The following is a 72,089-nucleotide window of genomic DNA, read 5'->3' as shown; positions in this document are numbered from 1 at the left end:
AAACCTGTATCACAGGTTTTTTAGGCGTTAGGCCTAATATAATAGCTGCAATGGTGTGAAGCAAGAAAAGAGAGACACGGATGGCCTGAACCCAGAGGGATGCTGGTGCTCAAAAAAGCTGGAGGGCAAGAGATGACATTGACCCAGGAGGGAATCTTCGTATTTGCAAACTGCTGTCATCGCACTAAAGGCCCGTGTCTTTCATGTTCTCAACTGCTCATTCTCTCAAGTTCATATCTGAAGGAGGCAAAGAAATCCCCTGATTTTCCTGACAATGCTGAATACCGTTCAACTTTTCATCATGTCATATCTGGGCCATGGAAAGGCCCCTGCTTTTATTGTGTGACGACACGGAAATTACCAAGTAATTACAGGATTATGCAGCACCCTGTAAATTAAATGTTACCTCTTTACCTTTTATAGAATAAAAAATAACCATGTAATTACCTAGTGAATTAAGCTGTTAAGGTCTCATGGTAATTATACATGGATTCAAAAGCTCAGAGTTCTTCTGGTAGTTACAAGTAAAGAATTATCTTTCATTTTTAAACATATGTTACAGTTGGATCCCAAAGCCTGCACATTTCCATTTTAATAGCACTATGGCCTGCCCAAATGAGAAGAGGCATATGTCTCCCATCTGAGTGTGCAAATACAGTGAACATGTATATATAAAATAGATTGGACATATGCAAAACTGACCCGGGTTCATACCAGAAAAATTATATAGACTGAAATGGAATACCAACAGAGGTAAAACATGATTAGTCGGATGATAGCATTTAAAATGATGTTTAGTTTCCTAGCACCGGAACTTGTTTTCACAGGAAGCAAGCCAGCGTGATGCTATTTTTAATACACATGTGATTATGTTTTGAAAACAGACAATCAAAACACCTATTGGGAAGCTCTGTCCCCTAAAGGGAGGCTCAGGACTTGCTGCGTGTAGGTGGGTTTTGCCGTGTATCAGCAAGAAGGGGATGATTCTGCAGGTGGGGGAGCCCCATGAAACCAAACACATTGCAGGTGTGGGCTTGGTGGATGGTCCTGGCTCAGGTGAAGAAGTTTGGCCATTATCTTTTGGCAGTAATAAGGACAAGAGCTGTTGAGTGGGTTGGTTTGTGTCCCAACCTCTCCAGAGGGAGCTGATGAGAGATATTGTATTGAAGAGCTGCAGAAGGAGAGGGGTTGGAGCAGAACAAGGTTTTGCTGCCTTGTGGTAGAGCCCATTCCCATCAAAAAAGCTGCAGGAATATGTTTCCCCGCTTAAAAAATGCCACCGGAGAGCTGGGGTCACTGCAGTGCTTGCTGAATGTTGAAAAAGCTGGAGTGTGAGCAGAGACCATCCAGTCTGCTCTGACCAAACCAGAGACGCAGTGGGAAGCTCCAAGGCACCAAGGAAGAAAAAGGAAGGAGCCATTGGAGCCGTGATTACAGATGTTAAAATACACAGTTGGATTTTTACTGGGCGTGAGGATCTGTAGTGTATAGGAATTGCCACTCTTGTTCTGTATGTGCTCTGGTCAGAGCTGACTAGAAATGACCTTCTGTTACTTTAAAATTTGCATGGGGTTTTTACCTGTTCTGCATAACTTTTTTCCTTGTTTAATTTTTAACCAGGCAGAAGCGGACCAAAGTGTTTCAGGTTTTCTTCCCCTTTCAGTTTTTCCTGGTTTCTAGGAACATCTTTAGAAAAATATCCAGCTGAACTTTACTGATGAAATAATAACTAGCTTGAGTGTTCTTTCACATTGAAAATAAGCGTTTTCATAGGTCCCAAAACAGATTCTTTGGCTTCATAATTTTAGATCCAAATATCTGAAAAATGGGATGTTACAATATGCCTAACACCGTCTGAAAGGTGCAGCACATTCACCTCCAGCACTTGGAGGTGTTACGTGCACTTAACTTGCTAATTTTATAACTTGCTTTGAAATATGCAGCATGTTATGTAAGCGCTCGCTTTGGTAATCACGGAAGAAAGTACAGAACCAGGATGGGGAGCTGGGTTTTTCTTTGAATGAAGCTAAACACTGACAGTTTAACTGTTAACGTTGTGCCTGCAGTTTCTATCGCAGACCTAACTAATTCACCTCCAAGTCATCCTCCGTCCAAACACTAATTGCTCCAGGTGCAAAATGAATTGAAGCAATTATCTTCTAATCTTTTTATTTTGCCTTTTTTTTTTGTCCTCATTGTGGTTTGAATATGATCAGCAATTCTCCATAGCACTGTGTTTAAATCCTGCAGTAATGCACATTTACTTCAAAGAGTCCTTTCTATCCCCAGGTAAGCAGGTAATATTTACCATAGAGATGCAGGGGTGTTTTGGTGCAAACGAGGGGTTTTTATGTGCATTTCTTGCATTATTTTTTTCCCCTTATGTCCATCAATTTTACTGCTTTGTAGTTGCTATCCGGTGAATATTAAAAGACACCCTTTGGGATTAGATCAGAAAACAGGAGGGGGAAAAAAATTGCACTCCATCTCATTCCTAGTCTCTTGCGTAACGTCCCTTCATCCTGACACAGATTACTGCCAGCATTGTACTCACCCAGTTCCTCTGCCTTAATAGCCTTAGGTCTCATTCGAAGGGAGATCAAAGAGAGAAAAGTACCAAAGGGCTTACATTCAATTAACAGGAAAGGGGCAGGCTTTGTATGTGCTCAGCAGAAGCTCCGATTGCAACAAAACTGCTGACTGCGTATCGTGTATTATCGCTATCAGCATGTGTAGCACCAGCCCTTTCCCTGCCATGCTGTCTGGAAAGGCAAATGGCAGGTTTTTGTGCTTTTTCTGGCTGTGGCGCGATGGAGAAAGCTGGAGAAGCCTGTGCCCCTTTGCAGGGTGTGCAGGAAGAGGGGGATTTACCTCCTGCTTTTGTTTCTTCCCCCCCCTTGTCTTAGAGCTGCAGACTGGAAATTCTATCAGCCCTCGACCGATGTATTGGACAACGTGAATTTTTAATGCTGAGTGATTTCCCACTGCTCTCTTGCAGGGATCTCAGTGTTAGAGGCTTAGCCTGCGGCAGTCAGACGTCCTAGGGCAAAAGCTGAGACTTTTGACCATTCCTGTATGTTTAGAGTATATCATAATGTAATAAAGCCCCTCTCATTTCTCAGAATATACTATATTTTTTTTTACCTTCTCCAGGTGTTCGTGACATTAGGAAAAACTGAAAAGCTGGGTGTTAGGAAGCCAGCTTGTGAATAGAATAGAATCACTTTGGTTGGGAGAGACCCTCAAGATCAAGTCCAACCATTAACCCAGCACTGGCACTAACCCATGTCCCTAAGAACCTCATCTCCGCATCTTTTAAACTCTCCAGGGATGAGGTATTAGGAGGCATCTGGGACAGCCAGTGCCATGGAAAACAGGAGACTTGACTCACTATGGCATTCTAGTTTTACAATTTTTCTGTTTCTCCTCGTGAAAGGCAGAAGGGAGAGTTGCAGAACTAAGTACTGGATCATAGATGTGGAGGGGGAAATTAGAGTATACAAGAGATGGGGCATGGATCACGACTATTTTACTTTTTGAGCGCTGCTGAAGTGAGAGAGTTCACCCCATCCACCGCACAGCTCGTTGCTGTTAACTCCAGTTACGTGGAAACCTCACATTTCCCAGGGTTCTGCGTGTGAAGTTTGGAAAAGGAGTCCCTAGCTTTGTGTGACTGCTGGAATTTTCCTCAGTATTATTTTTTTAGAGCTCTGAAGCAGCAAGGATCCTGATTTGTATGAAACCACCCTCTTCACTGAGCCATTGCTGAGATAACCTGCAGCTGGAGCTGTCTGAACTGAAGTGACCTGGTTACATCTGCGTACAGCCCTGTTTTGCATTCTCTTCCATTTACTTCTACTGCGAACCTTGCAGAGCAGGACATTCCTGCCACACACACGCACAAAATCTGTTCCTAGGGATTCAGCACCTGCTTTTGCCAGGAATATTCTCAGCTGCTATAACCTTTTAAAATGTTCTGCGTTACTGTGGGAGATGACCACTCCGCACATCGCTCACAGGTTAACCGAGCTATAAAGAGCGCAGCTGGCCAGCAAAATCAGAAAACACTGAAAAGGTCAAAGCATGCAAGTACTGCAGAGGTTTCCCTCTAAATGAGAGTAGCCTGTGACCTCCATTTAACCCTGACTCTAAATGATTGCAAATTAAGTTGGGCAACTTAGACTCAGCTCTAAAAATCTAAATGAATTGAAAGATGAAACTGTATCAAACAGCTTTCCATCAATGTCAGGCAGTGTTCTCTGACACACATATACGGGATAGACATTTCTGTCTGGGAGCCTTACTTACCCACTGAAATATATTCAAATAAAGCCTCATTAACTTCACCGGTGCTGAATGACATACATGCATTTGTACCATAATGCAGTCGTCCCCTTGAACAAAGGCGTATCTGACTGGGGGCTCTTTTCTACAAGGTGTTTTTTAATCTTCTTGGCTTATACAGGACTTAAGAGGTATAATATATGGTGTTTGCATAGCAGTCAAAGCAAGGATTTCAGTGCCGTAAATCCATCGCCTGCTTTCCAGCAGCCGGTTGTCTGTGCACTGACCCTCACGTCGAAGCTCCCTTTGGCTTCAGCAGCACAATAGCCAGTCTCCTGGGCTCTAGGAACCAAATGCCTCCCAGCAATTAAATATAATGACAAACCAGAAGGGCTCTGCAGCAAAGCATCCTGTGACACTCATCTCAGAGCTTCTCGACCTTCTCCATATGGTAACACCGGAGCAAAGCCAGAGGTGGGGACTGGTGGTCTTTGAGGATACCTGTGCATGGGGGTCCTGGTGGGTCTCCAGCTTCTGAGCAATCATCTGTGCCCAGCCCAGCAAAATCATTTACTGAGCTGCAAACCTAAATTTATTTTTTCCCACCCACATGTGTCTATATCCCAGTAACAGTAGATAAAGCAGACACCTCCACAGAAACACCTCCCAAAACAAGGTCCTAACTCCAGTAAGAACCCAGTTCTTCACTAATTTACTTGACATTGAGACAGGGCAGCAGTAGTGGGGAGATGATGTGTCCGGTGAGCAGCTGAGATTTGTTCAATGCCATGGTCAAGAAATGGCTGCTCAGTGTCTGATTTACTGTCCAAGAGGATACTCTACTTTCTGAATTCCCATGGAGATGGCCTGATTTCCATAGCAACTGGATTCTCTCTCGCCTTTCCCTTTAACAGGTAGAAACATACTTACATCCTGCAAATGCTAGATTGTACTGTGTGTTTTTGTATTTTTGGATGTCAGTACACTTTCTGGACAATGTGTTGAAATACATACACCTTAATCATATTTTTGTATCTACCTTTGGAGCTGGTGGTGACATTACCTTCCATCTGCTCTTAAGATTTGTTTTGATCTGAGCGTGAAGTTTTCTCTTTTGCTTGCTTTCTTCTCTTATTCTTTGTCATTGTTCCAATTTTCTATTGGGCAACCTGCAATGCAGGGTGATGACTACTGAAGAAAGCTCTTGGGAAAAGGTATTGATAATACTAACTAACAGCAATATCCAAAATGCATGGGATATATTTATAGAGAAATAGGTTGGTTCATTTCCTGCCCCAAAGATGAATTAAAAATTCGTACTAGAATTCAGTATGTCAGATAGGAGATCATGTCAGCGGTAAATATATACCTTATTTGTCAGCTGTATGTTGAGGCTTTTAATGGTTTCAGGTTTTGATTTTATATGCTAACTTGAAGTGTCCTTTTTAGGTCTGTCCTTCCTCAAGTACATCTCCACTGCTTCTCCTTTCTAGACAACAGCTGAGTGAGTACAAAGAATAAAAGCAATCCACAAGTAAATGATTTAACTAGGGAGTTTCTTACAGCCATTGTGAAGGGTATCTTAGGGAATAAAAGAGGACAGACCCTGCAAACCACCTCCCTAAGGATCTGCTGAGCACACACACAGGACAAGGATTCACAGAAACAGGCTTTTGGACGGTGGTAACATCACACATCAGCCTGATTCCTTAAGGGAAGGAGTGCTGTGGATATCCTGAGCCATACCTGGGAATTACAGGGTCTTAATTACTGAGTTTCTACCTTAGGTTGCATTTGTGAAGGACCAGAGAGTTGCTGTGCTCTGGAAAGCACTGGGATTATGGCAGCCTGGGCTGGCTCAATGGTTGGTAGAAAAGCTTCTGCATGGTGACAGGTGATGACACCGTCAAAGGAAGGCAAGCAGGAGGTGATGAACTCAGAACTTGTGTCTGCTAGGATGGCTGCAGTCTGTGAGGGGTATTCCTGGAAAGTGAAGCCATTTGGGAACCCAGGAAGGAAAGCAAAACCCATGAGGTGCTGAGCAAATGAACAATGCTGTTACAGGGGTGCTTCCCCTTCGACCACGAATCACAGCAATGTGGTGCTTGCACTGAGGATGAATTTCACAAATATCCCTTTCACACAGCAGTCTGACTCATGCCCCAAACCTTCCAGTGCTTCAGTACCACTTCTCCCCGAAAGACAATTGCCCTTGTTCCCCTGAACTGGCAATTAAATAGTCAGCCGTGGTAGTCTGAGATGCCACGAAAGCATCCACAGGTCCCGACAGCACTTTGCCAATCCACTGACCCACATTACGCTCGGAGCTGTGAGAGGTTACACCCGAAATCAGCCTAAAAAATTGGCCAATTTTCCTGTGACCCCCAGCCTGACCTTACATCTGAGTTTACATTTTTAAATCTCACCACGAGCTGCTGGCTGACATCCCCCTCCCCTGCAGCTCCCACGCGGATGTTCAGCTGCTCTCGTCCCCCTTCCCTTCTGCAGCTGAACGTCCGCAGACCCTCATCTACCACCCAGCCCTGCAACACGGGGGTTTCCCTGGCTTTCCACCATGAGAGCATCCCTCTCCCCTTCCCTCCCCTCCTTCCTCTCCTCTCCCCCTCACCAGCTAATGCTGAAAAGCCACCGAGGAAAGCATAGCAAATTGAAATAAATGAGAGAGAAAGAAAGAAAGGGGGAGGTTGAAGGGGACAGTGAGGAGTGAGCTCCTGGGGCCCTGTCACTTTGACTGCCTTGGGGACCGTGGGGAGAGAAGGGGAGGGTGGCAATGAGGGCAGAGCTGGAGCAAAGCCTGGTCCTTGGTGGTGGCAGGAGCTTTATCACCTGTGACCTTCAGAGCACTTAACCCTGATAGGGAACATCCAGATGGTCACCTTAGAGTTGTTGTGGGAGTGGGAAGGGCATGTGGGGTATAAGGGGAGGGGGGGACTGCTGTCCTTGCACACCTGCCGTGGGGAAGGGGATCACGAAGAGCAGGGTGCCAGGCTTGATGCTGGCACTGCAGCATCCATGGCTCCCCCTGAGCACCCTGGGAGCAACCTGAGGAAACCCGTCCTTTGGGCTTTTCAGAGAGATGCCCATAGAGGGCACTGATTTGTCAACAGATCCAAGAGAAAAGAGACGTTTGGGTAAAGAAAGACACACAAAGGGCCCAGGCATCCTCCTTTGTCTCCTGTAGGTGAGTTACTTCTGAGTTAATAATGATGGACTGCTGCTTTTTTTACTTCTCCTGTCTCTCTTGAAAATGCAGACATCACTGGGAGGTGGGAGAGGTGGCTTCCCCTTTCCATTTGCTAGGGGAGCAGATGGTCCCACAGATGATTTCTCCTTGTTTCCCTCTGTCGGTAAAAGATATGCAGCCTATTTCTGAGAAATACCATTTCTTGGCAAAGACGTCTCTGAAAAATAGCAGGGAAATTCCCAGTACTGGGCTTTCATGCTTCTTTATCCTCTTTTTAAAAAATTTCTTTAATTCTACCCATAATGGCAAGGTGCACAGCTGCAGCTGTGTTTAATTACTTAGAAGACACGTGTGATGCTTGGACGATGCTGCCAATAGCCTGACCCCAGGGAAACCTTAGAGAAAGGCTGTGGACTTGTCCCCTTCACCAGGTCCCACAAAAGCTCTGTCCCCTATCCAAGGGGCAGCACACACCACCCTCTAGGGACAAAAAGCCCTTGCTTCCCTCCTTTCCCCTCTGCTTCCCCTGTTCCCAGTTATTCCCAGTTCTCCCCAGTCAAGGCCAGCAGGGAGGAGGCCCATTAGCAGCAGTTCTGCTGTGATGTCTCTTTAAAGGAAGTGTCAGGAATAAAGATTTACCTGCAGGTTTAGGAAGACAATTATTGTATGTTAATTAAATATGAAATGACACTTAAGAGCATATCCATTGCCTTAACAGCAACTCTCTGTAATAATAATAATACTTAGCACTTACATATCTCTCTCCATCTATACAGCACTTCACAAACATTAACTGATGAATCCTCACAACCTCCGTGTGAAGCTAAAGAGGCTGCTGGTGTGATGGGGAGGGGGAAGAGGAGATGTATCAGGGGAATAACCTCTTCTTGGCCCGCTGCTGCAGCTTTTCAGTCTGCTGTGATATGAATTCTGCCTTCTTTCTGTCTGCCTTCCCCTAACAGCACTTCACTCCGGCACTGTGCGGTGGGCACGCTGGGCGGTGAAGGACATTGGTGCTACAGGGAGGTGGTACCTGTGGTCACCACTGGACCAGGCACTGATGCTCCCCTGGCTCCTAGTCCTGGGTAGCAAGTCCATAGCACCCAAAACTGCCTCTTGTTGCATCCCCTTTTCCTTGGGGCTCAGCAAGGAAGCCTAAGAATGGCTTTGCCTGAAGCTGGAGTGTTTTGAATGTGGCCGTGAGAAACAAGGTTCTGTCTCTGACACAGGCATCTGTAAAATGCAAGAGTCCAGTACTAGGGCTGAATAGTGTGTATTTTTGCAAATTGCTTCTGGTGAAGCCATGCCTTGCCTTCGAGTCTTACTGGGGAAGCCAAGAAGCCTCTCCTGAGCCTACTTTGCTTCACAGGGTGGGATTTTTGAGCTGAAAGCCCCAGTCTCCTGTCCAGTGGACGTCTGTAGGAGTTGACAGTCTGCTGGCTGATGTCCTTGCTCCACCTCTCCGAGCTCCCTCCGTGATGACCCGTCCTTTGAGATCACTGCTTGACCCAGAGGAGACGACAGATGCTACACTAAGCCTGTGTTTCCTAACATATTTACATTGCCATCACTGCAGCTGCCTGTGATTGTGCAGTGTCTTTGCTGGAAGAGTCAGGAGATAGATAAGAAAGTTTTATGAGAAGAAGAAATGGACCTGAGCCCAGAAATCCCAGCAGCACACTGTGCCCTCTGTTGACAGCACTGTCCTTCCCCCATCTCCCATGGCAGGTCTGGCTCTGCTTCTGCTCTGGCTTTTAGGCAGCAAAGTCCAGTTTTACCTGGTTTTCCAGGTGTTTTTTTTACCTGGAAGCATTGAAAGGGCACTAGGTCCATGTTCCCCCCCTCTTCCACACCTGGGCTGTCTCCCCCTGACCAGGAGAGCATGGGAGCAATGGATTAGGGATGTTAGGATGGAGGAAAGTGATTATCCATCCCTTTTCAGGGAGAGGTTTTCTGAACAACCTCTGCCAGACTTCTTTTATTTTTTTCCCAAGCTCATCCCTTTTAAAAAGGTAATAAATATTCAAAACATACTTGCTTAGATTAACAGCTATACTCAAACAGCTTCAGCACCTACAAAGCCAATGCCCGTGCGTATCCACTAAGCAGTTGTCAAACTGCATTGCTTGTAACATTTAGGGCTGGTTTGGAAGAAGTCTCAAGGCTACACTCTACAAAACACTCTGTATTGGCCAAGGGGGGAAAAAAAGACAATGTGACCTAGAAAACCTTGTCATCTTCAAAGTCCCCTGATTCTGCTGTTATTTATTTAGCACTGTAAGCCCACCAGATCCATTGCCAAGTCATCGAGGGTTGTTTTTGTCTTCCGGAAAGGTCTCAAGCAAGCCTCTGAGTTTGAACACGCTAATGTTTTCAGACATAACCCTGTCAGCACCAGTGATATCAGCTGTGTTCCCAGATAACTCACTGGTGGGCTTCTTGGGGTTGCATTTAGATATGAAAATGTCACACGGTGCTCTCTGTAACTTGGTGCAATATCAAAGGTTGCCTCTGATGTTAAGCAGAATATAGATCTTCCTGTGTAGATCACAGTTGTCTTGGCTGTATGTATTGAAGAGCCCCGGATAAGCCAGTGGGAAAAATATATTTAGTGTGTGAGAACTCACCTGTCCAGCCCTAAAGGTACAGACCGATGGAAGCCAACCTTAAGTAATTTGTTTATGCCTCAGTCTTTCCTGTCTCAAAAATTGTCTTCTCTCCTGCTTTTGACTTTGTTTGGCAAATGCGGTTCCTGACCTCAGGGGCTTTTGGAAGATCAGGTGATACCAGCAATTCTGGCCACCTCCTTTTGCCACGGGCAGGTGACCAGGTCTTGTTTGAGCTCAGATCTCCAGCAGTGGGACCGTTTTGCTGATTCCTCGTGAGCAGCTCCCACGTCTGGCGTGACTGCCGCGTGCACAGAGATTTGCACGCTGTGTACCTGCTTATTTGCACCTGGGAGTAAAACGCACTGGATCCAACACACCCAGAGCTCATCCTTCAGACCCCAGGAGATTTCCCCAGCCTTGGGCCGGGGCTGCTTGGAAGGAGCCGTTCTCCCATCACCATCCTCACACCCACGCGGTCTGGCGCTGGAATCTTTCTCCTCCTTCACCAGTTAACAAATTGGCCATTCCCTGAGAGCGGATAATTTCTTCTTAATAGTAGCCATTTCTCAGCACGTACTTTGGCTGCCAGCTTTTGAAGGTAATTGCATTGTTATTTAGGAAAGTCAAAGGTGCATTCTTGCAGAGAGGCTCTGGCTGCGAGCAGGCATGCGGAGGGCTGGCCAGGAGATGGCTTTGCTGCTCGTCTTGCAGCAGGCAGCCCCGAGACAGGGATGGATGTACTGCTCCCTCCCCACTCCTTTCCTCCCCAGAGAAGAATTGGGAAGAAACAGTTTGCTGCGAAATAAAGATGAGCATTCCAATGCTGAAAATACACAACGCAAAATGTTCCTTTTTTTTTTTTCTTTTTCTGGTAAGAAAGTGATGTCACAAATGACCTTATTAAAAAAAGGTAAAACGCTTGTTTACTAAAAGCACTTGTTCAAAGAGAGCAAGGAAAAATGTAGCTTTAGGATATTTTTCTTTCTCTCTTTCCTCCTAAATGAGATTGAAATACAGTTTCACATTTGCAAGGCCCAATGCCCTTTCTGCCAAGAAATCCATTGACAGTCCAATCAACAGACATGTTCTGGTTACAGGAATCAGGCATCAGTCAAACGCTTGAGAGCCAGATCCAGCAAATGCAGCAGATAATAGTATTGAAAACAGCCGGTGGGGGAGATGAAAAAGTAATTGGAGTATAGGTAGGAGCTGGTATAAGCAGGATGGATCGGCGTATTGCTGACACGAGGAAGGGAGGAGGCAGAGGGGGAGAGCTAATGAGAGGGGTAGTTCTAATGATAGGAGCAGTTCAATGTGCAGGGCTTTTGTTTCAGGGTTTTTTTGTGGGCTGAGAAAGGATTTATTTGTGCAGAGGCGACTCAGCCCATGGGATTTATACACCAGTTACACCACAAGTTCCCACTCGCTTCCAGGGCTGGTTCAGCCCCAGGATTTTGCAGGGTATATCCACAGAAAAAGGTTACGTGGCATCAACAGGGAAGATTATGGTACTGGAGTGGATGTGGTGGTGGTTTGCAGGGCAGCTGAAGGGGGGCGAGCAGATTTAGCAGCGAGGGGAGAAGGGTCTTTGTGGCAGCCTGGGGCAAACGGGGCTACGAGCACCCCGGGGGGACTCGTTACTGGGAGCGAAGCAGCGCTGGTCTCTGCGTGCTCAGGGGCTGCATCACTAAACAGTCATTTCAGTCTCGGTAAGCCCTAAAATTTGCTGATTTCATCCCCAACGTAAAAATCTAGAGAAGACAGGAGTGAAAATGAACAGAATAGAATTTGATTGTATGGACTATATCTCCTAATTTATTCCAGAGCCCTCGCTAGTAAAATACCCAGGTTCTGATTAGAGCAGTGAGCACGGGAGAATTACTCACTTCCTATGGGTAACATGACGAGCAAATTACCTGAATTTCTTGTAAATCTGTAATCCTCTTTTGGGACTCAGCGCTATGGAAATCGCGGAAAGGGGCTGTTGATCTCATAGACTGCAGCGTGTACTCCCTCGTCCTGAGGCTTGGGCGGGTTCACCCTTCATACATCCTGCCCCATCTGGGTTATTTTTGCATCTCTTTAAATTCACCTTCTCTATCCCATTGCCCTGAAAACTTGGCTCTGTTTTCTTTCCTGGCCGTTTTCAGGAGTTGCTCCATCGTGGGCTCTGGTGCGTTGCAGGCGATGTGGAGAAGGGGTGAGGTAGTTGGGGGAAGAATTGAACACTCTTTAAAGACGGCACAAAATATTCCAAAGTAATTCGGATCTGACTCGAGCAAGTGATGAATGAGAGCAGCATGGCAGTGACAGGTCAATCAAATATTTATAGAACCTCATCCATTAGCATTGCAGCAGCAGAAAGGAAGCAATGGATTCAACGTGCTCCTGGACCTGTGAGGGGCACGCGTATCGATCGGCTTCCCCAAAATCTTCTGGCATGTGTGTATCTTCTACCTTGTCCTGGAGGGGGCTGGGACAGATGAGGTGGTAGAAGAGCTAAAAGGAGTTTGGGATTATGCAGCATCGTATTTTAGAATAAATTCCTCTGATCTCCTTGGGTGGATTAATGTATTTGCATACTGGTGAGGAGATACTTGTACCAAAACGATGGGAAAGCTGAGTGGTGTGTGTAGGTATATACCTATATGTGTGTACACACCGGGAAAGGGCATCAGGTTTCGCATTTCTCTGGAAAAGCAGTTGCTACAATCACTGAAATGCCAGAAAAGGTTAAACCACAACAGCTATAAACCATCCAAGAAACCTTAAGGAGAGAACAGAGTGGAATCGGAAAGCCTATTTTTAGGATCACATGACATGATTTGATTAATATTTTAGGAGGCAGTTATCATATGCTAAGAAACCGAAGGATTATCAGTGGCACTCAAACGTGCCTGCTCACAGGGTTTTAACAAGGGGATCCCAACCAAATTTCTCTCTCCTCACCTTTGATCAACCCCATAAGCCAGGGGTCCAGAGGAGTGATCTGGGAAGGGCAAGGAGCTCTTTCTTCTTCATTCACTGATCTCCTGATGAAGTTTCATTCATCTGGCCTGGGAGCAGTAGGGATGCTGTGTGTCGGAGGCAGCCAGTCAGCCAGGGGGATGAGGCAGCGCCCAGCAATCGCCAACAGCCCATTTGCTGAAAATTGATGATCCAAAGTTGCATGGGGAATTTGTATGAATGGAAGAAAAGACAGCCAGTAATTGGGATCGGTGGGTGAAGTGTCAGCAAACAGAAGAAAGGGATACTTTGGTGACAGTGATAAATGCTAGCAGCTTTTGGTCTCATCTGGAGGAGTGAATTGGAGCGAAGACTTTGTAAGAGAAGGAAGGAAGGAATAAAAAGACAGTGGTCTGATGGATGCTTCAGAGGAAAACGGCTCGGAAAACAAAAATCCAGCTGAGTTTTTTAGGGGGATGATCAGAGGCAAGTCACAAGGGTCGTTCTCCAAGGTTAGGCGTGTCATAATATTTTACATCCCTAGGAACAAGCCAGTTTGCTGGAAGGGGATCTACTGCACAGCCCCTCCATCCCAGCGCTAGGTCATCTCTCAGCCCACCCCAGTCCTCTGCTGGAGGAGAGCACCATGGCTCGCTGCAGTCCCGAGAGCCACCCCACGTTGCAGCGGCTGAAGAACAACTTCTTTAGCTCTAAGACTTCACCGCTCCAGTCCACCCCTGGCCGTTCACAGGTTTCCTCACCCTACGCAGCCAGTCCCAAACACCATCCTGCCTTTCCCCCACCTGGCAGCCTTGTGCCACCCACAGTGTCATGCTTGGTATGACCAGCTCAGGAGCCCTCAGCACAGGACAGACATGGACCTGTTGGAGAGGGGCCAGAGGAGGCCACCAAGATGATCCGAGGCTGGAACAGCTCTGCTGGGAGAACAGGCTGAGAGAGTTGTGGTGTTCAGCTGGAGAAGGCTCTGGGGAGACCTTATTGGACCTTTCAGCGCTTAAAAGGGGCCGGTAAGAAAGATGGGGAAAAACCTTCTAGCAGGGCCTGTTGTGATAGGACAAGGGGTGATGGTTTTAAACTAAAGGAGGGAGATTTAGGCTAAACATGAAGAGGAAATTTTTGCCCCTGAGGGTGGTGAGAGCCTGGCCCAGGTACCCAGCGAGGTGGTGGATGAACCATCCCTGGAGACATCCCAGGCCAGGCTGGACGGGGCTCTGAGCAACCTGAGCTGGTGAAGATGTCCCTGCTCATGGCAGGGGGGGCACTGGGGGAGCTGGGAAGGTCCCTTCAACACAAACTATTCCATGATTCTATGATTCTGTGAAGTCACCAGGCATCCATACCTAGAGACTGAGCTCCCCCTGTGCTGATCACTGTACTTGCAGCTGCAAAACTCTCGGGAGGAACCATGGGGCTCTCTTGGTGGAGCAACGCAGATGTGGAAGGTCAGAGCCCCCACAGGGATGCAGAAGCCCCGGGGGTCCCAGCTGGGTGTCCAGGGTTGAGGGACAAGGCAGCCCTGCAAGCACAGGCACTGGCACGCTGGCCACTCGGGGCTGGTTTATTTTTTATCAGCCAGGCCAGCAGATATGACTCACGGAGGAATGTGCCTACAAACCAAGTATGTGCAATAACAAGATGCCATTTCCAGAGTCTTTTTTTTCTGACCCTCACCAGCATTTCGAAACACATCTCAGATACAATTGGCACCTTTGCGCTGCCTATTTTAGAAACGTTTTGCTTTGGAGGAAGGACTGGAGCACAGAGGTGCTTATCCCTCCCCTTCTGGCAGCTTTAGGATTTGTGCGCCTTGCAGGGAATGTCAGAGATGAACAGCATGCAAAAGAGCTCCGGCAAACGCTTTTTCCCAAAGCACCGGGATGTGCCTCTGCCCTGCTCGTTCAGACTGCAGAGGATCTTCGCCTCTTGCAAGAGACAAGATCCTGGCAGAGGTAGCTCAGACATCCATCCAACATGCTCTGAGACAGCAGCGCTGGGGACAGAGCGAGGGACTGATTCTGCTGTCAGCAGCGCAGGCAGGGAGCCAGCAGAGTCGATGGGAGTCGATGTTTACTTCTGTCACGCTGCCTCACGTAGACACTGACAAATGCTATGAATTTTAAAAATTGAGATTCACATTAGTTTCCTTTAACTCATTTTAGATTTTCTGTTTAGCTTTATTAAGTGGCTTTTAAAAGCAGTTTAGCCTCTACGGCTCTCATTGCAGCAGCGCTGCCTCCCAGCCTGTCTGTGCCAGGAATGAACCCAGTCCCTGGGTGCTGCAGGGCAGGAGGAGGACACGGGGATGGGGCGGTGGGACCACCTTGGCAGAGCAGAGAGATGGAGGAGGGTGGTGCAAGGAGATGTTAGCCGTGCCTTGGGGCTGGTTTAGGGAAAGGTGGCATCTCCTTTCAACAGGATGTGTCATGAAGCATCACGCAAAGCTGAAGATCCAACCTGAGCAATCTGATCCATTTGAAGTCGTCCCTGCTCATTGCAAGGGGGCTGGACTAGATGACCTTTAAAGGTCCCTTCCAACCCAAACTATTCTATGATTCTGTGATCCAGAGATATTTCTGCTCCTCTGAAATACAGACAGAGGAATATTAAAACAAAGGTTTTATTTTCCCTTTCCTGGAGGACCATACGTATAGACATGTCTGGGCACGTTCAGGCAACAGATCTCGGGCTGATTGCCTGCATATTGTTGTAAATCAGGAGTAGCCCTAATGGGGTGAACTCAGCATCCTGATTTTTCAAGGCCTGATCCGTCTTTCCCTGAAGCCAGTGAGATGATTCCAGTTAACTGCTCTTGGATCAGTCTCTGAATGCTTTGTTGTAATATCCATAAGCTGCAGTCAAACAATCCACATCTCACCTGTTCCATCCTAAACTCTGTCTGCCACCTGCCATTTCATTTTTCATGACACAATTATCATTTTTAATAATGCCACTGCATTTTCTTGGCTAAAGAGCCTCTGGAGACCCTGTCTGCAAGAAGAGCTTCTCCATGCCTGCAGGTGTATCTGTGTCGTAGCAAACCCTTCCTAAGCATCTCTTCAAAGACACTCACAGCTTCGCCTCCTCTAATCCAGATGCACTTTTGACATTGTGAAGTAATTATGTAGTTACATAGTAAACTGGTGGTGAGAGATATGCAAGTGGCAAATCTCCGTTCCGGTGGCTAAAACCACAGTAATCCTGTGTGTTGTGTGAGGCAGCAGAGCTCCCCCGATTGCCTGGAAACTGAAGCAGGGGGAAAACAGGCCCAGTATGGACAGAAGACTAATACTGATTTATGGGAGATGAACCTCTGAGATAGAGATTTACCCCCTTGGGAGACTTTTCTTTCCTAGAGATGACACCAGACATCTGCAGCACTGGTACCAGGACACAGAAGAGCCTGAGTTGCTATAAGCAACCAAAGGGGACTAAGTGCTTTGGGATGGGGATGTGCCTCCAGGGACATAACTCTCTTCTCCTATTGACATTTCATTTTCTTACCATTGATTATAACAGGAAGGGAGAGATGGAAAAGTCATGTAATTCCCTGTCCTTGGGGTTGTGGCCTGGGTGAAGCTGATGCTGTCTAATCTAATAAGGGTGCTGTGCAACCTGGATTGTCTGGGCTCTCCTCTGGTCCTTTGGGAGTCTTGTCTGAATGAAAAGTACCAATAAGAATTAAAAGTCCCCTTAACAAAGAAAACCCAAACCAAACCAACAACAACAAACCCAAACAAACCAAAACCCACCAAAACCAACCCAACCTAAAATCTCAGCTGATTTTTCTGCTTTCTTCTGAATGGCAACTGACTTTCCATCAAGGCTCTCACGGCGCTTTGGGGAAAGATTGCCCAGCAGTAACGTGGGAGGATTAAGCTGCTGCCTTCACATCGGGGCAGGCCCTGCCCTGGGGGGTCAGGCAGGAGCTGGGACAGGGGTGACACCAGCGGGGACAAGCAGAATGGGCTGAGAGCAGGTTTGCAGCAGGCAGTTGCCCTCTCCATGCTGGAGCCACGTGATGGCTGATTCTGCACATTAAAGAAATGGTCTCGACCCATCATGTATGCGTGTTGTTCATGGTGCAATGTCGCACAGGGGTATGACAACACTGTGACATTCTCTCACTTTAATCTAAACCAGGCCTGGCACAAAGCTAAGTTTAGCCAGGAGCAGAGTTGCCCAAAGCTGGAGGTTGTCCCAAGGCATACTGGGTGCCACCACGCCAGCCTTCACCATGCTCGTCACCTCCCGCTGCGTGGCATCTCCTCGGAGCCCATGTCTCCTGGGACAGGATAACAGCGTTGACTGCAGATGTGGACGGACACACCAGACAGCATTGGCAGGTGGGGAATGGATGTATTGCATCCCAAGATGATGCATCTTCCCATTCAAATCAACTCATCAGCACCGAGAGCCCCAGATCTGCAGAGAACACTGCTTAGATGGAGGATTTTATTCAGATGGCATCTGAAACTTATTTTTTCTTGAATTTAATTTTAATTAATTGTGCTACCAAGGGTGAGCTGAAATGGCCTCTGTTTTTAATTTTTTCTCCCCAGAGTGGATGTCCTTAAATTCCTTCCTATAATGATATGGTTGCAGCTTGCAAAAAGCCAGTCTGGATTTATTATTCTGCCTCTTACCTTGTCCCTTCTAATCCTAGAGAGAACATTGCAATGACTGCTGGTTAGAAAATTAGTTAAGTGAACTGTATACTGTATTCTCTCTCTGTATCGCTCCTTATTAGGGAGAAAAGATAATACAGCTCCCTCTCTGCCCTTCACTCACCCTACATTTCATCAAGAGCTCATGTAGGGAGCATTTCAACTGGCTCCTGCAGCCTGCTTGCAAAATGACACACATCTCAAAGCCCTCAGGACAACTCCTGGTGCAATGCGCAGCAAGTAGTACCATATGTGTGGAGAAAGCTGGTGGTGAGATTTGCTCCCAATGTCTGGGTGCTAAAGAAACAAGCCTGTCAGAGTAGCTTCTGCATTAGACCTGGCTCAGATTTGAGCGTTGTCTCTGCAAATAGTCAGTATTTCATGTGCTTGCCACCCAACACTGTAGTTTCCCTTTGGGTCATAGACTCACAGAATAGAATCATAGAATAGTTTGGGTTGGAAGGGACCTTCCCAGCTCCCCAGTGCCACCCCTGCCATGAGCAGGGACATCTTCACCAGCTCAGGTTGCTCAGAGCCCCGTCCAGCCTGGCCTGGGATGTCTCCAGGGATGGTTCATCCACCACCTTGCTGGGTACCTGGGCCAGGCTCTCACCACCCTCAGGGCCAACAATTTCTTCCTCATGTCCAGCCTGAGTCTTCCTCCTTTAGTTTAAAACCATCCCTCCTTGTCCTATTGCAACAGGCCCTACTAAAATGTGCGTCCCCATCTTTCTTATCAGCCTCTTCCTCCAAGTGGTCCACGCATGGTGTTTGGAGATGAAAAACGTGAGAGAACTGCAAATGAGGACATGTACAAGGTAACTGATCTCTTTGGCAAAGTACGGACAAGATGCCCTGTAGCCTGGTTAAAAATATTGTCAAAATTAAACTGAATCTGTAGTGGGTAGAAAGCCAGAAATGTCCTTGTAAAACATTATTGCTCTACAGTTAATGGTGGATTTTGCTTCTCCATATGGACCAGTTAAAGGAAGGAATTTTCCTGAACTGAGTCAATTTATTACACAGGGGCCATTTTAAAAGAATATCTGACAAAGGGATAGATGAGCATGTTATGAGAATAAACTCCCGAAGAACTAAAAGGACAGCCCCAAGGAAGGCCAACCTGATAAGAATGGAGTGCTATTAAATGAAAATACTCTTTGTGCTTCAAATCCAAATATATCTCATGCAAGAACAGAGCTTTCTAAAACAAATCCCTGTGACAGATGAAGGATTTAGGCACAGCCAGGTTGTCTGTTTAATGAATTCCCTGCATTTACCCCACTGAGGGAGGAGGACCCAAACACCGCTGTTCAGAACCTTTTTCATGTGGATTAGAGCAGCCACAAATGACAGAAGACTAATTTTGCCTTGTTACCCTCCTTCACAGCTCATCTGTCCTACTTTTAAAGGAATGAGTAATTCAAAAAAACCTCCAATATTTATGGATGCTCTGGTTCTTTTAGGCTCACTGACTATACGTGAGTCATGAACCTAATTACATATTTTAGGGACATATGTAATTCTTTGAATGTATCAAGAAAACCTCGACTTGGAGGCAAGGAAGATGTTTCAAAATGAAGTTATATGCACTTTCCTGTACCAGGTCACCTCCTATCCTGCAGGGGCCTTCATCTGGAGATCCAACCCCTTTCTGGTTCACTCCTGTGTTAAGCCTGGCCTGTTGACAGAGGCTTTAATAACCAGTGGAAAAGGAAGGCTCAGTGGATCATCTGATACACCAGGGCAAAAAATAAAGGTACAGATCAGTCCAAGACGATGCCATTTGCACTGCATGGGGTGCCAGCCCCCTTTCAGCTGAAACCCCATCTGCAATGCAATTTTCAGTCATTTCTTGATTTGATTTTGTTTTGAAAGGAGATATTGAATCAGAGCATTTCGCAGCTGACAAGAAATATCTGGCCTGATGGCTAACTCCAAGCAGTTCGTTAGGAACAAGAATCAGAGGCATTTTTTAAGGTTTTATTTAATGAACTGATCCACCTAGCACTTGAAAGAGAAGCCATTTCATCTTAAAGCAGAACTGAAGCCCTCTGTGCCTCTGTCTCTAGAAGCAGCCAGGAGATGATGGTGGGTGTTTGCACCCAGCCTTGCTCCCTCAGCTCTCCCTCTGGCCAGGCTGTAAAAAAGATGTTCCAAAAGAGTGATGTGGTCTGACAGCCTTGACAAACACTGAAGTCTCCAATGACAAAGTGTCCATGGGTTCCCAGCACTGTGCAGCCTGGACTTCCACAGCGATTTCTGCCCTCCAGCCCATCGCCCTGCAGCCGTGGGAGATGGACATCCCACCACAAGTGGCTTCCTGAGGAGCTGGCAGGAATGAATGGCGATCTTCCTGCTCGCTGGCTGCCAAATTCCAGCCCTCCAGGGGCCACATCTCATGTAGTGACCACCTGGAACGAGACAAACTGCTCCAGAAGGGTTAGGTTGCCCTTAGCTCCTGTGGCCTATAAGCTCTCTGTGGGTCTCGCTGATACATCTCTACGTCTTAACTGGCTTTAAAAGTCTATTTTGGTACCTGACTCTCTCCCCAAGAATCAATAGTGAATAAATGAAATTCCCCTTAGGATTCACAGAGGCAAAATGCATTGGGGAACCTACTGGGCTGAGTCCAAATCCAGCTCAGATTTGCCTTAGGAGCAGATCTGAGCTGGCTGTCTTCATCCTTGACCTTGTCTCATTTCCCTTGGCACTTAGCAATCCTCTTTCCCAGCCTAAATAGCGCAAGAGATGCTGGGACTAGGTGTTAGCAACCACCCAAGTGAAGAGTTACTTTAAATCCAGACTGACTTTCTGACTTCTCCTGTTCTCCTGAGCCACCAGCTATGGAAATTTTTCATCTCTGATAAAGCAGATTAGCTACTGGAAATGTCAGAGAGAGGCTACAGATGGCTGCACTGTGGGGAAATATTTCCTTGCTAGCCCTGGAAACCGCTGAACACCGGACCCCAAGAGAGATGCTCCACAGTCCATTGCATAAAGTGACTTGGCCTGTGAAGCTGTTAATGCAGAAATACCCCAATGTGCTCCGTTCAGTGAAGTTTGCTAACCGAAGCGAGTCAAACCTACAGACAGCTTTCTGGAGGGGAGGCGGGGTGGGTTTTTTTATCTTCTTCCTACTTCCATTTCTTTCTTCTTTAATTTTGGTAATGGATCAGAGTCAAATGAACAACATCTGGCAATTAGCACATCCCTCGCCTGGCTCCGATCTGCCACTAAATTCTGAGTGTTTGCCTTTATTTTTAAATGGGTGGCTGTCAGAGAGAATTAAATGGTGCCTAAAGAAGCACACAGACGTTATAATTAAAGGCACGCCAACCTTGACAGGTAGCTGGGAATGGAGCTCACAATTTCAACTTTTCATGGGAAAAGGGGCTGTTGGCATGCGCATGTGCTCTCAAACTCCATGTGTTTCCCCCAGCTGATCTATCCCCAGGTGCTTTTTATACACCCGTGCTTGCAATTAATTGTCTCTTTGTCTGCTCCATTTCAGCAGCCATCCAGTGCAGTATTGCGAAAAGATGCATACTTTAAATCTAGAAATAAAACTGGAATCCATTAGCTGTGATTCCGTGTGCTTCTGTGGGGCTTTGCTGTTAACAAGGATAGAAATGATTTAATGGAAGGCAGAACAGGGAGCATAAACCTGCTGGTGCACGGACCATCCTGAAACCACATAGTCCGTGATCCAAGGCAAGTGCCTTCTAGGTGGGAATGAAACTCCTGGTGCTCTGGGCACTTCCCTGCACGGCCATGTTATTTTAATCATGGTCTTTCACCAACTCCATGATTGCTCATTCTGCTCCTTCTAATTCCAACAGGGTGAAATCTTCCTCCTTTCAGTATAGACCATCCAACTCACAAGCTCATCTGAGTCTTTTAGGGAATAAAGGGAGGATGGAAACCAGGTTCATCTGCTTCCTGCTCAGCTTTGTCCCCAGTGCTGAATGGAGAACAAACATCACATTAATGGGATCTAGCTTGGCCTCACACCCCTTCGTTCAGAGGATTTCAGACTCTGAGGCTGCCAGTCCAGCTGCCACAGTTTTTGGTCTCTTGGTGGTTTTACCTGCTGTCTCTAGATTTAATCTGGACAGTAAATTTACCAGATTTAACAGCCATGCCGTCCCATCCGGGGTGGCTTCAGTAAGGCGATGTTGACAATCTGGCTCTGAAGTTTTCAAGCAAATATTTGAACAAAATCACTCCAGTGATTGTTGCGTTACCTTCATGTTACTCGCTTTGCTGACTCAGCTTCCCGAGAGCAGCCTCTCTTGTTGGTGTTTGACAAGCTCAGGAATGTGCTTTTAGCTGCACACCCAACAGAGGTGGTTTCCCACCCACCCTGGAAACCACAGGTGAATTTGGTGCAACATCAGTTCACATCCCAGGGAAGAAGGAAGCAGAGAGAAAGAGTTAGGAGGGAACGGAGGAGTAACACAGGCATAGTAAAGCAATCATAAAGCCAGTGATCACCTTGAAGTTGGCTACACATTTCCCTGCTTGCAAATGCTAGCAGTGCTTTAGCATTGAACAGCCTCGCCCGAGAAAAGCCAGGAATCACCTTTGTGCGTCCAGCCCAGGTCCTTGTGCCTCCTCCTGTCTGCGAGGAGGAGGTGGGATGTCCCGCTGCTCCGAGCTCACCGCACACACCAGAGCGATGGGATGAACATGCCTGCAGGCCATTCAGTGGGACTGTGTTGGGGAATAACCTCCCTCCTTGTTTTCTTGCTGCAAAAACAGCTGTAAATGAAAAAATGACTATAAATCCAGGGAGAAAAACACCAGATGGATGGTACATCTCCCTCTCTCTGTCCCGCCCCTTGTAGCTTCTTCCCACCCTATTCCCTACCTTTCTCACTCAACATCCGATATCTATCTCTTTCTTTCACCCCCTCCTTTCCCTGCTCTCCTCCTCAGTCCCTCTCCCTGTCGCTGATGGATGGAACCATTAGTGGAATCACTGTAAATAATGTGTAAAGTTAGAAGTTACAACAAGGTATCTCATTAAAGCCGCTTCACTCATCTTACTTCCCAATTAATGTTTAAGGCTTCGCTGGAATGCGGTGACAATATGTCACAGCATATCATTGTGGCAGGCGACAGGAAGTTAATAACCCACTGGCCCTTAAAGGAGCCTTTAATGTCAGCTGCAGAGGAGTAAATAACATTGGTTTCTTCTCCCCCCACCTAGCCCCCCTTCTTTTCTTTTTCCTCTTTTAATTCGCTGCAGGAATGAAAGAGTTTTGTGCTGAAATAACATCATTATCTCACGAAGCCGCCTTCCTGCAGAGACAGAGCACAAAAGGTGTCGCCCAGGGGACTCTGGGATTTTCAGCAACTTTGTCATATTGCTCCAACTCCCCACCCCGAAAATTCGGGAACTCATCGAATGTTTGCCTTCATCGCCCTTTCTGCCTCTATTCAGGCCTCTTTCTTTCTTTAATAAAAGAAATTCCATCATCCATATTTTCTTAGTACTAATTTCTACCCCCTTCCCCCAGCTGTGAGGCCCTAAACACAACTTCACAGCGCCGGTGTAGTCAAAAGTTTCCTTTCATGTGTAACAGTTTTATCTACCATTATTGAAACTTTCTTCCTTTGACATCGCTGCTTTCCGTGGGACGAGTCATCTTTGCCTTTCATTTTTCCACATACATGTTCACTTTGAGGGCAGTCGCTGTTCTTTACCCTCCTGGTGCCACGTGATGGGACTCGAGCCCTCCTGGACATCAACCACCACAGGCTCCAGACCTGGAATGATCCCAAGCGGCTCCACTGGAGTCAAGGGAACTGCTCCGGTTCATCCCAGAGCTGCCAAAACTGGAATTGTGCTCCTGATTTCAGAAGAGGTGGTGCGACATCAGTGCCACTAGCCTGGTCCCCTCTGGGGATGTAAAGATCCATTAATCACATAGTAATGCAACGTATATGACCCATTATTAGAAAACCATTTTGTAGATGTATTTCTCCCATGAGGAAAAAGAACAAAAAAAAGTACTTGTAGAGCATTTATTTTTTAAAAAATCCAGGAAAAGTGTCTAGGGCTTGGGCAATGAATCCTACACACTCTGCTCAGCCCCACCACAGACCTAGAACATCATATCAGACAAATCATGCATGGATTTCTCATGGCCTCAATTTCTTCCTATACAGTGGGTCTAAAAATGTTTGCTCTCCACACCTGGGTTATTGCTTTAGTGTTTGCAAAGGCCTTTCAAATTTCAGGCTAAACAGACAAGTGTTGTGACTATATAAATACTTATTCTTCTTATTGTACAAGGGACATTACAAATACATCCCTAGACTTATGTTCTAATAATAGGAAAATTCAGGATTAATATAAAGAGCAGGTTCCCAGCAATGAGATTAACTGTTATTGCAAAAAGGTCCCAAATGAAAAGTCAATGTTGGTTCTCTCAGAGCATTTGTAACTTCACTAGTTCCAAAATTTTGGAAGGCATTATCCTCCTCCAAGAGAACAGGGATGGCCGACTAAGCTTTGTTGCATCTTCACGTCCACCTTGCTCGCGCCATCCATAAACGTGATTAACTCAACCACCTGGTTCTGCCTCCCTGCACTGCTGGAAGTTTAATGAATTGGAAGTTCACACAGTGCTTTGGGATCCTCAGCAAAAGTCACTGCAGAAATGCAGATGTGCTTGGTTCCCCCCTCCTTCTCTAGCTCAAATACATTATTGATTTGCTCATTTACCAGGGGCCACTTGTCAAAAGTATAACAGCATTAGCAGCACTTGACGTAATAGGGGAATGGAGAGGTCTGTGATTAAGTTTAGACAGCCTTGTTTGACTTAGTTAATTGGTTAAATATATTCAGTTACATGTGATGCTTCAGAATTTCGGCTCCAATAAAGTATAATATTAATTTTAATTAAAGCTCAACAGAGTTGGCCAAATATTTCTATTTTCTGAATATTTTTCTTAATCATATAATTCATATTCCACTATAACAGGGACTCCAGTAGTAGCTCGGGCCTGGAACATTTTATCTGACCATGAAGAGACGAAAGAAGAACTGGATAGGCTAACACTGAGGAGAAATGAATTTATTAAAAACTTTCTGAGCTGAAGAAAAACTGAGGTGCAACAAGGAAAAATTCCCCTCTACCTCAAGATGGGATTGGCCTACATCTTTCCTGACAGATGTTATTCTGCCATTTCTTAAAAATTTAAGATCTTCATGAAAGCCATAACTGCAAGAAGGCTCAGCTCTTCCTAAGTTTGCCTGGGATCCTTCCTATTGACTGTCAACCTTGGTCACTGTTTCCATTCTGAGGATCCGCATCCATCGTGATAGGAAGGGCAAAGAGCAACCTACAGGTTGCCTTAGCCAAGGGTCCCTAAAAGTAAGGGCTCTTACCACAGACCCCTGAATATTTCCAAAGAAAGAACTGTTTTAATGCCTTCCTTAAGGAGACTCCCATAGGACACAGCCCCATCTCCTTCACCTCAGCATTCGTCTGGAGGGAGATATTTGTACCGGGGATGTGCTCATATGAAAGTCACATTTGCAAAGAGATTTTTCAGGTGGCCCTTAACTCTTTCCTGGGGTGGCTTCGATCTGGTTTACCCAACTGCTGTCACTCTTGGGCCATCGAGGTGTCCATCCAAAGCACACCTGTAGGGACATGCAAGCCCCAGTAACGCTACCAGACTGGTACAACTGGAGCAGACTCAGCTCCACAGCACAGCAGGGTATCCAGCAGGTGTTCAAAAGGGGGAGGTTGCTACCTCCCATGGACCACGCTGACGTAATAATTACAAGAATTGGCATTGCCTTCTTAATGACAGCAATTGGAAGCGCAAACACAGCCGCAGCACATTAAAAATAGCCCGTTGCTCCCCTGAAGCGGCAGCTGCATTTGAGGACTTTTCCCGATGCAAAGCTCTCCGGACCGCCCCCCCGGCTTTCCTGCCAGCTCCCCACCCCTCTGCTTTGCATTTCAATTATTTTTCCTTCTCTCTCTTTAAATGCGGACTCAAAGATCTGAAAGAAGAAAGGTGGAAGGCAAGTCTTGTGCTGCCTATGGACCATAGTCTGGATTTCTTTATGTTACGGATGCAGGCGGTCAATTAAAAAGATGTGATATTTTTCTTCTGCAGCGTTGGGATCCAGCTCTGCAAGCCTTTAATTATCTGTATAGGTGGAGCCAGGACTGGGAGAGGGTGGAAACAGCATCCATTCTTTCAGCTGATCCATCCCTGAGAGCATTCAGCTCAGGTATTTTGAACCTAGCGATAAAAAATAACCCCCTTTTGAATGTTTTTCCTAGTGCTCTCTGCTGCAAGACCATTAAGGTTCTCATCTCCTGACTTCCGCAGGTAAGCATTTTGTTGAACAAAGGCCCCAGCATGGCTCAATGATCACACCTTATTTAAAAGGTAGATTTATAAATCTTCTTTAGACCGTCTGTACATGGTAAATGACGTTCCTGACACGTCTGACAACCCTCAGCACCGACTTCTGCTGGTGCACTTCTGACTATATTTAATGATGCACTCTACTCTGACTTTTTATCACCTATTAATTGCACATCTGCCCCTTAGAAACAATGCAGAGGGGAGCCTGTATGGAAGGTGTGGTGGCCCGTTTCTTCCCAGGGCTCTGGCAGGAATGCTCCGAGTCCAAATGACAGGGCTGATTGGCAGCTTCAGAGCCAATTACTCAGATCTCCCCCTAATCCACACTGGATGGATGAACGGGCAGCCTCCAACATCAAACAGAGGAGACAAGAACAAAATCCTCTGCGTTGTGTTAAGGATTCAGAGCAACCCGGTGCCCGGGCGGTGGGAGGGTTGTCAGAACCGCGCTGTTTAACAAGTGCGGCAGTGGGATAACGCATAAAAGGCCACAAGCAGGTTGGGACCCACTGTGCAGCAGCCTGGAGGAAGAAGCCTGACATCTTGCTCTTGTTCGGGGTGTCAGAGAAACCAGAGTAATGTTCTCTGGGGAGTCAGGCATGGGGCTGGAACGGAGTGAGATATAATTATGGAATAATGCGTGTTCTTTCCCCACCACTCCTCCCATTTCTAAATTGGCTGTCATGTCACTAAAAACGTTTCTGTGTTTCACAATCAGTCCACTTAACTGTAACAAAGCAGCGCAGATCTATCAAACTCACAATGAGCTCCGCTAATGACCGCTGAAATTACCAAATCAGTCCTGGTTCCCAACACCCTGCCCTCACCCTCCTGCCTCTCATCCATCATTGTGCTGCTCATGGACCCGCTGGGGGTAAAGGAGCATCTCAGAGGCCACATCCAGCCGCCTGGCACGGTGTGCGGAGATGGTCTTCTGGATGCAAAGTGTTGAGGTTGTTGGGTTTATACCCTTTTTTCAACTGCGAGGGGGCTGCTGGATGCTGGGGAGGGCTCTAGGCAGTCACTGGAGGTACGGAAGGGAAAGCAGCAGAGCTACAGCCAGCAATAAAATGCCAGCAGAGTGCATTGTTCCTGCTCCCTGATTATGCATTTAACTGCATTGCTAAGCACATCTCTCCTTTTTTCTTCCTTTTTTTTTTCTTTTGGTAACCGCTTCTCGGAAGTGCAATCTCGCTGCTATTCAGATACAATGTGGCTTCTATTCTCCCTCCCAGTTTTAATTATGTGTCCGCCACTGCTCCTTCTCCAAGCTGGCGGGCTCCGAGATTCATAATTTCAGCCTGACACCATAGTAACCACTTAGTTTGATTCAAGACTCTAATGTCATCACTGGCTGGTCTTGAATAGAGCAGGGAGAGAGGGTGTAATTTGAAGGCAGCATCACATAGAAACTGCAATTATTTCTCCCTTTTGGAGGGAAATGTAAACAAAAGGTCATCGCTGGTCAGTGCTCTTCATTTCCATCCTCGCACACTGACAAGCTGACTTTTTTGTTTATTATTAATTTCCTCACCCACCCGCATGCCTTCACACCGATACCAGGAGCAGCAGCCAGTGTTAGTTATCACCGGTCTGCAGGGATGTGACTGTACCCCTGGAAGGAATCCTCTGGTACCTGAAAATGGTCCCAGGTGGCTTGTGAAACCATGTGGGGCTCCCACGAAGAGACTGGAGGGATCTGTCTGTGCTGGGGGGTGCAGTCGCTACAGCCTGATGTTCCAACAGCCAGGACACACCAGTGATGGGCAACTCAGGATTTGATTCAAATCTTGTACTTTTTACCTTCTCCCATTCAGATCCCACATAGAAAGGGATGCCTCATGATCATAGAATCATGGAATCATAGAATAGTTTGGGTTGGAAGGGACCTTCCCAGCTCCCCCAGTGCCATCCCTGCCATGAGCAGGGACATCTTCACCAGCTCAGGTTGCTCAGAGCCCCGTCCAGCCTGGCCTGGGATGTCTCCAGGGATGGTTCATCCACCACCTCTCCGGTCACACAAGCTCATACTGACAGAGGTGCTGGACAGTACTGCTACTGTCCAAGATATTAGCCCGTGGTCCATGGTTTGCTTCATCTCTGGACACAACCTTTCTCTGATCCCACAGGGAAAGGCAGAGACATGTAAGACGAATATCAGCGAGACAGATGAATGTGTACACACAGCAAAATGCGATTCACTGGGCAGCATTCGCTGCAAATCCCACTGCACTAAATGAAGCTCTGCTCCTTTCTCCCAATGGCTCAGTGATAGAAAGGAGTTAAGTGAAAATAAATGCTCATATCAAATCACAGGTATTGATTTTCTGAGCTAGTAAATGAAGGTGCTCTATCTCCGATGGGAGATTGAATGTCTGTGTGCTGCGCTTTGCTCCATTTTCATAAAAAGGAAGGCATGGTGAAATTATTTTACCTGGCTTCTCATAAAGTGTGGAGGGAGCAGAGTCTCATGTCAATGACAAGAGGTATCAATCAGGAAAAACGCCATGGCGACGATGGAGCCATTGAGGATTGATAATGGAATAATGACCCTGAGAGGCCGCTCTTGGACATCGCCTCGTCCTTCAGCAAACGTGGCAGCGTCTTTCACAGGTCTCTGTGGTCTCTTCCCCCTGCCAGGTGATGGAGACAGTTGGTAACCTGTTCTCGGCAGTTTTTACTTTGCTAGAAGTCAAGCTCACATCTAAATAATTCAATTCTACTGGCTGGTTTAAGATGTGAACAAGGTTTTCACTGCTACTTATGCCCATTTTTGAGCTCTAACGAGTTCTGAGCAGGATGTGGTATTGAAATTATAGGTACGTTACATTTAATAATCTGCAGAAAGCCTTAAAGGGAGATGTCCATGGCGTTGAGGAGTTGTTTAGAAGATCAAAGCTGATTGATGCAGAGTAATTCATGTAGATAGGGGGAAGTCACACTCACAAAGGTCCTTCTGGAAACACAACCTCTTTTTGACCAGGTTCATTTACACAGGCATGCCTTGAAGTGAAAGAGCTACATTTCTTCATCTGAGACCTGCAGATCTGTGTTCAAATCTTCCATCTTATCTGGCAGTTATACATTTTATCAGGTAATTTTCTGGCACTAGCAACCCATCTCTGTAGCCCTCCACCCAATCGACTATGCAGTCAGCCCTGATGTATTTTGCTGCTGATATTTCTTGAAGTGGAAGAGATCAAATATATGAAAATAGATATAAAGAAGCAGGTCATTAAAAAGCTGGCCCCATGTTTTTGCAGTACAACACGGATTCCTCTGGTATAAAACCGTGCTGCTAGCTGCATTTTCACTCCTTGCCTTTGAAGGCCCTGCACAACACAACAAAGCAGATCAGAGAGGATCCTGTTTAACCCATCAACAGGGTGAAATGAAATGGCAGGTGGATTTCAGCCAGGAATGACTTTTGCATGGGTGATGGATGATTAGGAGACACGTTCCTGACTCGAAGCCTGGCTACCTTTTATATCCTCATGGTGTTAAGTGGAGAGCCAAGCCTTGAATCACAGCTTCCATAGGCACAACCACTGATCTTAAACTTTGAGGCTTCTCAATATCAGCCTGAAGAGACTTGGGATGATACTAAGGGTGTGAGGGAGGCTTTACCATGCTGACACTGCCTGAGGTTATTGCTCTGCCCATCCCTAGCTTGACAATTTCTGCTCAAGTCTGGGAGCCCAGGCCAAACCCAAGTCCATCAGTTTGGTGGAGAACAGCTCATTTGTCCTGTGGTGGATTTCTTAGCACTGATATGTAATGAAATAATAGACTGGGTGCTGAGATTAATTTTCACTTCATGGAAGTTAATAATAGGAGAGGTTATCTGGAGCATAGTTGGAGGACAATGAGAGAGAAATTTGGCTCTTAATTCTTAATGGTTGAATCTTAGAGGTGGGAAGTGCCAGTAGGTGTCTAAAGAAGTGACAATGCTCACTTTGCTGGGAAGAAAACCTACCGTGTATGGGAAGCATCAGACACTGCCCCATCAACCCTTCTGCCACCAGGTATTGAACCTGGCCCTGGAAAGGAATGCTGGCTTGACATCAGGCTCCCAAAGTGGTCTTTGCTGTGCGGTTGCAAAGCGGCACGGCGATGATAAGAGGAAAAGCTTTGTGACAGCAGCCTTTGAAATTTACTTTATTATTTCTTGGTTATTGTACAGCCCTTCTCAAGGTGGTATGTGAGCATCTTCCAGCACCTCAGATCTGCTCAGGGAGGTGGGCACTTGAAATAAATAAATGGAACAAGGCACAGCACTCTTTCGTAGATCTCAATTGAAGCAGTCGACTCACTTTTCTCAGAGCCATGGGGCAAATAGGTGAGGTTTCCTTTTTATTCCCAGTGGGAGTGTTGAACAGAAAGTGTTATCATTCTGTTTTGGTAGGATTTTGATTTTCATGATGACAATCTTTATACGCCACTGAGATTTGTTAGCCTCTCTTTGCACCTGGTTGTGGTGTTTGGGTTTTTCTGTTGGTTTTGTGTTTGTTTTTTTTGTTTGTTTTTGTTATTTTTTGGTCGTGGAAGAAGAGGAGAGGTTACTTTTCCCTATTATCCCCCCACCCACATGTCTGAGACATCTTTTTCAATAATCTTCTTACTGCAACAAGCACAAACGTCGCCCTATACAACCTCTCCGTAGAGTGTGAACATCAATCCTCTCTTATTAAGCTGAAGCTAAAATGCTCATAGACGAACTGTTAAAAAGAAGAAAGCATCCACGCTGCGGTGGAAAAGGTAAAATGCAGTAATTGTCCAAACCTTTCAAGAAAGAATGTCTCAGTAGGGAGGGGAGGACCTTTTTCCTTCCTGTGGCAAATTGCCAGAAGACTCCAGGAAACCTCACTTCACCAATATATATTTATTTTTAGGCAAAAAAGTCACCTTTATTGCCCTTGATGCCTGTGAATTTGTTGTAAAAATGGAGAGGAAAAGCAAATCTCTTTCCCTGCCCAGCCTCCTGCACATGCTATCCCTGTCTCACGTTGTTGCTCTTTTTTTGAGTACTTTCTGAATCTGATTTATTTGCAGTCTCCCACAGAAATAAGGCACTCCCTGTCATGTCTACACAGCAACAAGAAAGAGAACTGGAGCATGTGCAGACATATAGGGTGGATTAAGCTGATTAAATTCAGGCTTCTAAGTTTAAGCTAGTCACCCAAAGCTCCTTTCTTAGAGTAGACAGACATCTCATCAATATACAGTCAATGGAGCCAGAGGTGTAATTCATCCAGTTCCAAAGGAGATGCTTAAAGTAGGTCACATGAATCACACCCTTAAGAGCCTATTTCTCCCCATTGACTATAGAAGGATCCTAGCATGACTAAATCATTTGTAGATATTGAAACCATGGTTAACTGAAGTGACTTCTAACCATTGCACAACACCACTTGTTGCCCTTGGATGCTCGCTTCAGCAGCTCTTCTTCCCTGATGTCACTGATGCTGTGGATTTGCTTTTGTGGTTACTCACCCCAGGAAAGTAGGGCAGGTTCAAGCCTGGAGACAAGGCCGAAGGCACAAGTCTCACCGTGGGATCCTGAGACAACCTCAGAGAGCTCTGCAGGCAGGATGGGGCACTCTGGAGAAGACAGTACCCCAAATGATAGTTTTATCATAGAAAAGAATCATAGAATCATTTCAACTGGAAGAGACCCTCAAGATCATCGAGTCCAACCATAACCTAGCTCTAGCGCTAAACCATGTCCCTAAGAACCTCGTCTAAATGCCTTTTAAACCCCTCCAGGGATGGTGACTCCACCACTGCCCTGGGCAGCCTGTTCCAGTGCCCGACAATCCTTTCTGTGAAGAATTTTTTCCTAATATCCAATCTAAACCTCCCCTGGAGCAACTGGAGTCCACTTCCTCTTGTCCTATCACTTGCTACTTGGGAGAAGAGACCAACACCCTCCATGGTACAACCTCCTTTCAGATAGTTGTGTCCTGGTTTTGGATACAGTCCACCAGACAGCCCAGCGCACGACAGCATCACTTTATGGATCAGTCTTCTGAAAGCATCTTTTGGCAATCAGAGATGACTTGATCCATGCAAAACCTCACATCCCACCATCATCGTACCTGAAGTAAGGCAGCGAAAGAAGATGACAATGTGATTAAAGCACCAGAATGTAGATGATCAACCCATTTTCTCTTCTATTCTGTATCTTTCTGACTTTCGGCAGATACACTGCCTCTGTGACTCCATTTCCCATCCACAGCACTGAAATAATTGCCCGTTCCTTCCCCCTCCTCAGGTTTACCTCTTAGACCACAAGTGCCAGGTCACAGAGGATGAAGACACAAAACCATGGCCCAACGAGTTGTTGGTCTCTGGACTTCATACAGAACTTCAGTCCAAATAGCAATATATATGAGTGTTCGAAGGCTGGGGAAGCATCTGAGCTCGGTTGGGAATGTGAAATGGGTTGACTGGGTGATTTTTGTTGCGGAAAAAGCCTTTTTCCTCTCTTTGCTAGGAGATTATTTAAATGACCTTTAGGAAAACAAAGAAACGAACAAAACCAGAACAAAAAACCACCACCACAAACCCAAAAAGCTTAAGGAAGACAGCATGAAAACAGAACTGTGAAACGCACACCTGCTCAGGTCTAACCAAGTCTTCCAAAGCAGAATCCGAAAGTTAGATGTGAGATTTTGATGCCTAGTGAAGATAACTTCCTAAAGAGGAAAGAAACCTGTTACAGGCTGAACAAGTCAGTGCTTCTCACAGCTGCTTTCACAAATCCAGAAAGACAGTCCATATATTATTTAAACCATCCAATTTACCGAACAGCTCAAACAGGTCCTCTCTACAGCAGTCAGAGTTGATGAGGGCTCACGGAAAACTTTGCAAAACAATCTGCTTTCAGCCAGTTCTGCTCCAGCCAGGGGAAGTTTTGCTCCCTTGACTGGATCATTTGCATGAATAAAGGTTTTTGCTCCTGTCACCTCTTACCTGCCTTAGAGCAGAACTTGTGGTGCTAGAAACAGTCACCTGTGCTGCTTCAGAGAGAGGTGCTGTAGAGCTCCATGGCCCCAGGCCAGCGCCTTCATATGCAGCAATGACTCTACTGGCAACATCATAGCACAGATGTATTGGGGAGAGAAAGAAAAGATGAGCCTTTAATAACATCTATTCTGAGGTCTGTTGGAACTGAAATAGCAGATATTAGCTGGAAGGCAAGTGCTCCCATCCATGGGTTTGAAAAGAGAATTGTGTTTAAAATCCTTGGCGATGCACAGGCAGCGAACTGCCCATCTGGAGTCCCTTGGGTATCAAAATGGTGCATGTGCCATAAAAGGAGGTACAAGTCCACATGTTTCCAAATAAAACCCACACAAGCAGGGCTCTGAGAAGCTGTGAAACTGGGAAGTGAACCAAACTTTCTCACTCTTCAAATAATCTTGGGATTTCATTTTTCAGCCTGCCCTTGGATGCACAAACAAAAGTTTGCAACTTTTGTTGAAGTATCTAAACAAGCTCTTTCTTCCTTAGTAACAATCCTTTGCCTCTCCTGCATTTTCTCACATCTGAGTCATGAAGTGATGTGTTTATATTGGAAATGTGTGTGAGCAGCTCTTCCCTAACTAGTTGGGGTTTGGAGAGAAACAGCTGAACAAGTACATGCTGGTACATGCACAGACACACATACAATGGACCCAGCACAGCTAGTTATAAATCTAATAAACTGGCAAGCACTGTGATCCTTATTCTGCCCATAAATAATTCACTGCCAAGATGCTTGTAGGAACAGCACCTTCTGGATAGTCCATGGGAAATTCTAACGGGTACTGAGCTCTGCTGACTCCGGTTATTAATCCTGTTTATTGCTGCAGTGCCAAAGGGCCCACATGGAGTGAGTCCCCTTTGGGCAAAGCACTGTATAAACATAGACTCCTGAGTTTAAAAGGACTTTGGGAGGAGAAATCTCTGGTGTAACTATGTTAGCCCAGCCCTAGGACTGTCAAGATTCAACATTTCTTTCCTCTCCAAGAAACAGCAAAAGCTTTGAGGCAAAGTTCTTTGCTTGATGTTAGAAATAGACCCAAGCTGCTGAGTCTGGAGTCTGATGGGGATGTGAATGTCTCCAGCTCTAAAGGCTTTGGATGGGTTTTGCTCATTTAAAGGGGTCTTTTTGCAGCATATTTCACCCCATTGGGAGGAAGTAGCAGAGAAGGAATGAAGATTTTGCCCCTTCTTCTGGGAATGCTTTGTTTCAGAAACATAATTTACCTGCCAAAAGGTACACATTCTCAACCAGAGGGACTACACTACACTACTTCTGCACTACAAACATGCAGAAGTCCCAAACCTGGTGGCTTTCCCACATGCTGCTTCACTGAAGGGAAAGAACAGGGACCAGTTTCTGTGCCCCCTCAACCCTGGGCTGGTTTGCCATAAAAAGCCAGGGAGGAGAAGCCGTGGAGCAAATACTTTCTACAGCAGCAGTAATCAGTGAGGTGAACAAGATTTGTTTCCAGGGGCAGCTGAGCAGCCATTAGACCATCATCAACCTTGACCAGTGGCCTGAGCGTAAAAGAATCTAAAAATATCCCGTTATCTTGTGAGCCAACCTGTCCCTTTCCTTTGTGGTTTCTAAATACGCCCTGGCGGAGGCTGAGTTTTCAAAGCGTTGTTGAAAACATTCACTTCAAGTGGTCCCTTTTTCTTTACCCAGCAAAGACCGGATGAGATAGGATTCAGCAGAGGTAGCTGTAACCTCCCCTCTACCGCTTACTCTACTGCAGCTTCGAAATGACATTTCAATTGCTTTAGCTATAAAGTAGAGGAGAGCTACAGGTCCACGAAGGTCTCTGAGATCTACCAGAAAATGCTCCCAGTCAGTGCTGATCAATATTATTGATTTTTTTTTTTTCAATCCTGAATCACAGTCTTGATTTTTCAAGGGGCACGATCTAGCTGAGGTGGCTCTGTGGTTCCCTGAGCAAAACCTCTTACTGTGGCTTCCACTGGCCATGGGATGCAGAAGAGAACTTCTGCCTCTCAGCTGGACCGCTCACCTCATCATAGGCTACCAGGATCCTGCCCATATTGTAAATCAACCCGTCTACACTTCCCTCCTTCCCACCCCTGATGGAACAAGTTGCTTGGACTGTTTTCATACCAGCTTCCAGAAGGTCATTAATCCTGAGCCTAAGCATGGGATTGGACACACTTAGGGAGACCCCCCAGGATTCAGGGCTGGGAGCTTTGTTAAAAGGAAGATTAACAGGGATGTTAGTTCCCCACACAGCAACAGCTGTAAAGGAAAGGGGAGTTACTGGTAACACTGGGCAGGGAGGGAGACAGAGGAGCTGTGGTGGTCTCAATATGATTAATAGCTCCAGGCTGTGCCTTGAGTGTGACACTGGGGACTGTGGCTGTGGGCTGCAGCCATCCAGGTGAAATTCCCTGAAATAAGACCTTTATACATATGTGTATAATATAATCTTGCAAGCCATAAAGCAAAGGCTGGCTCTACCCCTTCCAAGGTGGGTTTCCCAATAACGCCTTAAATGAAGTGTCTCAAATAAGGATTTAATTTAGGCTCAATAAAGAGAGTTATTGCTCCGTAATGAAATAGCAAGTAGTTATTGCAAACACATTTAGTGAGGTTTAACAGCCTCGTAATAGATGTGTAGAAGCTGTGGCCTGGCTAGGAAAGTTCACTGAATATCTACTTAATCTTATGCAGGTTTTATTTTTCTTTTTTTCTTTTTTTTCTTTTCTCTTAGTACACAATTACAATTTCATTAAATTTGTATTAAGGAACAGCCATGAGTGGGAAAACCCAACTAGTTCTCCAGCATTGGCTGCGATTGTCACCCCTCCAAATCACCACTACTACTGTCATTTGGAGTTAAATTCAATGCTGCTCTCCTCTCCATGGCCTATTCAATGTATTAAATCGAGACTGATGTCAGGAACTGGAGACTCAGGTAGGACCAGGTTTGGGGCGCAGGGTGCTGTTATTTTATGAGCTGCTTAGGAAAGATTTCTCACCTGAGATACAATGTCTACAACACATTCAGAAGGGACCTGATTCTCTTCGGACCACAATAGGATCACCTATGGGGTAGTGCTTGAATCTGGGGATCCTGTGCATTTGAGGAAAATAAAACCAGGCTTGATTTGGGACAAGGGGGCTCCCCCAGGATCAAGGGGGCAGCAGAATTTGACAGAGACATGGTTCCTCTCCCTGTGCCCAGCCATCTACCCCTGGAGCTCAGAGTTGCCTCCTACAAAACCTCCTACCCACCCATTAAGCATTAACCTCGACAAGATAATCCCAACCCAGGGCAAAACAAGAACTTCAGGCTTAAAGGTAGCAGGTACAATAGTGGATGCAGGTAGAAAGCAGAATTGATGACTAAGAGAAAAGCTACAATCACACCCCATGCTGTCACCAAAAAAAAGCCCCCCACGTCCCAGCTAACAGAGGAGAGAATCATACTTTCTTTCCACCAGCCAATGACTTATATTGATCTAATGTAGGACGCCATCCTGGCTAATCCTAATTTTCTAGGGTCTAACAGCCCATGCTTCGCTGTGATCACACTTTGCCCAGTGTGTGAAGGAGACGCAGCTCAAGTTTGGGCGGATGCAACGGCAAGTGAGAGATGATCTGCTTTACAGCTGTAGAAAATGAGGCAGGAAAGCGGGGAGGAGGGGAATAAACCCACCCTGATGGAGTGAGGGAGTTCCTTAGCACATCACAAACTGCACCAACGGATCCTGAGCACGGACAGAGATCTCCCTCTTTATTGAAGATCACTCTCCCTGTCTCTTTTAGGATTACTCTTTTAGGATCTAAATGGCCCATGAAAAAGGCTTCCGATTAAGCGCTTCTTTTGCTTTGTTACACTTTTGGGTGTTTCTGCTCCTGAAAATGAAATAACTGAATGAAGTTGAAAAGGAGAGCTGGTTGATTGCAAACACCCGGTGCAGGAAGCTCCTCAACATCAGGTTCAGTTTGTTGGAATTTTAGCCATGATTAATCCTGGGTCAACTCTAACGTTTTATGCAACCAGAAATAAACCATTTAATCTTAGATTTTGGGAAACTTGTTGGGGATCTATGAAACATCCATACAAAAAATCACTTAGATTACTTTTTTTCTACTCTGAGGAAAACTTTTCAGGTATTTTGAAAAAGAATTCATTCACTGAAACATGCAAAGCTGCAAAATTCTTTGGCTGACACATGCCTGTAATTCAACACAAAATGCTCATGAATGGATCCATCCAGCTTGACTATCAAAGGAAGATAAGCTTCACACTTAAGTTTCTTGTTCCAATGGGATTTCACAAAGACGAGAAGATTTTTTTCTCATTTTTCTTTAAAAAATATTCAATAATTAGCGTTATAAGGACCACAACGGCTGAAGGAGGAACAAGCAAATTAAACTTACTAAAACCAAAACCAACAAGCATAGCAACGTTGTCTACACTTGGGGAAGGATGTAATGGACCAGCACAGTGCACAGGAAGACAATCTTCTTTCCCTTTAGCAATCCAAGTACTTGCTGTTATAGCAGTGAAGACATGTTTTCCAGCCATTGCAGCTTGCACTGATCCACAGCCGTTTAGTGACACAGGACACACACAACCTCAGCTTATGGCTCGACTTTTTGCTTTCCCTTAGGACAAGTGAAACGCTGCATTACACAAATGTAGTACAAGCAAGTGGCATTTCTGCTGAATGAAGTGGATGAGGCTTGCTGGGCACATGAATGGCTGGAAGGCTGAGTCCTGAAGTGATGAAAGATGCTGCATGGAGGAGTCAGGCAGGGGAACAGACTTTTGAGCAGGGCCTGTTGTGATAGGACAAGGGATGATGGTTTTAAACTAAAGGAGGGAGATTCAGGCTGGACATGAGGAATTTTTTCCACTGAGGGTGGTGAGAGCCTGGCCCAGGTTGGCCAGAGAGGTGGTGGATGAACCATCCCTGGAGACATCCCAGGCCAGGCTGGACGGGGCTCTGAGCAACCTGAGCTGGTGAAGATGTCCCTGCTCATGGCAGGGGGGGCACTGGGGGAGCTGGGAAGGTCCCTTCAACCCAAAGCATTCTGTGATTCTATGATTCTATAACTCTTCTTTCCTCTGTGATAGCCATTGTGTTCCACTAGAGAAGAGAGGGGTTTTTTTAACACATGCTGCCTAAACTGCATACAAAATAATTTTGCCACAGGGCGGAAGATAACAAGCTTGAGACTCTGCTTTTGAGAGGGCTTATTGGCAAACTGGCGATAGAGGAGATGGAGCAGAAAGGGTTGAGTCCCAGGGACCATGTCCACGGCATCATGCACAAACACTTGAGCCAGCAAGGAGGTAAATGTTGCCGTGGTTTGTCAGAAGCAGGAGCTTGGTTAAAATCCTCAGCTCATTGAGCAAGGCAATGCCCATCATATACAGCAGAACAAATTAGTCTTTCTCTTTGCCACTGAAAAAGTAACTCATAATCCCCAGGTCAGAGCAGAGGGAACGTGGCTTGCAGAGCGTTGCTGGTGCAACGTGCCTGTGTGGTAATCTGGAGAAGAGGTTGGTCTTTTTGCTGCCTGGGAGAACCATTTCTGTTTCATCTCAGAAGGAAATTTTCCCAAACCCTGGGTCCATTAGCAATAAAAATATATATCTGTTTTTCTTGACTCCATCCAGTTATAATCCTGGGAACTGTTTGTGAAATTCGGCTATTGAAGCATTCAGGGTCTAGGCCACTTGTTTTTTCCAAATGGCTCCTGAATTAAGCAGCCAGCCTGGGAAGCCAGAGGCATCCCAGTGAGCAACTGGATGAGAACCTGTACCTCTAAGCCTGATGGGCTGAATTTTGCTCTTCTTTGCCCTCCTAAACACCGTGAAAAGGTCAGGGAAATCACTTCGCCGTGTTAATTCAGGAGTAGCAGGCAAAAGCCGAGGAATATCTGAAAGACCTCTGTGCTTTTCAAGCTTATACATTGCTCTTCTAAGGGAGAAATTAAGTGAATTTCCTCCCAGCCCCAGAGACCTGAAGACACAACAATGTCCCTACAGATGTCAGAACAACTCTCTCCTTCAAATCTCCATGAGATCTCAAACAGCTGCTTCGTTATTCCTTAAAACAAAAGGGCAGTTGGCGTTCCAGATGTTTTGGATTGCAACTGAATGATTTCTTTCTTTTCTTCCCCCAGCATCCATCCCCACACTTTCTTTTGCAATTCTGTCATCTAATTTGCAAGAGCAAATCACATGAGCACAACCTTTTGCCTTTCACCTCTGCCTCATTCCAACCCTATCACTCATTAGATATACAACAGCATTCAAAGGAGATATCCCGTGGACAGAGGCAGGAGATGGCTGAAGTATTTGCTTCTAGGGTAATTTTGTGTAATTATTGAATTCAGGACATTAATAGCAAAGTAGAAAACCTGTAAGTTTAGTGATTCAGCTCCTTTCCTACCAATCCCAAAGCAAACAGCAAGATAAAGCCACAATTTGCCTAGGAAAGCAGGCGGTTAAATAAAGTAGGTTATATGTGCCTTTGACAAACACAGCCCTCAATGTTTGTTCCAAAAGGTGTGCATAAACTTGTTATACCCACCAAAAAGAAGCATTCCCAGAGCTCACTATCATAAAAGTGCAATAAACAGAAGGAGAAGGAAAAGTGGGAGGCAAGAACAAGGCACTGAGTTATCCGAATTGAGCCACATCTCATGAGCTGCCCCCTCCAAAGTGTCCAAGCCCCACTTGACCACAAACCTGTGGATGTTGCAGCCACCAGAGCCCTGGGCTGGGGCATCGCGGCCCTTTGATCCAGCTCCACTGCAGGGAATGCGTGGGGAGAGCTGATTTCTCTCTCCTTCCAATGCACAAACATCTTCGACCGCACCTCTGGGGAGAGAGGAAATTGTCAGCAGAGTAAATTGCTTTTTGGATTGCTTTTTGTCCCGTTGTGAGGGCTTCACTTTGGGAGATATCATGGGAAGGGGTGACACGGGCAGGTGAAAACCCTGCATCCCAGAGACTGCTGCAGGGGCACAATATATTAATAAACCAATTCCTTTTGGCTGAGGCAAGAGCCCAGAGCTTCTTTGGAAACCTATAGTTTTCTGCTGGAGGGGTGGGGAGAGAAAGACCTATTTTCTACCTAAATACTAAAAATAATAAAGGGAGACAAATAAATAAATAAGTAAATCCTGCTTGATAAATGCATTATTAGCTGTAGTAGGAGCAATTACAGGAAGAATGGGAAGTGACAGCTGCAGGCCCCAGATAGCCAAGGCACAAAAGAGGAGTTTTAGACAAATGTCCTTCAGATAATGGGTTTGTTTCTCGCCTAGTTTGGGAGGGGAGGTGGCAGATATGGGATGTATTGGTAGGCTGTGCAGCACATAAGGAGCAGAGATGCAGCTGTACCATCCCTCTGCAGGAATAATTTAGCTTTCTTTTCTTCCTCAGTGCATCTGACTTCGTGTTTGTTTAAAACAATGTGAGTTTCACCGTCCTCACCCCATCTGCATGGAGTTGTTCCCACAGAGAGGGAAAAGAGGGTTCTGGGATTAGCTTCTTTATAAGCATCTCTGTAGCAGGACTGGGAGCTCAGATTAACAAAATCACAGGGTGACCTCTGGGAATGGCATCCCAGGTTCTGGGAGTGTGTGTTGGGGAGGAGGTTGCAATGGAAACTTGATCTCAACAGCCCAACAGAGACAACCCAGAGGCTGCTATCAGGAGGCCCCTTCCTCCAGATATCTCAGGGACCTGCAGAATTCAGGTCTGCCCAGGAATATCTCATTCACCAGGCGTCTGTTTGCTTTTCTCATCAGCCTCCCCAGTATGTTAAATCCTCCCTCCCCTTAGCATAGCCCAAGACTGTTGCTTAAAGCTTCGGTATTTGTGAACCTTGTGTATCCTGGTCTTAAATCTGTGTGTCCCCAATCCTAGCTGCTGCTTGGCTAGGACACGGAGCAGCTCAATGGGGATCACAGGGCATCATTCAGCTCCAGACCTTGCACCAAATGTTTAAGCTATGGTTGCTGGGAGCTCGTTATTACCTCTTCCTTCGGTGCTTTTCCCACCACTAAGGATGAACTGCAGACAAAGTGAAGCAAATCACCTTCTGTTTTTTCTAATGACCAGCTCTATCCGTGCCCCTAAAACTGGGATTCAGGGCCCTACCTGTTGCCCTTTTCCTGTGAGGCACTCACCTTCTGCTGCTTTAACCCATGGCACTTTTCCCATCACACATTAATGAAAGCTTTTGGCCGTCTCAGGAGCACGGGAAAGTGTAGGTGATGGAAGGTGGAGGAAGAATGACTCCATAATAACAGTGTGAGAACCAGTTGCAATTTGCTGGGGATGATGACACTGAGGTCAGACAAGCTGTATTGTAATTTACGTCCAGGCAAAATGTAACCAGACATGACCAGACAACGAAGGATCACTCTTGCAGTTATTATGAACAAAGAGCATGCAGCGGGAAACCATAGAAGCCGCTCTACAAGACCCCTCTGCCTTCAGCTGAGCTCAGGCTCAACCTAATTAAATGGCCTGGTTTGCATTGGTATTGTCTGCTTGGTCTCCTATGTCCCCTTCTCGCTGGGTGTCATTCAGAGCCATTAGCACAGATAGCACAACCCTACCAGGGATTCCCGGAGGGCATTTAGAAACTTCCCAAGCAAAATGTGATCTGTCCAGCCTGAGGCAACACCCAGGAGGGAAGATTTCAACCTGAGCAGTTAGAATTTGGAAAAGTTGTAAGGAACAGAAAGTGAGGTCTAATAATAGGAAGTGTTAGGCAGCCTTAATAGAAAACGCATTATGGGGCCTGTGCACAGCATATAATGTATCGTCTCCAAGTTAATTGCTCATCAGTTCAGTACATAAACAAAGACGGATGTTGTGACTGTGCAAGTGGCAGGGCTCATTCCACCCTGAGTTTCTTGCTGCTAAAAAAAGTCTTGTGAAGAACACCATCCCCTGCCTGGCCGTACCAGCAGTGTCAGGGACAGCAGCTCCCTAGAAAGCCAGGTGGCCGTGCAGGACTTGAGGAACTGGAGGCAACTCAGTCCCAGGGCTCAGCGCAGCCTCACTGGGACAGCAGCACAAAGGACGTGCTGCATCAGTGCCCAGAGTTGATCCTCAGATCACTCACACGGCTATGGATTGCTGGACCTGGGTCCAGAGATCCAAACCACGGTATCCACAGGATCTCGTAGGGCACTATTTCAAGAGATATTTTCGCCTTCACACACAAAGACAGACCTTTTTTTAGTGCTAGGTATAAAGACAACAACCCCATCTTGTAGGCTGGAAATGCTATTTATTTCCAGCACCCTGGGAAGTCTGCACAGCCATCCCAGGCAGCACAGCATCCCTTCTGCAACTGCTTCTGTTTGTTCCCTGGGGCTGTCCAGAGTATATTTGCCACTTGGAAAGGTCTATACACACATTTCCTAAATATACGTGCATGAACTTTGGTGGGCAAAAGCAGGAACCTGATGTTTGTAAGTTGGAGACAGTAAGGTCAGCACCTTGCAACTAGCCTGATGGGTCTCTAAGTCTGCACCAAGCCTGTGGCCAGCACATGGCATTGAAAACTGAATTTGCATGGCTTGAATTTGCATCCTGGACTGTCCCTGCTGGAGCAGAGCTCCTTGGCAATACTTCAGGAATTAATCTTAAGGATTAGCCATGAGAAATGCCCAAAATCTGCCGTTCCTGTGGCATGAATGACTGGTCTCACCTGGAATTGTACGGCAGGAGGTGTAATGAAGTGTTGGTCTCTGGCAGCAAATAGGTCTAGACAGATCACCAGGCTGTTTCTAAATGGCAGAGGATAAATGGCCAGAGGTGCAAATTATCTGCTCTCGGGAGTCCGCTGTTTGCAATAGTCTCACTGCCCAGGAAGGTAGTGTAAGTTATCCCATGGCAAAAGATATTCTAATTTGTCTTTGGCTAAGCCTGCGAGTCTGTAATCAGTGCTGCTAATCTTTAATAAAAGGGGTTCACAGGAGCCTTTGTTTATAATGACATGGTGGGTGATAGCTCTTTCTTGTTATAATCCCCTCTCAGAAAGCATCTGACGGGGAAAACATCTCCCTTGACAGTTTGCTTAAATTTTCATTTGCCAAAACGCTGAATAAACTTCTTGTTTGTCTAATGGAACTAGAAGGAATTGTGACACTTTTATTGTTTGTTTACTTCCTCACTGGGGCACCAGCTAAATTGAAGATGTCATCACACAGCAGTGAGAATCAAGCTTCTTAATTTAGCTGATTGGTTTGCAAACAAGGGTCTCCAAAGCACCGCTCAGCCCTACAGGCTTTGCAGTGACCATGGGCCGAAACACATCAGTGAACCACAAGCAGGAGAAGAAATGCAATGGGGAGGTAATCCCAGAAAAGCTGCTTCTTTTATAAGGTATCACACAGAAGCACCGGTCAAACGGCATCTGTAAAACCAGCAGCGAGAAGACAAAGAGAGCAATACATTTTCCTATAAACCCTGCATAATTAGCAGCTGCTGCTGGATTAATGATAACACTAATTCTGAACGGGGGAAGGGAGACTGGATTTCTTGCCTGAATTCCCTCTATTATTCACTCATTTTATGCCTTTAAAACCAAGAGTAAAGTTGCTCTCACTTTGCAGTGCACTGAGCAAGGAGATGCAGCACTCGGGATGCAGACGGAGGAGCATTCCCCCACGGATCAGTGAGATTTTCAGGCAGATCAAATGTTGAGCTTCAGGTAATTGGCAGAGATCCTTTAATGTCTGAGTTTAACACTCACCTACTAGAAGAGAACACAATTAGGCAATGAGATGTGGAAGAGTCTGAAGTGCCAGGTATAATAATTCAGCCGTAGTACACTGTTTAGCAGAAAGCTGAAGGCTGAGAGCTGTCAATTACACCAGGGGTGAATTAATACAACCAGATTCATGCACTGAAGCATCTTATTATTGCTATGATCGCATTTTATTATGAAGCAGTTTGGGTGAGGTTATTTTTTTTTAATTTATTTATCTATGTTAATTTTGTACAGAGGCAAATAAGTTATGAGTTGGGAATTGTATTAATTGCACTGCTTGGAAATAGTTTAATAGCCGATTAGGTCGTTTGCTAGTCATTGCTTTTTTTCCTTTCTCTTTCTGCTCATTATACAATTAGGTTTTTTGTACAACAAACATCATGGTGTAGCAAACTATAACCCCTCTTCTTTCTCATCCTACACAAGGTTTACTAGTCATCCCCTAACCTCAGCTTCCTGACCATGCATTTCCTTGCATCCCCCATGTGCATTTTAAGGGCAAACAGAAGCCCATTTTACAGTCTGGAGGGAGGTCTCCCCATCCTCCCTAAGGCAAATAAACTGCATTTCACTCCCACAGCAAGCACAAGGGGGGTCAGCAATCAGAATCCCACAATCGCAATTCAGCCACATCCAGCAAATAATGTCACACACTGAGGACGTGATTGCCCGGTGCCATCCCCGCCTGCCGCCAGCAACACTGCTTCTTGTAGCCCAGGCGAGATGGTGGGGAACCAGTTCAGTTTGGGAAGCTGCTAAAGTGTCTTTTGCTTCTAGGTCATGGTATCTAACCTGGGCTCACAGCCAGTGTTTGGTGAACATTTGGGATGCGTGGGAAGCTGTCACTTCGCAGGACGTGGCATGGAGGGCACCAAGTGAAGCCAAGGACCATGTGGAGATCTTGGATGTGCCATGAGAGACCATGGGCAGGTGGCTGGTGCCCATGTGCTCGTTCTTACCATGAACAATGCTCCTGGGGTTCCCAGCCAGCGCCTTGTAACCTCACAGATCCCATCTCTGTGTAGAAAGAGAGGAAAAAGGCAGGGTTAGGAGAGGAAGAAGTAATCTCTGTGGCCTCTCCTGTTCCCTTACAAAACTACGCAAGGAAGAAACAATAACTTTCAAAAGCCCTGATATGATAAGGAGAGAGGTTTTTGCCCATTACATTTGAAGAAACAGAGATGCCTGAGTATTTGTGACTGTTACAACTCAGACTGGAAGTCTCAGCCTAGAGACATGAATTAGTTCTTCGCTTTGACAAGACAGAGCTGCAGGATTTTCCTCCTCCCTCCTCGTGTGATGTGAGTTTTGTGGTCTCAGCCCCCAATAGATATTTACCTGTGGTTTGCAGATGACAATTATAGTCTCCAGCTCAGCCCCTGGGCTGGTTCTGCCTTTCTGGACACCATTTTTGAATGAGAGCAGCCTTTAAGCCCCACAAACTGAGAGACAAGGACCCTCCTCTGCCTCCACCACAGGTATTTCTGCACAGGCTCCACAACTCGTGCTGCTAACATCAGGAGCTCGGAAACTTAGAAGAATCCTACAGTAACATTTTTCTTTCGCTTAATTACCGAAATAGACAAATTGGAAATTGGCCCATCATGAAGATAAATAGCAATTAAAAGAAAAAAAAAAAAGCGGTTGAGAAAACTGTTCCTGCTAAATTATAATTAACCACCCACCAGCAGGTACCTGGCGGAGGTGAGAGGGGTGGTGTGAGCGGATCGGACCGCGGCGCTTCCCGTGATGCTCCTCGTTACGGCACCTCCAGGGCACTTAATGCCCCATTTTGCTTTCAGTGCAATTATAAAAGGCCACTTACATTTGCCACACCCCCCCCCCCCCCTTTTGTCTCCCCACCCCAAGATCTCTAATAGTCTAAATTATCAGCAAATTGCCTATTTGATAAGGGCAAGCCATTTTGCATTGAGAGCTGAACTATTTCCCACTTCTGGGGGATAATATTAGGCAAATAACAAGCATCATTCTTTTGACATGTACAATTATTTGCCAAGTGTATGTTTGAATAGCCTGCTCCTTTGTGTGACAGGGTCCGTTCCCCATTAGCATACTTGACAGATGAATATGCTGGGTCCTTGTGGAAAACCTGGCAGTAACCATGGTGATTGGGAGACAATGTTTTGAGTGAGGGACGTATTATCAATTTCAACTGGAAGTAAAAAAGTGTACTGCTAACGAGCTGATCTGCGATCCAGGAGAAATACATTGTTCCCAGGTAATTAAGCCAATCTTGGTACTAGTTTTAAACTCACATAAATTAGAGGCAGAGGTGTCTACCTATTTTGTTGTTTCACTGCTGGAGGTTTTTTTGCCTTGATTTTTAATTGAAGTTCTCTTTGAAAGAACTGAAACGTGGTTTTCTGCCTTCTACGAAGTTCTGCGGACCCCAGGGTAAAGTGGATAATCAGGACACTCTCTGTCCCTGGGTGTATTAGAGAGGGTGAGTGGCCAGCCTTGCCAAACCAAGCTCCCAGAGCAGGCTCTCTATTGACCGTCACTTTTCGGGTTACCCTGGCTTTATTCTGAGCTTGCTTTCTGGGGCTGTGGAAGGAGCTGCCACTCCAATGAAAGCAGGTGGCTCAGGAGATCTCCTCTCCTGGCCTTGCTGAAGCAAAAAGCCTTTGACCCCTGGGGTCTTCCAGCCTCGGGACACACAGCAACTGTCCCCTCGGAGAGGAAGGGGCTGATTGAACCCCTGGAGAACCCCACTGAATGCCCACAAAATATTGGCTGCAAGCTCACTGAACAAAACAACAATCCTTTAGAAACTGGCGGGGCAAACCCCAGCTTTACAGGGCCAAGGAGAGAGCAATTTGGAGAGGGGACAGTTTGCTTTTGCTGGCTGCAAAGTCTTTTTCCCCTCGAGGAGGTGATTTCCAGATCCGCTCTGACACTTGCACTGGGTGCCAGCCCCTCCTGTGCACACTGATGTCCCAGCTGAAGTCCTGGGGACAGGAGCAGACAGACAGACAGACACCACCACCCATTCACGGTTACCTGCTGGATCTGAAGAGACAAGCTCAGGATGCAGCACTAAATCCATCACCGGGAGGATCGACATCCTTATCCCTTCGCTTGATTAGAGAGGCTGCTCACACGCCTCTGCCCATTAGGAATGAGACTAAATAACCTATGCATAGCAATGCTTTGCGTCGAATCTTACCCATTTAAATCTATACAGAATAGGTGAAAAGCATCTCCATTTTATCCTGGTAGTTATTTTGCATCAGCTTTGCCTGGGGATAAGCTGACATAAAGCCCAGGCAGGGAGGAACAAGACCAGTTTTCCCTTCATGCTCTGCTAATAAAGCCAAGCAACCTGTTAGAAACCAATGCCTAGTTCCCTTCTGAACCCCCTTAATCCCTGTAACACATAACCCCACTTTACTGAAAAGATAGATTATAGAAACAAGGTTATTATTAGCAGTTTGATTAGAAGCATATTCTCTACAGTCCTTCATTAAAAGGAATGTCCCTACTCTTTTAAACACAAATTTGCCCTCATTTCCCACACACCTGGTACGCTCTCGCTTTTATTATTGTAAAATATCCACTTGGAAAACGCTAAGTCAGGTGCCTGAGGTCAGAGAAGGTGACTTTTACCAGAGTAATGAATCCTCATTTCTTTCCTCGCCTTGTCGTTGTTTCTGGGTCTTTTATAGGCAAAGGCTTGATTTTTTCCATCCACCCCCCTCCACCCCCAGTCTCTGTTCCCGTCACTCTCCCTGTTTTGGACTTTGGCAGGTTGAGAGCTACAATTAGAGCCAGTGTTTATGGTGCCAGCCATATGGCTCACAATGCAAAACAGCAGCTGCATGGGAATCTCGAAACCAGCCCTCCTCAAGGTCACGGCCGTGCACATGGACACGTGTGCCCACCCAGGTAGGACACGCCAGCTCGTCGCTGGTCAATCTATGATCGCGCACGTCCCATCAAGTCCCTGCGCTGCAAGCTAATGCCAGAGCAGCTGCAGAGCACTCATCATGTCGCAAAGGCTTTGCACAGCGCTGGAACCGGGAATATCAGGGGTTTCTGTCTCCTCTTTGAGAGACCAGCTGCAAATTCCTGCGTGACCACAGCACCGCAGAGTAATTTCTCTCACTGTGGCACCCCTGTGGCTCCCAAACCTCCCAGCCAGCCTTGGTGAGCTTGGCTCTTGTGAGTTGCAAGTGCTTCTGCTATTTTCAGGGGAAAAAAAGGAGAATAAGGTAGGAGACAGGCTGAAGTCACCCAGGAACATCAAATCGTAGAATTATAGAATAATAGAACAGCAGAACAGTTTGGGTTGGCAGGAGCATCAAAGCTCCCCCAGTGCCACCCCTGCCATGTGCAGGGACATCTTCACCAGCTCAGGTTGCTCAGAGCCCCGTCCAGCCTGGCCTGGGATGTCTCCAGGGATGGGGCACCATATAGTGCTTTAAATGCAAAGTCTAGGCTGCTACTGAGACTTAGTTTTTGCTTTTGTCAGAGGGTCTTCTAGAGGGAGTTTGCCTTCACGAGAGGGCACAGAGCTTGGGTACCACTCATGGAGAGCCACCTGAGGCAGGGGCTCTCAAGGCAGCCAGCAGCTTCCTCTCCTGAACTACCCTGATTTCTGCCCGTTTTGTTTCCGTGATCACCCTCTTCTTCCCATCCCAAAAACAGGTGACAATGTGGCAAGCACTGTGGCCCCTTGGCTGGTGAATGGTTTCACCTGTGCCACAAAACATGTCGAAAAAGCCCATTGTTGCAATCACGAATGCATTATACCCATGTCTGAAGAGCAGAGCTTTGTCCCATATTGGGGGGATATATTTTTTTGTTTTTAGGGAAAGATAGTGTTTAAATGACTTACACTCTGCATAAACAGCCCTGCAAAAAGCAACCTGAGCATCTTCTACACCCAGCTGCTTTTCAGGAAACCCAGCACCAAGCTGACCAAGCTGGGATTCCCTCCAGCTCTCTCATGACATTAGCAGAGATGCTTTTAAAGATGTCACACTCATAAAAGAGCAAGAATGTGACCTGATTGAAGCAGGCGCTTCCCAGGCTGTTTATCACCCTCTGATAAATGAATGAGGGGATTTGATGCTCACAGGCGCTAACTAGACCAGAAGGGCACTCGCTGGGGCTGCGCCAACTGTTCCGCGCTTCTCAGAGAGCAGCAAAGCGCATGTCCCAGGGACGGACACGCAGGTCATTGAGCAGCTCGTCATCCCAAAGGAAGCTTTACCTATCGCCTGACATCGCCCATTGCTGAACTGCACCCATTGCTGTGTTTCCAGGATGTGCCCATTTAACAGTACGTGGCAACACCACGCAGCAGGTCAATACAGGGAGGGAGGAAGGCTGCCACAGCCGTCTAAACCTGCCAGGAGAGATTAGCCCAGCACTGCCCTTTCTGCAGGACACAGCCTCCCAGCCCTCGCCACTCGGACTGTCGTGGCTGATTTAGGACCCAAAGCTCTAATTCTCACCTAAAAAAGCAGGGTCTTGTCTGCCCGTGTTAAGGATTGTCCTCTTTGCCGCCCACTAAACCTATATATGAAGAGATGGGAGAGGTTTCCTAGCTAAGCATCTCATTCCCAATGCTGTTATCTGTAGTAACATGTTCAGTCTTCCTATGGTGCTCACAACAGACATGGGAAGAAAATTGCACATAAAAAATTTCCCATCATCTTACGTAAATGGTTTTATCAATGAGTCTTCAGAGTTCAAAAAGAGATGAAAGGTGCCTGAAACTAGAATAGTTCAGGTATTTAATAGAAATGTTAAGTGAGAGAACAAAAAGAGTGAAAATAACTTAATATCTTGCATTGTCTTGTGACATCCCACTGCCCAGTCACAAAAAAATAGGCGCTGGCTGGCAGTGAAAGAAAAAGGCAGGGGAGGTGATGGGGCAGAAGTGTTTTCTGGGCTCAGACATGTTCCCTCCCATGTAGACAAGGTGCTTAAACCATGGTTGTCTTCCTGTGAGTCTTTAACAGCGCCTAATTTAGGTTTTACACTATGTATTGCTATGCACGTGGCTGCAGAGAGCAATTGAAAACATCTTAATGAGGTACTTGGGCTCCTTATACAGTCCATGAAGAGAGCTGGTGACTGACAAACAGCTGAGGAAGCCTGGGAGCGATCAGAGCCGCTCTGCTCTGTGGAAAACACGGCGCACAGCACAGTGTGAACTTTCTCCCTTCAGGCAGGAAATAATTGCCTGCCTTCCCAAACCAGGGCACTTCTGTGCTGACTGTCACTGGATAAAGTTTTCAGCTAAGCAAAGCACAAAATAGGAATTAGTGATGTTCAGGGCTTATCGGTGTGGGATGGAGGCTTTCCGGGTTGCTCTTTGGGGTGCAAATACCCCCTCATACTTGGCTGATCAGCCTCACCCATGCAAGGCTCTGTTTGTTAGAGAGAACCCCCAAATCTAGTGGTGAATTCAAGGTCCTGGGGCTTGGGACTTCACTGTTAACTGCATCCCTGTGCTCCGAGACTGACAAACTGGGTGATGAGAAGGAGAAATGACCAACCTAATTTCCTTCCGTGACAACCCCACCTGGGTGAGGTGCTGACCTGGGCTGTCTCCGGCAGCCGAGATGTGATTTCGGACTCCTCGATGTTCCCACCATGAAGAAGGTGCCTCTGGTGCTGGCCAGGACCGTGATGTGCCATGATGTCCCATCCCGTAACTCAGGCTTCTCGGGGCTGCAGCAGCCGACTGTTTCCAGAGAGATCTAGAATGAGCGTTACTATTAGACATAGGCCTAGAGGCACATTAAAACACAATGAAGTATCTTAATCACCCTTTACAAGCTAAATTTATCACAGGGAACCCTGTAAAATGAAAGAGCAATTCCACGACGACGCTTCCCCAAGACGGATTGAGAGATATTATTTGTTGTTAACGAATGGCAAATTCATTGCTGTCTCATCCCCATGAATTAAATTTGTGGGGACATGGAGCAAGGGCCCTGGGCTGCACAGAAAGTATTTTGCAATCAGCTCACGGCACCTGTTTAAACTGCCTGGAAGGTTGGTTACACTGATGCTCTAATGCCCAGACACGAGCATTTCTGCCTCAAAATCTTCTGCGAACCTGGGGCTCAATAGCTTTCTGGCCCCTCCAGATTCAATTGACTCTATCAGCAGGATTTTCCTTCACAGAGCCCAAGGGGAGAGCACAATGATTTCTGCAGCTTCTTTAATGAAGCCAAGACATCCCAGCCTAAGTGGTACCTTCCCCTGCGTAATTAAATATTCGGCAGTGGCTAAATATTCAGGGTAAGTACCCCGGGTACACGATATCTGATGGGCAGCTGACTTCCCAGCAATACTTTATATAGGAAGCACCTGCAATTTTGCTGTCCCTCTCCATGTGCATCCCCACCATACGATGCAAAGCACCGGGGACCTCTGGCCTTTCCTCTCGCTGTCTCCCCGCAGGTCTCAGAGCTCCCACCACTCCAAACCCGCAGCACGCACCGCAGCCAAAGGGCAGCACGGGCTGACCTCTCGCAGGATCACTCTCCCCGCAGGCTGGATGCTTGGGCATCGCCCGACCCAACCTTCAGCGCTGCCCTGAAGAGCAAGATGAACACGCCAACAGGTCAGATGGACCACGTCCCACCAGGCTTCCTTCCAGACCTTTGCTCTGTTCAGTGCAAGCCGTCAACCATCTCTGTCCTCTGGGTGTGCCCTGGATGTGCTGTTTTCTTGTAGCCTTAATGACAGCGACGCTGTGCGTTATGAATGCAGAAAAACCCATAGACGAGGCAGAAAGGCTCTTTACTCAGATCTGCTTGGCGTCTCCAAGGGCTTTGGGGCTGGGGAGCACCCAGCTACCGCTCCAACTCTCACCAAAGGCATGTCCAGTGGGCAAACCAACGCCAGCTCCTCTAAACACAGGGAGCTTGAGTCGAAATAATTGATTCTCAAGCCCAGATCCACCAGGCAGCTCATATTCTCCCACAGTCATCTCATGTGTGCCCTTTCTGTGTGCCATTCTGCCGCTTTGACCATGAATTCAAGTCGATGTGCTTTAAGACACCAGATCTCTGCTTTTTGTTTGCTCCAGCCCTGGCCACTGTAAAGCTGAACTTTTCTTCACAGGGCTAATTTCTGCACGGAGCAGCAGGGGCAGAATGCACTCTCAAAGGGCAAATGTTTTAGGACTGTTCCAACGGACATTATAGGAAGCCTCAAAGAACAGCTGGAAAGGTCCAGCTCCCTGCTTTACCACTGATTCACTGCATGAGCATGGATAAATAAATCATTTAACCTCTTCCTGCCCCCGTATAAAAAGAACTGATGGTGCCTTTCCTTTGTCGAGCACCGTGAGATCTCAGGGTAAAACACACTCAGAGTTTTATTAATTCTTATTTTTTTGGGCTCTTGTTATTACGGTGATCTGTATGACCATGCACCTTTGAAGTAAATATCAGCAGGAAATAGAAAAAGAAGCTCCCCAGCATCCAGGGATCAGACAGTCCCATCGATTGCAAACACGCAGCCTGATTTAAATGAGTGGGTGCTGCGCAGACACATCGTCTGGGACCGTCTGCTCCTGGCTTGGCTCAGCAAGATGTCCCGAGTAATCTCCTGGACACACTTCCAATCAAACTGATGGCATGGGGGAAAAAAAGAAAGAAAGAAAGAAAAATCCCTCTTTATACATTCGCAGCTCTGCCATCATCAAAAGCCGATGGTGTAGCATGACCTTCCTGCCAGGAGATGCTGGCTAACCTGTGTATTTTCCTTGAGGGTCTCATATATCGTCCTCTTCTGAAAGGCGGCTGAGGCAGGTAACTGTTTGTTAGGCTGTGTGCTGTGGAAGATTGTACAAATACAGCGTCTTCTTGTCCTTGAAGAGCCTATAAATAAATGGGCTCTTACCTTGACTGCAGGCTGCAGTATTAGTCAACACTCAAGCAGTTCATTTGTAAATTTGTACACAATAGAATCCAAGGCACTTGAAAAAGAAGCAGAATGTACCTTTTTTGTGTGTGCGAGTGGATTTAGCGCTTGAGCAAACTGCCGGACTAATAGGCTGAGAGACCAAAGGTTCATATTTACCCACAGCAACACAGTTTAAACAGCCGCAGTGTCTGTGCTCCCTCTTTTTCTACCCTGCTGATGCCTCCAGAGCCTCCCAGGGATGCTGAAGGGACCCTGGCATCCTTCTCCCCATAGAAGGTTGTTATATCGCATTGTGACTGTCTATCCCTGGCACTTGGCTTTTTTTATTTGGCCTTGCAACCTGAGAAATGACAGATCTCCTCCCACCATGTGTTACCTTCTTACCTCCCTCCTTGGGTCTGGCTTCTGAATGGAAAACCTGCAGTCTGTCTTGTCTCATTCTGGGTACTCAGCACACCTCAAAAGCAGGTCCAAAGCAGTGCACGGGAGCTGGATGTCAAAATGCAATATTTCTCTGCTGGTCACTCGTTTTTTTAACACATAATGGTTATAATATTTTTTTCCTTGCTCTTGTTAGCCTTGTAGCTGGATGACTTAATTTATTCCTTATTGACTGTCTCCATTCTACCACTTTGGTAATTTATGGTCTCGCCACTTTGAATTATTTAATTTTGTGAAGTATTTTGGAGAGGTGTTTGCCTAGAGCAACGTACCATATCACCGTGCCATGTCTTGTACTGCTATGATTTCTGCCAGTCCCATTGTACAGGAAAGCAAGGAACAAAACAAAGGGAAACCTCTCTCTTGTCATCTACAAGAAACGAGCCCAGACTGGTCGGGTTTTGTTTTGTGAGCTATCGTCTCTCGCCTCAGCTGCGTTGTGTGGGATCCTGTGTTATTACCGAGGACCAAGGACAGGCTCTGCACAAATGCCTCTGAAGGAAGAATTAAAAACCATCACACGCTTAGTGAGGCTAAATGAGTATTCAAATTGGCTAATAAAAAAGTAATGAGGAATGCCTGCAGCCCTGAGCCACCTAAAGAAAATCAACAAATGCCAGCTACAATGCAAACACTTCCCGTGGTTGGCAGTGGGGATTTCAAAACAAGGCAGGGAGGGCTTGTGGGGACGGCAGAGGAGAACGACACAGAAATCACAGCTGCCGGAGGAAGCGCAAGGGAAAATCGTGGGGGAATTTTTTCACTGAAGGCAAAGACAGAGCTGATCGGAGGAGCTCCCAGCTGAAACAGGGCACAGAGCCAGCATCCTGCCCCGTCCTCCCCAAGGAAAACCTTAACTGGATATTATACAGCTCCTGGCCTGCTGGGCTTCCTCCTCCAGCCACAAAGCCCTTTGAAAGCAGGGTCTCCCAAGGAACTCTTCATGGTTAGGTTCAGGTCCTTCAGCCATCCCCAGGCTGCTGGGGGGATGCTCCACCACCACATATGGTTTCATGAAGCATAATGCCATGCCCACACTCCATCACGGCAGGCCCGTAGCATGGTCCAGCTGGGGGTGCTTATGCCGGGGCTCACCTCCCCTAAAGATTGGGGGATTTAGCCCCCATAAGGCTCCTTCCCAGGAAACAACTTTCCCCATCTTTCTTCAGACTTCATCTCTGGTGCTTCCTATCTCCTTCCGCCAATGCTGGGAGCCTAAACTCCATGTGTGATGCCGAGTTAGATGAAGTCGGTGAGATGTGTGCTACTAAAGAGACAACATCATGGTGCAGAGCATTGGAACCGGCTGCCAAGCTGCCTCGGTCACCCCAGTGTGATGAAGGGGAGGAGGAGGTGACAGTGGATAGGTGTAAGAAGAGAACTATATTAGAGATTGTGAAATGCCCAGGTGCCCTGGAGACCGTATAAATATCTATGACAAGACAGTGAGAATAATTAGCTTGACAGCTGTGGGTACTGATCAGGAGCATTTTTAACAGGATCCTGTCATGTTTGGGGCTATTACTACAGTCCAATGAGGTGTGATGCCATTTTTCCTGGTGATGGTTTTCCTTCCAGGGCGCATCGAGGTGTACTTACATTTCAGTAGGTATCTGGAGGGTCTTTAGCATATTCTGTCCCTCATTTAAAACTCAAAGCACCTTTTAAAAAATGACAAGCCAAAGTACTTGAGTTTAACAGACCTGTGGGAATAAAGGCTGACTCTGCAGGGGCCATGGTGTCAAGAGTGTGAGTGAGCTCAAAAGCAGGCCAAGAAAGTTTCAAAATGCAGACTTCAATTGGTAATAGGATTTTCTGGCCTTCCAGGCTCAAAATCTTCACCTCTGAAGGCTTTCTTATGTTATTTATGTCCTTTCCTCTAGAGCTGTGGCTTAGCAGGGCAGCTGAAGTTCAAAATGTGAAGGAACAGTGGGATAGTTGAACAGGGTCATCCTCAGAGTACCCCGAGTTCACACTGGGGTGATGGAGTGTGGGTTGACACTCATGTCTTCCCAACACACTCATCTAACACCCCCAGAACCATCCCTTCCCCTTCGCGAGAAGCTCGAGGGCCAAGGAGAGACAAGTGACATTGACTTTTGCACCACAGTGAGCAATGACAGAAAAGGAGTATGAAATAAGAAAATCCTGGAAGAGAGCCAGGGAATGTGTTTTCCAGAGACATATAATCTGTAATTGGGCTAATTCTGATGTATTTGTGTCTCCGATTCTTTGTTTCCCTGCTGTCTGTATAACTCTTGATTGGAACATTCGACGATGCTTTTGTGAGTTCCTAAATCCAATCCTCTCTGATGATGTACATGAATGTGCATCTGATGGATGTTTTCCAGCACCTTTTTGTTGCCTCAATTAAGGGATAATGAACAAGAATTGTTCCTATTTGTAAAACTTCTGCTATTTCCTGCTTCCCAATTGGTTGGACAGTATCTATTAATTAAACACAAAGCCTTGTAACATCTTTCAGGGGTGAGAGACCAAGACTGGGAAGAGAGGAAGAAAAGGAGGAGAAAGGGAGAGGTGAGGGGCTTTTGTACTTTCAGTGGCTTGCTTGTGGAGGCATATTTGTTTTGTTGCAATAATGTTCGTACCTTGCAGTTTTCTCTGCGTCTGATACTGGCGGAATGGATAAGGACAGCCGAGCAACCTCCAATGAGATCCATAACTCCATAGAACACCAAAATCGATGCCTCAGGGAATAAGAAATGAGATGCACAGCCTTTCATTTTTAGCCACTAGACAAAATCCAGTTCATCTCCCAAAGTGCAAAGAGAAATAACCATTATACGATACCTGTTAGGTCCTGTGTAACATAAGCTTATTGATAGCATGCAAGAAAAGTAAAATGAATAAAATAAAATAGAATAAATAAAATAAAATAAAGTAATGGGACAGTACACTGTATCTGTCTCAGCAGAGATATACAGGAAAATGAGGTCACAAATTTTTACTGAACTCATCACTTTGAGGTGATTTATGCCAGGGTGGGGGTGAAGCTGTCTTCGCACTGCCTGTGTTGCTGTGTGAAGGGAGGGTAGGCGTGTCGTGCCATCTTTCACCAGCACACACTTCATTTGATTATGTGATTTTAAATGCAATCCATCCAGATCTGCACACAAGCATAAAACACGCAATTCCATGTTTTAGCCCAATCAGAGGTATTACAGAGTGTCATCTATTCTGCCCATAAAAAAAGCAGCTTTAGCCTGAGCTTTAGCCTCTAAGATCTCCTCTGTCACCAGATAAAACATGTCTGTTTTGTCCTCTTTGGTTAAAACCCAGGATGGGTTTCTGTGAGGCTCCTTTGAGTCTGTTGGATCAGCTGCTCCTCCTGCCTCTATTTCCAATGAGCGATGGGGTGGGATGTTTGTGGAGAGGACGGGATTATGCGCCGCGATGCCATCGCTGACTAATCGGATTCCATCCACCCTTCGTACTCGCTGCCTCGGCCAAACTTTCCCATCCGAGGGGCGACTGCAGGAAATCCTCACCCGCCGGGGGAGCCTGCCCCCTGCTTTAAGTGGAGCCATATGCTTAATGCTTAGCGCACAACCCTGGCAAAGGAAGGGGGTGATAAAAGTCTTTGGAGCCTGTGTTACACATGCAAATATCGCCTGTGAAAGGCAAGTCTGTCTCCTTTGACACGGTTTGTAATCCTGATGTCACCCTCCTCGCTCTTTCTCGCACACACAGTGTTCATTTTGTCACACAAGACTAAAACCGTGTGGGGCGGTAGAATTTTGTGGGTTTCCCGAAGCCAAGTCTTCATCCCCGCAGAATCTGGAGGTTTAAATATAGAAATAGGGAGGCATGGCAGAAAGATGAGGGAGTTGCATCTGGTCTTTGTCATCCTAACATAACTCTGTAGTGACATCTGTGAGCCTAAAGCAGCTCCAGCTGAAACAACTGGCCAACCCTTCCTGTCTGCTGGGATATCCCAGGCAAACCCAAGCTCCAAGCTCTGCTGTTTCTTTATATTTGCTCCAAGGAAGCTGGGAGCACATATTGGATCTGTGCAGCAGAAATATTCCATTTGCTTTAGTGTGCCTAATCCATCTGTAGCTGAGAATGAGGAGACACCAATAGATGTTAAACTCCATGACCTAGTGCAGATAAAAGAAGGCACCTTATCCAATCTGGATCCTGGCGTCATCTTTTGGTTCACAAAATAAAGAGCAGCAGCATAAGCATCTCCCATTGCTCTGCCTCAAAGCCCTGATCCTCAAACACCTTGCCAGATATGGAAGAAGGGCTGAATTTCCATGGTCCCCTCGAACGCAAGCTTCTCTGAAGCCGCCACTGAAAGGACGGGCAAGTCTGTTGTCTACTCTGTTCTCTCTGTTGATACCGTGTGAAATGTGCTTAGGTACTCTAGAGATGGAGGCTCCTGTAACAAGGAGATAAGCTGGAGGTAGTGGCGGCTCTGGTGATAGGGACAGGGGTGTCTGAGTGCTGGACACAATGCTGAGGCTCTCAGGAAGACATCAAATGGGCTGATAAGGACATTCCCCATCCAGGCGAGCAGAGACGCGGTGGACAGACCTTTATCATTCCACCCATATGGGATCCCTACTCTCCTTTGTGATAAACCCCCTTGTGCTTAGACCAAGGAAAATAAAAAGAGCCAAACATCCCTGGGGCGCTGCTTCCTCCTCCTTCTTCCTCCCTGTTCCTCCTGCCTGTGCCTTCCCTCTAGAGTCAGCAAACCTGGGGATATCCTACGTGGGAGCATTGCTGCTCTGTGCACAGGAGATGCCACAGGGTTTTTTCCTTTTTCCACTGCAACTTAAAAAAAATTACTCTGCTAGCCACTCAATAATTAATGCTTATGAGCACTGATTCAGCATGTCAGGAAGAGAATTTCCCACTCTTATTGTAGTCTTTTGTAATTGAATCTTATGCTGTTATATTAGTGTGGCCCCAGGTGAGTATGCAATAGCTGAGGGGGGAAAAAAAGGTAAGATAAAGGAATTACAATAGAGTCAAGCTAATGTGAGAACAAGGCAATGTCTTCTGTGCCTCAAGGTGCTAAGTTAATCTCTGATAAGTTATTAACTTATTAATGGGCTGAGAAGGGATGAACTACTTTTCATCCAAAGTCCCAAGTGCTGCTCGTTTTCTTCCACATACTTCTCCTTGTCAACAGATTCTCCTTCGGTGCTGCTTCCCCATCACTCTGCCTCACTTCCTCCGCATCTCCTGTTTCAGCCCTAATGAAATCTGCTCGGAGAAGCTCCTCTGCAGAGCGATCGCATCGTGCTCAAAGCCGAGGATGTTGGCACTGCAGGAAAGATTGAGAGGCAGAAATCGAGAGGATGAAAGTTAAAGAAAAATTTCCAGAAATTTCTAATTAATCTCTCCTCCTGTTTTTGACTAATCACTGATGTGGAAGAGTAAAAAAGAGAGGTAGGTAGTCTTCAGATTAATCAAAAGGACTTAGAGTGGTGCACCTCCATCCCAGCTCTCAATCCAGCATTGGGTTCACAGGGAGCATTTCTGCACTCAGGGCTCGATGTATGCTGCATTATCGGAGATCATGGCATTTGCCAGCTCTTCTTCTGGGGTTTTCTTCTTCTCTTCAGAGTTCTCACTGATTCCAGTTTCTCCAAAACCAGAGCAGGATGATGAAATGGGGTGAAATTTTGAAAAGCTACAGGAAGAGCTGCTGTTGAGGAAAGAGGGACAGGTCCCAGCTCAGTCTCGGGGGATATAATTTCTCCTCATATTTGGATTCTCTTTGCCACTGAACCATCTCACTCATCCTCTCTTTTGAAGCTGCAGTGATGTGAACAGCTGTGCTAGAAGGGGGTTTTTCCTCACTGTCCCATTGCAGAGCCTCAGAGCACTGACTGCAAACCCCAGGTTGAACTTTCCTCCAGGTCTCTTCTGCTAAGGAGGGGCATCTCCTAATGGTGCAAAGAGGAGGTATTAACCTGTTGACCGCAAGGTTTAAATCTCCCTTTTGAGTGTGGTTGAACAAGGGGTGGGTTCAGGTTCTCTGCCCAGTGCCATCCTCATCATCTGGCCAAAAATTGAAAGGCAAATTAATAAATGGTGCCAGGGGATGAGTGACCATTCCCTTGGCCTGGAGGAGCAGGCTACAAACGGTCAACACATCAACACAACAGGCTTGTGACAACCTCACTGGATCAGAGACCACCCTGCAACACCCCACCAGAGCGTGACACTGTTTCTCCAGTGTTAAAAACAAATTGTGCTTTCAATCCCTTCCAAACTCAGACATTGATGCTGAAGTTGCAGGGCGCAGATAAAAAGGATACTGTTCATTAAAATCTGCAGATGATAAACCTGATAATTCTTTTTCACAAAAAAATCAGTGACTGTTCCGCCAGGGGAAGGCACAGGCCATCACAAGCCTTGGCACAAAGCGGGAGAGGGACAGAAAATAAGCAGCAGCCAACTTTGGAAAAACACCCAAGGGGTTGTCTTCGAATCAGTTGAGGCTTCAGCCCAAATCTTTCTGTTTGCTCAGAGACAGGTTGGCATCTCTGTCTGTGCTGCTGCTGCTGCTGCAGAGGGTAGGGAGCTCAGCAGAGCATGAAAGAGATTGTGATAAAGATACACTGGCTGCCATCCTCCTTTCACTGGAAACAGGCTCAGTTTCATATCCAGATGACATCTCAAACACCAGCACTGCGAGGGGGGAGGCAAGGGGCTGCTCTTTCTTCACCCTTTCTGTTTTTGATATCATGATTATTATCTGCAATTATTTGTTGCTAGGGCATCTTCTTGGGTGTATAAATAGAGCCAAAAGAAGTCCCCTTTCCCCTCCCTGCTCCTGAGCATGCACCTTTTTCATGCTGCACCCAAGCTGGATGAATTGGTCGGCAGATAAAAGCTTTTGTTGAAGATTCCCCTGCATTCCCACTTTGTGAGCTATTCCCATGCCAGTTCTGCTTTCCAGCAATATCAGCTGTGCATATAAATTTTCAGACTCATCTGGATGAATCCTCTTCTGCCAGCCGGCTGTTTGAAAGCATTCCCTGAGCCCATGTGCTGTGTGCTCTGCAGAAGCTGGCTGGCACCGACATTCCCCTGAATTCCGCTGTCCTGCCACGACACCATACACTTGTCACCATGATGGGGAAGGGGTAAAACACCTTCCATCTCCAGGGCTTGCTCAGAGTGATCTAGTTCATACCTAGGACCTTCTCGCCAGCATCCAGCCAGCAAAAAGCAGTGACCTACAGACTACCAGGTTAAATCTGCACACTGTCCCAGATGCCTCGTGAAACCTTTGGTGTGTTGCTTCACTGAGTCTCAGTTCTCCCTCCGTAAGTGTGGGGGGAATAACAGCAGCGTCCAACCTCACAGCAGTGCTGTCAGGATGGATACCACAGTGACCAAGGTCCTCACATCCTCCAGCATCAAAGGCCACAGCTTTGCTCCAACAAAGCAGTACAAGCATAACCAGAGGTGGAAAAAAAAAAGGTTTCCTATTCCAAACAGTAACTTTGGGGAAGAACAAGGGAGACATTGCACACCCTACCAACCCCAATCCAAATTGTCATTCTCATTCATGTTTTTGAAGTGTCGAGATCTGTGAACATTTTCACAAAGACCTACTGCTTGGCCAAACACCCAGGAATCAAAAAGAAATGGTGAAAACCGCATGGACCACAGAATAAACACAGAGAAGCAATCCCAGACCACAGCCAATACCTCATTGTCAGACGTAGATCATCATCCAAGCAGACTCCCAGGTGGCGAGCTCTGGTGACGAATGGGAGGCAGGTCTCATCAGGGACATGGGAATGCAGGCATCCTGTGTGTTTTCTGCATAAAACCATAAGTCATCCACAGTATTAGAATGGCTGAAGAACAGATAAAGGCTCTCTGTGAAGCTGAGCTTGAATCTGAGGCCTCCTTTAAATGCAGGAGTTGGCATCAAATTAGGGATCAGTTGATCCTCGCGATCAACTGACTCCTCGTGCAAAGAGTCTTATTGTGTGAGGAATGCAAACCACAGCGCTGGTTTATCGTCTTTCTCAGCTCACAGGGTGTTCATGCTCACCCTGCCAGAGAAAGCGATAGGGTTCAAGTGACCACTACCAGACTACACGAAAAATCAGTCCAGCCCAAACGTGCATCCACAAGCAAACCTGGTCACACGCTTTTGGTGTGGAGCTTGCTCGTGTCTGGCTGGTTCCCCAAAACAGAACAAATCCTGAAGGTGCTGAGCTGGTATGATAAATGGAGCCCAGCACACAGCACTAGTTCATAGACAGGTTTGATTTCCTGTGCTTATCAATACCTGTTGCTAGGCAGGGGAAATGTCTTTTATCCTCTCCATGCCTACTTGCCTTTTATCACATACAAAACAGAAAGGAGACCTAATATATAACTATGCTTTCCCCCAAAGAGAGAAGTGGAAGTTGCTGCACTTGTATTGCTTCCCGTGTCCCTTAACCTGCACTTACACAGTCTTTCGTGTTCTTAGAATTATTGCCCTCTGATGCAGCATTATCCCATGTTGACTTGTTGTCGTATTCATGGCAGCATTACATTCCCTGGGGAAAAAGGGCTCCTGGCAGTACTGCTTTGAGAGACCCTTTATTATATCGATGCCAACAGAGATTGCCTCTTTGATAAATGAGCATGTACCTATGAATAAATACAGGAGTACATTTTATATGTATTGTATATCTGCAGTGACAGAGTAGAGGTTTGTGTAGGCATGTGCTTTTAATATGCATGGAGGGCACAAGGCAGCAGTAACTGGCAACTGTAGGTTGCTGTGTATGTATTCCAATGACAAATGGAGGAACCAAGACAGCCATCTAGACAGGATGTTTCCACTACATCCCTTTTTTGCAGCACTCTGCACTCTGACTGGGTATGGTACTCTTTGGATGCAACAGAACCTCTCTGTGAACGTGAACTTGCAAACTCAGCTATGTTGGTCTGTCTTCTGGCCTCTCCTGAGGCAAGAAAGCTAAGGGAGATGAAGCTTTCCACTTGATTCCCAGACTGACACAAAGAATAAATTGCAGATGAAAATTGTTGGCCTCTTGGGAGATCTTCCTGAAGGCACTGTGTGAGTGCAGGATTGTCACTGGGATGCTCTGGTACACACCAATGGTTGAGAAGAAGCAGGTCCAAAATGGTTCAAGGAGCAACACCAGACTCCAAAGCCCATTCTGGTTGCCCAAACCTCCAGAGGAACATCACCATTTCTACAGCCCTGGGCCTGAAAGAGCCCACATCAATGCACACACCCAAGGCAGAAATCTTTGTGTGCTACCCTGGGTCGTGAACAGCTCGGGAGGAGATCATCACGCAGAAAAACCTCCCAGCAACAAGCCAATGCAAGGACAGAGAAGATCATTTCACTGAGGAGCTCAAAGGGTGAAACTTTCCCCTGAGTGCTTAACTGAGAGGTGCCGGGGTGCCAACCCAAACCAGACTTCATCTTCTAACCCAGCTCTGTCAGAGAAGAATAGGAAGGGAAGGGAGAGAGCACCTCAGCCATTCTCATCCCTCCCCAAAATGAGTTCATGGTCCCTGGAGGAGGGAATAGCAGCTGCCCCTTGCCTGGCACCTCCGTGCCTGACATCTTGCCCCTGCTGGGGAGCAAAGGAAACTAATTTCCCAGCTCCTGCTGACCCTGCCTGAATGGTTCCTTGTTATATTCTCTGAAAAGTTTAGAAGTTGTCTTTCAATACCATAACAGCAAGGTGATGGTTACCAAGGGAACAGGCCAGGAGAAGGTCAGGCTTTTCTGGGTATTTTTTCATGCTTTAACTCAGCTGAAAGTTTTTGCAGACAAATCAGATGGGTGTCTTTCCATCCCAGAGAAATAAAGCCGTCATTCCCTTGGAAGAGGACTGATGAGGGGGGAAAGGGATAGCTCAGATTTCCCACAAGAGCACACCACGTTCTGGGAGAGTTACCCTCAGAATTGCCTGTGATGGGAAAACCCTGTAGTACCATCAGCAGTTGTGATTTCAATCCAGGGACATAACTATGAAACCCCTGGGGTGATGAGTTTAAAACTGGATTTGCTTGGAGGCCACAGTAGAGGTACAAAGTAAAAATATCCCCGAAGCATAAAATAGAAAACCGAACCAGCAACTTGCCTGAAGTGAATCAGCACAGCCCTTGGAGCTCTTGCATTTCCACGGAGCTATGTTGCTTTCACCAATAGAAAATGCAGCTCTCCAGGAAAGCTGGTAAAGCTGAGGTTTAAACAGAAGGTCTCAGACACCAGGGCATCGTGCAGCCATGAAGCAACAGGGCTGTGGAGCAATTTCTGCTGTAATAAGAAGCCCCAAAAGTGGAGTTAACATTGAGGTAGCTAAAGAAGAGCAGAGTCTGACTCTGCTCAGTGTGGTTGTCTCCTGGCCACAGAGGACTGGACCTCTGCTCTTTCAGGAGGGCGGTTATTGAATGACCAGGTTCATTTTTCATGCTGAACACGGCAACTATTGTGCTGCTGCTACTTTGATTTGCAGTGCTGCTGTTACCCCAACAGGCTGCCTGAGTTAAGGGAGATATAGGAACCAAAGAATGGCCGTTTTAAGTTCCCAGTGTATGCTGAATGCCAACTGCTGCCAGTCTTTCCCCTCTAAGAGCCCTGCCAAGCATCCTTATCCTCTGCACTTGGGGTTGGATCCCTTTCAAAGTCCTTCACTAGGAAAAAAACACTTTTGCTAATGAAAACCTATAGTTCTGCTGGCCCCAATTGTGAGTGCTGCTAATGAGGGTTCTCAGGAGACCCTGTTTCTGTACAGCAGAGCCACTTGACATTAGTCAACATTAGTTGCCCTTCCAATCCCTGATAGGGTCAAACAAACAAGCTCTCTCTACTTCAAGCAAAGAGCTGGCTCTACTAAACATCTAAATGTCGAGGTAGGTCAGCCAAGGTGCAATCAGCTCTCATGACATAGCCATGAGCTGCGATGCTTTGTACTGGTGGCCAAGCAGACTCCTGCTGGGAAAGAAACTCTTCCCTGGCTCTAAAAGCAAATCCAGACTCTTACCTCAAGCTTGGCCTTCACAAAAGAAAGCCCAGTCAACGACATATGGTTTTGAAAGAACAGGTTTTGATTTGCAGACAAATTTGTGTTCCCAGCACCAAGGTGCTTGTGGTTTGTGCTGAAATAATAGATGTTTTAGTGCTGAATTGCTGGGACATGAGGGTGTTCGTCTACTCTTTCTCAAACAAAAAGTCAGTCCAAGTAGCCTTCATGATCTGCTCATGTGCAGCCTTCACACTCAATGTGTGTGCGCCCAGAGGGGACTGAGCAGCTGGATCTGCCAGTGCAGGTGGCCCTGAGCACAACCCTCACCAGCACACATCCATCAGTCCTTGGACAGGCACGCTTCCAGCTGATTTATTGGTATTTAATATTTAAACATCAGCTGATCACTCAGCCCTGGTGAGTAGATGTTCAATACCAGCAGAGAGGAGCCATCTCCTGCCAGCCCACCCGGCCTCCTCCATCACTCATGCCAAGTGCAGAGCCTTCTCCTTGCTCCCTGGATAACTGGGGGCCCTCGCCATACACAGCTCAGCTCCTCCATCCCTTGCCTCCCTTCCCACTTACCCACCCTGCTCTGCACACGTCAGAGACCTCTAGGGATTCACAGTGTCAGGATCCAGCAAGGAGATTCATTCCAGCTTATCTCCTAAACAGGACTGACAAAGCTCTGTTCCCCTCCTCTCACCCTGTGGGGTGAGCAACCTCTCCACCGTTGGTGTCCATGTCTGTTTCTCAGTGTCATCTTTTGCTGGCCAGCTCCTTATACTTGTCCGTCTGTCTTCAGATTGCCCTTTCTTAGCAAGGAAGGACCCTGACCAGAATCTAACAAACTGCATCCTTCCCTTCAGTGCCCTTGCAATAATAATTCACTGTCCTGGCACAGGCAGCTGGAGCACAGGGGACCTTGTCAGCTTAAAAATCACAGCCACACTTCTGGGACTCTGAATCCAGCAGTACCTGAGATGACTGAAACAAGAAGAGGTTTTGAAAACCAATTTGCTCTCTGCTCTTTCTACCTCTTTGTTTGCATTTTTCATTTCTCTCAGCTTGGGGGATGAGGCTTGGTTGTTAGGCTCACGTTTATCAGTGTTTAGCTCTCTGAATGTCACTTTACAGCCCTGTCTCTGGGCCCTGCAGGTGGCACTTGCTTTCCCCTAAAGAAATAGCACCCCCACAATTTTTCTTCCAACTCCTGTCCAAAAAATAAATAGTACAGGAATATTTCTGATAGTGTCGGGCATTGTAATAGTTCATTCATTTCAAGCCTAAATTTGGGACTGAATTTGAGCTGGCAGTAGCTCTTTAATATACAGGACCTGTCTTATTACATCTCCGTCTAATGCATATTTGGGAGCTTTCCCTGAAAGCTCTTGTATAAAGGAGTATTATGACATCAGGAAGTCTAAAAGTACCTGAACTGCAGATGTGATAAATTCAGCAGGGTGATACGTGCCTGGAATTCGTACTTGCCTTTTTCCATTGGCAAATGGCCGCCTGGGCTCCATCCCCCGGGATAGCTGTAGAGAACAGCCAGTTTGATGAGCCTAACCAGCCATTGGATGTCACTTTGGCTCCACACTAATTCAAGGGAAACAGCATTTATCTGGCAGCCAGGCAGCCAGCTCTTCAGCAGCTGAGAGTTTAATTATCAAAGGTTCAGGCGAATCTTGCTTTTGCTATCTCCAACCAGCTGCTGCAGAAAAAAAGACCTTCTGGCCCCGTCCAGAAGTTTGTGAAGCTCTTGCAAGTTCCCTTTCGCTGTTAAAATGAGTCCCAGCCCATTTGCCCTTTCCTGTGAAAGCTCTGGGCTTGGTGCCACTGGAAAAAGGAGACGGTGAAAATAATACAGTGGGCAAGGGTAGATGAGGCTGAGCAAGCAGCAGCCAGGAATGGGAGCACTGGGCAGATTCCAGCTTGTGCCTTGATCCAGCTGTGGGGGTTTGCACTGATCGATGGGCATGGGCACAGCTCCTTCGAACTGCAGGATGCCATTGTTTCATGGCCTCATTCTGCAGTGACGGAGCTGAGCTACTGTCTGGCTGGCGTTCAGTCCAGGCTGGCTGTGTTTCTGCTGGTGGACCTCAGCCTAAGCGGTCTCAAAGCAAAAAGCAAAGGCTACGCCTTCCCGCTCCCTGCCCCAATTTCACTCTTTGGCAATCCCAGTGGAAGGGTGGGGATTGACCAGGCCAGAACAAGCAAACTGAAGGCAAGATAAGAAGAGAAAACTCTCTTCAAAGACAGCACAGTATTTCTGGAGGAGTAAAGACCAGAAGGTGCACCAAGGGAGAGGTGACCACAAATGAAGCCACTTTTCCCCACAAGAAGACGGAAGGGCAGTGTGTGAGGAGGGTGGAGGAGATGCCTGGGGTCATGGGGGATGTCCTGCTCCATGCTTCCTCTCATTCCAGTGCCTCAGACACTTCTTGTGGTTCCTTCACGTCTCGGTTCAGCCACCCCTGGATTTGTCTCCCAGCCTTGCTATCAACCACAAGCAGTCCAAACCACAAGCTGTGGGTACTCTCCCAGGTTCTGCTCAATATCCAGATCTACCATGTAAGTGAGACACTCAAGAGCTGAATGAGGTGCCATTTCTAATAGATCCTTTGCACTTTTGTGGCAGGGATGTCTCTGCCCTTTCAGTCCTGCAGTGGCTGGTTAATAATGGGGCCACTTAAACGCTTATCAAGAGAGTTTGTAACTAATGTGCTAGCAATGCACCTGCTTTTCGTCATTCTCAGGCTCTCCGCAGACACAATCAGACACAATTGGCCATTCTCAAGGCACATTTATCTTTTGAATATGAAGGCAAGAGACTCAATTATCTTTTTCAAAAGTAAGCTAAGATCCTGGCGAGCAAATTAGTTATCCTCCCCATTCTTCTTCAAAATGCCATCAGGAACCGTCATAAGCAAACTTTGTCAATCACTATGTGTTTTGCCCAGTCTGCCTGAGCAGACAGTAAGGATCCACGTAGGGAAATATGTTGTCTCCACTCCCCACCCAAGAAAAGTCTCTCCAGAGCTTGGGCATGATTTTTGTATTTGAGACTCCAGGCTAGATGCAACATAACCAGGGAGCTCAGGGCATGTGTGAACCTGAAGAAGGTGGAAGGAGCACGAGACCATAAATATCTATTGCTGGCTGGAAACATAGGGCTCTCCCTGCCCCTTCACCACCAACTCAAACAAATTTGGAAGACACCCAGCCAACTTCTCTAGATGGGAGAGAAACACATCCTGTAGCAAGTTCCTGCTAAAAATCTGATCCTTGGCTCCCCCTTGTAGTCCAGAAGCAATGTCATTAAGCCCAAGCTGCCTTGGGTGTCTCGTTTTTCCAACCTGCATGAGAAAAAGTGTTTATTTAACACCATCTCCCCAGGGTTTCCTTGGCTCCCTAGTCTCCAGGCCCGTCAGTTTACTCACAGCATCGCCAACTGCAAACTGATTAGTCCAGTCCCACTTCTCCTCTTCCCCATGGTTATCACTTTTATTAACAGCAAGGGAGTGATAATGGGGAAAGATGATCAAAGCTGCTGGTACTAACGCAGGGGATTAGCAGTATTTATATTCCTGATCAGTGCACTCTCAGTGTGGAGAGGGAACTGCCACGAATCAGCCTTTTCTGACAGCGTCACTGCAGTGCCACTGCCTAAATAGCTGCTGGCTAATGAGGGAACAGCTCGCTCACTTGGCTACTTCTCTCACAACCCAGCGTGCCCAGGCTTGCATCCACAATGGCATGCAGGCACCTGATCTGGGGTTTCAAACTGCTCTTGAGGTCTTGCAGGTAAGATCCACCGTTGAGAGAAAGCCACCTAGTGCTGAACAAACAATTGAGCTGATGTGGCTGGTTCAGGAACAGGAACATCTGGAACAGGTTCCTCAGAGAGGTGGTGGATGTCCCATCCCTGGAGACATCCCAGCCCAGGCTGGATGGGGCTCTGAGCAACCTGAGCTGGTGAAGCTGTCCCTCCTCATGGCAGGGGTGGGACTAGATGCACTTTGAAGGTCCCTTTCAACCGAAACTATTCTATGGTTCTGTGATTCTGTGATCCAGGGAGAACAGATGTGGTGGTGTGTGTTGATTCCACTGAGATTCCAGCAGCCACTCAGTGGCAGGCAGGAATGTGGGGAGAGGACACAGGGCCAGCTGACCTTGGTCGGTCAATGTTGCTGGCCACCATCAGCAAACCAAGATGAAGAGTCTTCACCTGACAGGGTCTGGAGACCAATGCAATGGGCAAAGAGCAAATGGAAAGTACCAGGACCAGGGAGACGGGTCAGAAACACCTTTGGGAGTCCAGAATTTCACTTCACAAGGAGGAATGAGGACATAAGGAAGCAGTCCACTTCTATTCTGCCTCCCTTGAGGGGTCTTTCAGAGAGTACATGGCCATCATCCTCAGAAATCCCACAGACAGGCACCATTGCAGCACTCCCTCTCCACCAGAAAGCAATGCGTGGATGCTCAAAGATGATCTGAGGAACCAAGACAACTCCTTTCCAAACCATGTAGTCTGTGTAAGCTGGCCACACTTGAACATTGCATCCAAAACCAAGGCATTCTTATAAATAAAACTTTGCAAAAGACAGGAAAACAGATATCTTACCCATCAGATTAGGGCAGCTTTTGGTGTCAGCCCAGCGAGAAATGAGCAACCTGGGTTTGATGTGCAAGTTTGAACAACGCCATCTGGGCCATAAGGTGCTTCCTCAGAACTATCTGGAGACTGGATGGGAGATCTTCTTCCTAATGATTACTATTAAGAAATAAGAATCTTAAACAATACCATTTGCTTACGGATAATTTAGGGTCATAACTCCCTTCATGAGTGGTTTGAGTTATCTTTGACTATTGGCACAACTATTCTTCCCCCACCCTAGCCCCAGCAGGTTGTTCATCACTCTCCATCTCTCCTCTATGCAGTGCAATAATGTCGTAAGTATTTATTTATATCATTGTAATTGGTTGCTGTGGAGACAATCATTATGTCACAAGTATAGGCCAGGGAGTTTTGGCTGACGAATGCATTACAAAGGGGCCGTGGGGGTGAGCCCCGCTGTTCTAGTGCACACTCCCATCCTTCCAATCACACCACGAACCACCTGCATCCACATGCATGCCCAACCCCACCTGCAGATGTTGGTCCCACATGTGGCCACGTGTAAACACAAGCTGACTTGCTTTGGCAAAACCTCAGAGCAGAGATTTTTATCCGCATAACAGGGCAGTGACAACTGAAGGGAGAGGAGACACAGTTGTGAACCACACGAAAAGGCTGGAGTCACTTGGGGTAGGGCAGAGGACAATGATGACCCCCACCCCACCCACATTTTAGCCTCTACACACACACACACGCACAGTAAAAATCCCTCTGAAGGGGTTTTGCAAAGCCCCAGGTAACCCGTGGGGACTAATGAACACTTTACACAACCCCATTGCTGTTACTCACTCATCAAAGCTGTTGTAGATTGTCTCACTGTTTCAGGATTGCAACATGGCTCAACCAAGATTTACTTTTCTGAGAAAACCTTTTGTCCCATACGCTGCTTCCAAGGTCGTGACACCTAGTATAGTATAACAACAGCCTGTCATATAGGAAGATGTGGACTTCTTATACACTCCATCATGAGGATGTTCATCAGCAAGTCATGTTCTACTTGTGTCTTGTGAAAAATCAGAAGGAGCAAGCAAGAGGTGAAGGCAAGTGGTTTTCTTTGTGTGCCTGCATCCAACCAATTTCAGAAAAAGCACTAACAAACTCCCATCCTAGCCAGCTCCGATTGAAGGGGAATGTAGAAGAGCTGATCGGCACTAGTGGGCTCTGGATAAATGGGCTTGTTTGCCTTGGGATCATGAGGTCAGAGGAGGGTCAGTTCACCGTTGACCACCATTCGTTAGCCTCTGGCAACGGCTCAATGACTTCTGTGTAATAAGGAGCCAGTCTTGGCTTGGGTCCGAGTGGAACGAGTGTCGGTGTCACCGCAGTTGCTGTCCTTGCTGGACTCTTGGCTGGGAAATAACGAAGCAATTCAGAGAGCCCATCCTCACAGGTTGGCACCTTTCTGGGAGATCACCCCAGGGTCGTGCAGAAGGAGTTTCTGCTGTGTCTCGGTGTAGCTGGGCGCAGAAGCAACTGTTGAGCTCTAGTTCTCATTGATGGGTGAAGACCAGATGTCACCATCAAAGATTAAAGCAACGAAAAGCTCAAACGAAAATGGCGGAGGTGGGAGAAAGGTCGAAATCTCCTGTGGAAGAAATCAAGAATAAAGGTGAACAGAATGACGGCAGAGCCTCTGACATGTGGGGACAGGAGCTGGACGGCAAGGCTGGAGATTCGAGTGGGGATGCCCCTCTACCTTGTGACTGTTGCAAACCTTTGGTGTTGAAGGGGGAAGGAGAAAAGTCTTCTCCCATCCTCCTACCCCCCTTTGTCCCATGCCCAAAGCAGGTGCAGGGGCTGCACCAGCAGAGTTGCCCTATAGCCCACTCCTATGTGCTCCTGCACTGCTGGGCCACCTGAGACCCCAGGGAGGGAAATACTGGCCAAACGAACCAACCAGGTGGCCTCTAGGTCTTAAATTGAGCATTCCAGTATATATTGAAATAAATGCAATAAACCAGGTCACTATCACTTGCATGAAATTTGCTTATTGTTTTAAATCATCATTATCACCATCATAATTAAAATCAAGCAACAGCTTAAAGAAACTAATGAATATTTTTATATGTGAACTTATCACAGGAAGGGGGTGGGAAAAAAACGTAAAGTGAAAATGTGCCTGTATTGCTAATAAATATTATTGGAGGGACTCCCAGCTTTTCACATTACCACAGTGTGATATGACAGCCTATAATGGATTACTCAACTGCCCGAAGCCATTGTAGGAATAAATCCCTTTTAATATTCATGTGCGGTCTTTGAGAAAATAGATGTAAGCAGTTAATACTTTTCTATAGACAAAACAATGCAGTTTATCAAAACAAAATGTGTGCTTGAAAACAAAAATTGCAAAGCTCCTGGACTCATTCTTTTTTTTTGCAAATCAGAGAAAATAGAACCCCAAAAAAGGACAATTTGGAGCACGGTGGTGCACATAAAGCAAGATGGGGAGGGACAGGATATTAGCAAGGGTTGGTAGAAAAGGGGGAAAGGCGTAAGAAAAGATAATTAGTAATTTGTGAACCTGTGGTTGTAAACAAGGCACGGAAGCAGGGTGTTGTGGGAGGAAGGTGTTGGTTGGCAGTGGGGCAGCTGGTTGCCCTATGAAGCTCTGGTTGGGACAGGAGGGAGAATATGGGTGGCAGAGAAAGGTCAGACACTTGCTAGGAAGGAGGTTCAGTATTCCATGAGGTGCAAGGATGCGGGGTGGTGCTGGGTGATGCTAAGTGATGCTGGGGCTTAGCTGTGTTTATAGGAGGGTAAAGGATCGAGCAAAAGAGGTGAACAGGAAAGCTTGTGCGGGGCCAGCTGGGGGCTGCTCCCTCTCAGCCCTCTGCTCCATCTTCCTGTTTTTCCTTTTGCAACTGATGTATAAAACCTGTCAGGTTTTTTCTCTCTGGTTTGTTTGGGGTTTTCTTTCTCCCTTTACACAGCGGAACAAGGGAAGCAGCAGTGCAGAGGAGCCTTTGTGACTTTTGGTGTGGTAGGGAGTGAGGGAAATGGAGGTTAACCCTTCCTGCCCCAGCTTTTTGTGGGCAGCCAATGCTTGGAGGGGAAACCAGAAAGCAAAACCCTCTCAAGGACTGGAGCCTCTCGGAGGTGAGGGGG

The 72,089-nt window shown here is 46.6% G+C and overlaps 1 long non-coding RNA gene across 1 annotated transcript; it reads right to left on the bottom strand.

Annotated features, from left to right (window-relative positions):
* Positions 1-44,080: 44,080 nt before the first annotated feature.
* LOC139828688 (uncharacterized) lies at positions 44,081-70,529 on the bottom strand. Its single transcript, XR_011740596.1, has 7 exons — positions 69,771-70,529; positions 68,928-69,077; positions 60,996-61,109; positions 55,904-56,002; positions 53,238-53,342; positions 50,468-50,671; positions 44,081-44,954 (listed from the first exon to the last, which is right to left on the bottom strand). It is a non-coding gene; the product is annotated as an uncharacterized lncRNA (long non-coding RNA).
* Positions 70,530-72,089: the final 1,560 nt, after the last annotated feature.

Source organism: Patagioenas fasciata, chromosome 10 (genome assembly GCF_037038585.1).
Source record: "Patagioenas fasciata isolate bPatFas1 chromosome 10, bPatFas1.hap1, whole genome shotgun sequence".
Taxonomy (NCBI): domain Eukaryota; kingdom Metazoa; phylum Chordata; class Aves; order Columbiformes; family Columbidae; genus Patagioenas; species Patagioenas fasciata.
Note: the sequence above shows the minus strand (reverse complement) of the source record. Positions and strands in the feature narration are given on the sequence as shown.